General features: G+C 37.2%; 2 protein-coding genes across 4 annotated transcripts in view; one reads left to right on the plus strand and one right to left on the minus strand.

Annotated features, from left to right (window-relative positions):
• sytl5 (synaptotagmin-like 5) overlaps positions 1 to 1,730 on the minus strand; it is a 464,560-nt gene extending 462,830 nt beyond the window's left edge. For 2 of the 3 annotated variants that reach the window (XM_051927103.1, XM_051927102.1), the window contains exon 1: positions 1,552 to 1,730. The gene's annotated coding sequence lies outside the window, so the exon portion shown is untranslated. The remainder of the gene's footprint in view (positions 1 to 1,551) is intronic. The other variant, XM_051927104.1, reaches the window with a different exon arrangement.
• Positions 1,731 to 23,078: 21,348 nt separating this feature from the next.
• dynlt3 (dynein light chain Tctex-type 3) lies at positions 23,079 to 60,481 on the plus strand. Its single transcript, XM_028799795.2, has 5 exons — positions 23,079 to 23,261; positions 27,072 to 27,113; positions 30,465 to 30,588; positions 50,037 to 50,114; positions 57,271 to 60,481. The coding sequence occupies exons 1-5, from the start codon at positions 23,235 to 23,237 to the stop codon at positions 57,345 to 57,347; spliced, it is 348 nt and encodes a 115-aa protein (XP_028655628.1). The 5' UTR covers positions 23,079 to 23,234; the 3' UTR covers positions 57,348 to 60,481.
• The last annotated feature ends 8,344 nt before the right edge of the window (positions 60,482 to 68,825 follow it).

Raw genomic sequence — 68,825 nt, forward strand, 5'->3', positions numbered from 1 at the left:
CTATCTGTTGAATATGTGCCTGTGTAAACTGTAATTTAATACTTGAACATTATTTGGACATATATAGTCAGTCAGTCAGTCATTCATTGTCCAACCCATTATATCCTAAAACAGGGTCACGGGGGTCTGCTGGAGCCAATCCCAGCCAGCACAGGGCGCAAGGCAGGAACAAATCCCGGGCAGGGCGCCAAGCCACCGCAGGGCACACACACACCCACACACCAAGTACACACTAGGGAAAATTTAGGATTGCCAATGCACCTAACCTGCACGTCTTTGGACCATTATGTTTAAATGAAACATATTTATTCATGATACTTCATGGACCTTCTGCACGCCAACTCAAAAGGATGTTGTGTTTAAACAATATTCCAATATGTGTTTGTACAGTTTATTCATACATTCATATTCCAATTAGTTAATTCCAATGAAAGGTCACTTGGGTTCAAAGCCTATCAGCATACTATCTGGCACAGGCAGGACTTAGGTCCGGAAGGGAAACCAGTTAGTCCCTCACTGGACACAAAATCACTAACACTGGGCCAACTTCAAATCGCCAAAAAACGAGTGTTTGTGATTTGAATGGAAAACGACATAGATAATGGATGGATGGAGATCTAGCAAACTCCACATTGAATGTGGTTGAGCTATCATTATAGAGGCTGCGCTCTGAGGTTGCAGTACTAATAACACCTGCAACTAGCACATCATGTACTGAACATACACGCATTTTTTCCAGAAAGCGACAAAGCACTGCATTGCCGCTCTCGCAGACCCTTTGTTAATGCAGTCTGTTGTAACTATGATTCCGCAAAGTGCAGCGAATAATTACCACTACATCTCGTTGCAATTAACAGATTTAAAAAAAAAAAAAAAACAGTCTCACCTCGCGCGTTTATATTTAATTCACTTATGTTTTGTCCAGTTCAGGGTCCAGCAGCACTGGGCGCAAGTTAGGAAACAAAACTAGACTGAGTGCCAGTCCATCACTGGGCACGCTCATGAGCAAACCCACAACGTTTCAATTTAGAGTGACCAATTAGCCTAAACTGCCCGTCTTCGTGATGAATGATGAGAACAACAAACACTGCGCATGCAATTCATCTCAACGTGAGGGCGAAGTTTTAATTTCTTGCACCCGCAGTTTTACTGCACTGGTTTTGCTCCGAGCGAACGATTAGATGAGCACATTTTTGTTGTGTGTGCTGACGAAGCTACTTTTATTTTCTAACAATAATGTAAGTCGGCAAGCAACGCAAGCAAGGCAGCTGCTAACTTTGTACAGCCGTACGTTCCCCCAAAACCTCGCGGCACTCAAGTCGGTAATCGGGTTTTGTTTTCACATCTCCCATTTTACTTTACATACAACAGAATCAGCACGGGTCGGTCTATCCACACGCTCTCCCTCTGTATAATTTATAACACACGGGGATGTATCAAGGATAAGGACACATCACTTTCCACGGCACCTTGCAGATTTCAGCTTCAGCAACAAACGCGCTTGCATAAACGGAAAGATTCCATGTGCCTACTGATCCGTATCTTTCTTACCTTGGATGGAGTTCCTTAATAAAAACTCATACTGAGGTCCCGTCTTGTGATTAATTTTTTTTCCGAAAATTCGAAGGCCAGCTCGTAGGTGGTGTTGCCACCGTCTGTTCTCAGCTCCTGAACCCGTACTCCTCTCGTGCTGTGTGTTGTCTTTACTACCACGTCGCTTAAACCGTGCTCTGCCTGCGGTAAGCAGTTAGCAGCAGCGCCTGCCGAAGGGGCGGGGCGAGGCGGCCAAGAGACAGCAGAGCGCATCTTCTTGGGAACCGCAGCCTACAAAGAGGAACCTCTGCGAACCGAACTACAGCAAGGTTACTGCATGTAGATAACAAATAATTGTTAAATGTAGGTAACAAATAATTTTTTTATTGAAAAATGCATAACGAACTCTACAGAAGGAAACACGATTTAACAGGTAAATGGTGAAAATATATACAGTATATGTATATTTCATATGTTTATTATTCCCCATATTAACGCAAGTGCTGAGTTCCTAACTAACGTCACGCATAATCTGCCTTTAAATTAAGTTCTTCATTAACATTTAAGCTTTAGAAGCAAGTGAACAAACTTAACAAAACCAATGCCTTAAGAAATGGCAAAAAATAGTCATAAAAAGAAACCAATGATTAAACTTAACCACAGAAAAATATAATGAAACGTACAGTAGGCTCTAAATACAGTCAGACTCTGAAACCAACAGATACATACATGGCATACATTATTAACAAACAGATTAGTGTCAAAAGATAACCAATACCCAAAATTAGACAACAAGGGGTGGCTGAAGTTGACCTGACTGAAAAATAAAACAATAAATAGTTGGGTTCAACTATAAATACACCTGTATTTATAGTTAAACCCAAGCGGCAATACAGCCTCAATTCAATTTCGCATAGAGACAACCATCAAAGTAAAACAGTGCTTAATCAGACTGTGACAATGCTTGAGGGCAAATGGTCACATAAGCCAGTGCAACAGCTTATCTGATTGTATAAAGCCGTGTCAAAGGCTACCTAGGCATATAAATCATTTCCAAAGGCTCAAGTCAATAAATAAATCAGTCAGTCCAACCATTCATCAATCAAATAATTCTTTATTCCATGGAATGGCCCTTTACAGAGCAAGCTATCATGAGGCACTTTTTTCATGTTATAAGATCACCTGTGGCATTTACTTAGCACAAAAGTTACAGACTACCCTCAGGTTCTGCTCTTAATGGGAGATACTGTACCAGGAAATGTTTCAACTAGCTATATAACTGTTATCTTTTACCATTCTCACTGTTAGTATTGTACCCTATGTATTCAACCATATGGACCTTTAATGGCAGGCTGATTACTAACTGGGACTGTCTTTGCTGACTACTGTTACTTCAATCCAGTTTACCACTAATAAGCACTTCACAAGTTATTTTGGAATTTTTCACAAGTTACTTCACAAGTTAAGTTTGGTACTTTTTTAAGTGAAGTTATTTCTTCACAATCATGGTATATATTAATTTGCCACATCAAACTGAAGTGTTGTTTTATAAAATTTAAAAAGTCCTTGTCTGTTCTTGCAGCTAAAATGCACCAATTGATACACAGGTACATATATGAAAAAGCTATTAGTACCATGATTGTGAAGTCATAATTTCAACTTGAAAAATACCAAGCTTATCCTTTAAGGGACCACAGTTAGACAAGGAATGAACAATCTTGCTCTTGGGCATACTAGCAATTCAGACAGAAACATTAAGTTTAAGATTTTACTTAAAAATGAAGTTAAATTATTTGCATCAAAAGCAATAGCAGTAAATATAAGCACTGCAAACTATTATACAACTTGGGTGGGTTCATACAGTCTTCATTTAATCTCAGATGACAATTCCTAGATGTGTCTTTACTCTGGATGCAAATTATATAAGGTATTCCTAATATAAAAAGAAAAAGATTTCTTGTGAGAGGCATAGTATAAGTTTTCAGAATGAAATATAACTCATAATCCATTAAAATGCTTGCTAATGCTCTGCTACTAAAATGGAGTTGATAGCAGGTATTCACCTTTCTCACTTGAAGTGGTTAAAGCCTGTTTCTTTTTCACTCACTCAAGCCACCACAGAACAAACACATTACAAAACACCCCTTTTTTCCTTGTTTCAAATTGCAGGCTTTAAACATTGTAGCGGGGTGAATTGTGAGGCAGGGCAAAAGCCAAATGTTTGGGGTGCTAACTGTTCAAAACCCCATTTAATTCCAACAAAAAAGGGAAAACTGTAACGAAAACACACGCTTGTAGGTGCTCCTTGTTAGGGTGAATTCCCTTGAATCAGTTCTCTTTCAGGGACTCACTTTCTTTCTCTTTTTCAAGTGTTCAGTGCTGGGACAAAGGAGACAAGACTGTTAGTGAAAGCGCCCCTTCTCAACCCGGGGTGGTACCACATACCTTAGGTGAGCCTGGGAATTGATTCTCTGGCGTATATGCATGAAAACCCAACAAGTAACCAGCACCAAAGTGCTAAACTAAAATCATAGTCAAAATGCAGAGTAATAATTTGTGAACCAGAACTAACATAACAGCAAAGAAACAATCACTATAAGGTTTGGACAAATCTGTAATCTTGTATACAGTATACTATCCCAGTGTGGAGCCAGCAAAAACATGATTGCTCAGATGATGACATACAACGCGATTTCAAGACATGCCCTCTGACAACCAGTAGTAAACCTCATGCCAGAAAATTACAACGCTCATAAGGAAAACAGAATGGGATCAGTAGAGCACATGGTTAATTTTTACCATCATTAAAAATAACAAATGAGTTATATGTAATTAAATTATTAAAAATAAATTGTTAGGGTTTTAAAACCCTAGTTTACTTGTATGATTTTTGCATGAAGTCCAAGAAACAAGCAGAAAAAATAAATCTTCAGACTATGACACTTACCAATAATGTTAAATCACAAATAAATCTGGTCAATATTCTTAAAGGAACAGATCTATTTATTACACACAGTTCATATGCAAGTTTTTAAATAAGCACATTACATTCAATACAATTAAAACCAACATAGAATCACATTTCCCATTTCATTTTGCATGCAGTGACTTGCAAATTTTTTGATAGGAAGTATTTTACATTTAATTATGCTTGCAGTTTTTCCACTTATTTTTATAACAGCTGCAATACATTTTTTAAATACATACCAGAAGAAGAATTTCATCTGGTATGCCCGATCAGCCCATCTATTACCCATTCCTATTTCCATGCTTCTAAGATCTGGTAGGAAACTATTGTCAAACTCTTCAAAAGCAGCAGGGATTTCATGAAAAGGCAAAAACCTGAAAGCTAGCAACATTTTAACATGCAGGAGAACCTTTTTGTCTTTTTTTATAAGCATCCAATGAATAAAATTTTTGCACTTTCACCAGGTCTGTCCAAAATGCAAACAGCATATACAGTATTTTGGTTGCAATTTTTGTTTACCTTGGGCACTGCCATTTCATCTGGTTTGTTGATAGCAATGGAGCTCTGTTGAGTTTTAAATACTTCATATTAGAACTTTGCATGTTACTTTGACATTATCTTTGCTTACTGTATCAGGCTTTGTTATTCCGGTTTAGTTTTGATCATTCGATTCTTTGATTTCAGTGCAAATTTTTTATCTTTAATTTTTGTTTTACCATCTTTTAAACCTTCTATTTTTTTCTTCATTTTTTTCCATCTAGTGGTAGAACAATATTGCTTGGCATTTTCATATTTTTTGCCATTGGGTGGCATGGTGGCGCAGTGGGTAGCGCAGCTGCCTCACAGTTAGGAGACCCGGGTTCACTTTCCGTGTCATCCCTGCGTGGAGTTTGCATGTTCTCCCTGTGTCTGCATGGGTTTCCTCCAGGTACTCTGGTTTCCTCCCACAGTCCAAAGGCATGCAGGCTAGGTGCACTGGCGGTCCTATATTGTCCCTAGTGTGTGCTTGGCTTGTGTGTGTGCATGCCCTGCAGTGGGCTGGCGCCCGGCCTGGGGTTTGTTTCCTGCCTTGCGCCCTGTGTTGTCTGGGATTGGCTCCAGCAGATTCCCGTGTCCCTGTAGTTAGGTTGTAGTGGGTTGGATAATGGATGGATGGATATTTTTGCCTTTATGCCTGTTTTGAATGATCTTTAATTAATTAGTTTGAGTAAACAGCAATTAAACTAATTAAGATAATCTAATTTTTTGGGGATGACAGCTCTATTTTCTAAATGCTGTATCACAAAACAAGGCAGGATTCAGACCAAGAAATCTGTATTGAACACTGTAAGATACTAAAATATTTTAAAAAGATATTAAATAATCCACTCAGTATTTTCATAAAGAATATTAATAAAGAAGTAATGGCAAGTTCAACATAATTCTTAATCATTTTAGTTGAGTTGCAATTTAAATCTCTTATTTGTTTTTAGTCTGTTCAAATTTAGCCAAAGCAACTTTTTATTAATTAATTTCTGTCATTTACATTAGTTTTAACTCTTCTTGAGTGATCTTTTAGCTAAAAAAATAATCAGACCTAAGGCAATCAGGGTTAAACAATCCTGTGATTAAAAAAATTAAATAAAATCTGTCATGACATTTTTAAACATAGTTAACGAGAAATTGAATAGGGCATGGATGTCCAACACAATTTTGAAGCAGCTTTATTAAAATTGCATTGTTCAGTTTGTATGATTGTGCAGGTTTATAATGGTGCTATACAAAATGAGAATTGAGAGTTGATTTAATAGTTTACTGCCTCATCCAGGGTTTGTTCCTGGCATGAATTTCTTAGTGAGAAAAGTTTCCTGGATGTAAGAGAAACAGTGTGAAGAACCAGGTGATGAGATGATCAAAAAGGAGATGGTTAAATATTAGGTGAATGGAAAGGCAGTGCCCAAAAATACCAGAAACATTAAGACAAAAAAATCAAGGACAAAAAATACATAGCAAAAAGTCTTAATACTAATTTGTTTTATGTATCTTTAATTATAATTACAAAAGACTGATGGTGGAGTTTAGATCCAAACAGAGGTTGCTAGCAGCTGTACTCGTCCAGCTTATATTGATGGAGTGTGATGACACAAGGTGTCAACATACCAATAGTAAACAACATGGTTGTGGCCAAGCAAGCATAAACACAAAATAACAGCTAACATATTAAATTTAAAAATGATATAGGCATAATAACAATAAAAACAAGATAAAATGTATGTATTGCAAAGTTGTTTCATGTGTGCAGACAGACAGACAGCTGGACAGGCAGGCATGGGCTATTGCAATAGGTGCTTCATGCATTATATGCAAACACACCTAAAAATACATAAAAAACTGAAACAGGACAATAAAAATCAGTCAGACATGGATTTCTGAGAGCTACAATTGAAATTCAGAACAGCTTCAATTTTGTACCCAGTGCAATCCTGAAGTAGATAAGCAATTTAGAAGATGGATGGATCAATGCATGGATAGGCTGGTGTGTAACAAAAGCCTGCGGCCACTGCAACCATACAGGTGTGAGTTTGCTAATCTCTGGAATAGTATAGTGCATCCACCAAACAAGATGTGCACTGGATAAACACTTGCTCAAGTAACTACAATCTACACTGTGGGCTTTTGGTATTCTGCCTTTTCCACTAGGGATGTTAAGTTACCATTCACACAGTGTCTTTAATTAAATAATAGGTAGTAAAAAATTATACATATTTTAAATATAAAATGAAAAATTGTTTCTTAGTTTTGTAGCGGTCAGAGGAGCATTATGGCCTAGTGGCTAAGCTGGTAATCCTTAAACCTCAAGGCTGCAAATACAATCTCTACTTCAAAACAAAACATAAATATAAAGATAAAATAAAAGTATAGGTATCAGTATAAAATGACACTTAAAAATGTAAGTGAAAATGAAATAAACATAGTTCAGATTACAGAAGAAAAAGAAAAAAAAACAAACCAAGAAAATAATAGCAAAGAAAAATAGAATAACATTATGGTCCTGAGTAAATTACTTACCTGTCTGGAGTGAAATTTTAAACAATTGTAATACCATTCTGTGCCTATAATGAACCTGAAAAAGAGTTTGGTATAAAAGGATGCTATTTAAAATAGTAGTTATTTGTTGTTACATTCACAAGTCAAGCATTTATGCATGTTCTCCCCTTCTCACTATGGGTTAGTGCCAGTGTGTGCTATCAACTGGGGATGATTCCATGCTGATCTGAACTTAGCACATATTTAAGGTAACATGACTAACTTTCAGGTTTAGTACTGTCGCAGTGTGCTTCAGAGCTGCAGATTAGCATTGGACTAAGACTAAGATTAAGTGCAGTTGCAGTGTGCTTCATGGAGTCGTAAAAGAAAAACAAAGTAAGTGCCTTGAGCATGGGGAAGGTGCTATATAAATTAAATTTACTATTATTACTAACAGACCACCCTGTGAGCAGGTTTAACAGACTTAATATCCATCCATCCATTTTCCAACCCGCTGAATCCGAACACAGGGTCACGGGGGTCTGCTGGAGCCAATCCCAGCCAACACAGGGCAGGGAACCAATCCTGGGCAGGGTGTCAACCCACCGCAGGACACACACAAACACACCCACACACCAAGCACACACTAGGGCCAATTTAGAATCTCCAATCCACCTAACCAGCATGTCTTTGGACTGTGGGAGGAAACCGAAGTGCCCGGAGGAAACCCACGCAGACACGGGGAGAACATGCAAACTCCACGCAGGGAGGACCCGGGAAGCGAACCCAGGTCTCCAGGTCTCCCAACTGCGAGGCAGCAGCGCTACTCACTGCGCCACCGTGCCGCCCCAGACTTAATATGCTGGGTAATATTGCAAAATGAATCCTATATGCATCAGACAGACTGTCATAGACAAGAAAATGCACAAATATGCCATTAAAAAATGTGGAAACCATATTTTAAATTTATATTTGGATGGTGATAAAACACTAACACAGAAAAAGACAGTTGATACAAGGAAATATTTATATACAGTGGTGTGAAAAACTATTTGCCCCCTTCCTGATTTCTTATTCTTTTGCATGTTTGTCACACAAAATGTTTCTGATCATCAAACACATTTAACCATTAGTCAAATATAACACAAGTAAACACAAAATGCAGTTTGTAAATGGTGGTTTTTATTATTTAGGGAGAAAAAAAAATCCAAACCTACATGGCCCTGTGTGAAAAAGTAATTGCCCCCTGAACCTAATAACTGGTTGGGCCACCCTTAGCAGCAATAACTGCAATCAAGCGTTTGTGATAACTTGCAATGAGTCTTTCACAGCGCTCTGGAGGAATTTTGGCCCACTCATCTTTGCAAAATTGTTGTAATTCAGCTTTATTTGAGGGTTTTCTAGCATGAACCGCCTTTTTAAGGTCATGCCATAGCATCTCAATTGGATTCAGGTCAGGACTTTGACTAGGCCACTCCAAAGTCTTCATTTTGTTTTTCTTCAGCCATTCAGAGGTGGATTTGCTGGTGTGTTTTGGGTCATTGTCCTGTTGCAGCACCCAAGATCGCTTCAGCTTGAGTTGACGAACAGATGGCTGGACATTCTCCTTCAGGATTTTTTGGTAGACAGTAGAATTCATGGTTCCATCTATCACAGCAAGCCTTCCAGGTCCTGAAGCAGCAAAACAACCCCAGACCATCACACTACCACCACCATATGTTACTGTTGGTATGATGTTCTTTTTCTGAAATGCTGTGTTCCTTTTACGCCAGATGTAACGGGACATTTGCCTTCCAAAAAGTTCAACTTTTGTCTCATCAGTCCACAAGGTATTTTCCCAAAAGTCTTGGCAATCATTGAGATGTTTCTTAGCAAAATTGAGACGAGCCCTAATGTTCTTTTTGCTTAACAGTGGTTTGCGTCTTGGACATCTGCCATGCAGGCCGTTTTTGCCCAGTCTCTTTCTTATGGTGGAGTCGTGAACACTGACCTTAATTGAGGCAAGTGAGGCCTGCAGTTCTTTAGACGTTGTCCTGGGGTCTTTTGTGACCTCTCGGATGAGTCGTCTCTGCGCTCTTGGGGTAATTTTGGTCGGCCGGCCACTCCTGGGAAGGTTCACCACTGTTCCATGTTTTTGCCATTTGTGGATAATGGCTCTCACTGTGGTTCTCTGGAGTCCCAAAGCTTTAGAAATGGCTTTATAACCTTTACCAGACTGATAGATCTCAATTACTTCTGTTCTCATTTGTTCCTGAATTTCTTTGGATCTTGGCATGATGTCTAGCTTTTGAGGTGCTTTTGGTCTACTTCTCTGTGTCAGGCAGCTCCTATTTAAGTGATTTCTTGATTGAAACAGGTGTGGCAGTAATCAGGCCTGGGGGTGGCTACGGAAATTGAACTCAGGTGTGATACACCACAGTTAGGTTATTTTTTAACAAGGGGGCAATTACTTTTTCACACAGGGCCATGTAGGTTTGGATTTTTTTTCTCCCTAAATAATAAAAACCATCATTTAAAAACTGCATTTTGTGTTTACTTGTGTTATATTTGACTAATGGTTAAATGTGTTTGATGATCAGAAACATTTTGTGTGACAAACATGCAAAAGAATAAGAAATCAGGAAGGGGGCAAATAGTTTTTCACACCACTGTATGCATATTATAAGAATTAGAAAAATACAGGTAGAGAGCAAGATGTTTATTGTAGGCATGCCACCATTAATGGGAAATCAGATGTCCAGCAGAGGAACATGGGGAGAAACACAAGAATAAAACAAGACTAGCTGCAAATTAATTAAAGCAGGTACTGACATTGTTCCATTGTTCACTGAAACAGCAGTTTAACCTGAAGTAAGTCTATTGTAAGTACCGTACAATGTAGTCTGGTCTTGATCTGAAGCTAATACAATACTATCTCAGGTATACTGCAACTAACCCTTTAAGTTTGTTCTTCAGGTACTCTGGTTTTCTTCCCTCATTCCCTAAGATGTGCAGATATATTTGTGATTCCAAATTGGCCTCAATGTGAGTGAAGCTGTGTATGAGTGAATCCTGTGATGGAGTTGTGTGATTGTTACATAATGCTGTTATGTTGAAAGTTATGGTTCATTTATACACAATAAATGATAGCAGGTGATAGTATGAAAGTATCTTGGCCAAGATGCCCTACATGAAAAAGAAGGCAGTTTCACATTTAACAAAGCCACAGATTTATGATTATTTACCTTTATGTTTTTTATTAAGTTTTAGTACTTTTAAATCTGTCATGTCAAATTCATTTAAATAGTCTGTTTGCAGAAATTTGTGCTGGGCTTCGTTCCCAATTAAATCAGTTGTTAAGAAAGTAGATACTGTTTCTACTTACAGAAAATTACAATTAATAACAGAATGTTATCATACTAATTTGAACAACTAGCTGAAAAATTTCCATTCTGATTCTAACACTTTATTTGCTGCTGTAACTTTGTGTAACTTTTGACTTGTATTCTTCTCTCTATTTTTGTACAGTGATTGTTAATTTTTTAAAGCTCTGTTTTTAAGACACACTGTTGAAATCTGCAAAGTATACTTCGTAGTTTTTAGTATCTGTGTGTTCTGCACTTTTATTTGGTATTTAACTTTTTATAGAGCTGGTAAGTATGTACTTTTTATACTGCACTTCAGTTTGCTCTGTTTCATAAAGTACAATGTAATGGTCTATGTTGTTAATACTGTTATAAAGATAATAGTTTATCTAATACTAAATACAAGTGCAACCCCAATTTGAATGCAACTGCAGTATGTTTGGTAAGACACCAAATCAAAATAAAGTAAAACGACATTATTGAGCAGGAGCTTCTTCAACTGCAGTCATAAAAAACATTTAGAATAGCCTTTTGAATGACTGTGTGCTAAGATGCTTCCTTTTATTTTCTGTACTGGTTTTGCTACATTTAAAACTACAGGAAGAACAGGAAATCAACACTTAATGATACTTCATACAATGCTTTCACGCGAACACATTATAATGTTTCATCGAATAGACTTAATTTTTAATCAGTTATCCACATTGAAAGAAAATGTTGTTTGTTTTTTTTTGTTTTGTTTTTGAATGGTTTATTCATGCTTATTATTCTCCCTCTGGTGGGTTATTTTTGCTACTACATGTACTGCATATACTTTTAAATCTAATACAATATTTATGTTAGCTGGAATATTTTAATAATGAATAGAATATACTAGCATATATCATACATGATGTAAAGATGCATTTGGAACTTCAGAAGAATTCTAAAAACTTTTCTTCAACCAAACTGCTTTCTTTTCACATGCATACAATATAGAGTCTCCAGTTAATGATTTATATATGAATGTCTGAAATCTTTTAAATCCATTATACTTTAAAATCAATTCCACTGCTCTTTTATATTAGTCTTCAGGTTGTAAAATGTTACTTATGTTTGAATCATAAATTTAGAATTACGAATAGCCACTGTGGCGAGCGGCTGGTGGCGGTACCGAGCCGGGACGCCCGGTAGGACCGAAGGAGGGATTACGCCTCCTCCAGATCATGAGGGGGCGACCGCCCTGGTGGCTATGGGGACCACGGAAAAGGAACATGGAAGCACAAAAGCACAACTCTATAGGGGCCCGTGGTCACCGCCAGGGGGCGCCCAGATGCCTGAAGAGCCCTGGCCTTCAGCACTTCCACCACACCCGGAAGTGCTGGGGGGACGAAGACCAGGGACACCCGGAGTGCTTCCGGGTGCACAGCCGGCACTTCCGCCACACCAGGGAGTGCTGGCAGAAGCTTGTTGGAAGGCACCTGGAGCACGTCCGGGTGAGGATAAAAGGGGCCACCTCCCTCCATTCGATGGCTGAAGTCGGGTGGAAGAGGACGGAGCTCGGAGGAGAGGAGTGGAGGCAGTCAAGAAGACTAGATACATTTTGAGAGGCCAGGACTGAAGGGTGATTGGTGCAGGGGCACTGGCTTGTATGTGATACTTTGTATATAGAAGAATGAATAAACGTGTGTTGGTTGTTGAACCTTCGATGTCTGCCTCTCTGTGTCCGGGCCAGTCTCCACACCACAAATAAGAGCATACAATTGTTACAATGTGTAGTAGCAATAAATAAATAAACATTAAAAACCCTAATTAAATGGTTATATTGAAAAATATCCCTGCTGTCAGTTGTGCCAGATTTGCTAAGACACATGAAGAGCGTTTCCAATACAAGCTACAAGGTATCTGTGTGCTTGCCAATTACACTCTATTTATGAAACTCTTTGAATCTGTACAGCTTCAGCAGGAGCAAGTTAATGAAGTCATTGATAATATGCAAAAACACTACAGGGAGTACATTAGTAATTATAATGACAATGAACAGCGTTTAGATACTACGAAACACCACTGAATAGAAATGGAGCAGTACATATTGCTTTAAATCTTACAAATATGTTTTTAATATTTTAAGAAATTGGAATAGCTTTAGAAAAAACTGATCAACCAACAGTAACAAATAGAGTATGTGTAAAAATATGTATAGTATTTAGAGTGGATTCAGAAAGTATTCAGAGCCCTTCACTTGATTGTGTTGTAGATTTATTGTTGAATGGAGTAATTTGAAATTTATGCCCTTCAACCTATGCTCAGTAACTCATAATGACAAAGTGAAACATGTTTTCAGAAAGGTTTGCATATTTATCAAAAATCAACAGCTGAAATCTTTTATTCATGAAATTATTATGACCCTTAATTCAGTACTTTGTCAAAGCCCCTATGGCAGCAATTACAGCTTCAAGTCTTCTTGGGTAGGTCTCTATAATCTTTGCACACCTGGATTTGGGATTTGTTTTCTCATTTTTCCCTGCAGATTTTCTCTTGATCCCTTAGACTTAATGGGAAGCATCTGTAAGCTGCCATCTTCAGTTCTCTACACAGATGTACTATGGAACTTTGGCTGGACCATTAAAGGACATTGAGAGACTTGTCTTGAAGACACTCTAGTGTTGTCATGGCTGTATGCATCAGGTTATTATTGTGCTGAGAGTTGAACCATTACAGCTTTCTAGCGTTGCATGCACTTTGCAGCACGTTTTCTTCAAGGACCTTTCTGTCTTTGGCTGGATTCATCTTTCCATCAATTCTGACCAGTATCACTGTCCCCGATGTTGGGAAGTGCCCACATAACCTGATCTGATGCTACCAAGCTTCCCTCTAAGGATGACATTAGGCAAGTGATGAACAGTGCCTGATCTTTGCTAGATACAGTGCTTGGAGTTCTACCCAAAGAATTAAAATTTGCTTTCATTAGACCAGAGAATTTTTTTTCTCCTTATCCTTTCAATACTGTTTGGCAAATTCCAAGTGGGAGTTAGCCACTCTAACATAAATGTGTGATTGATAGGAGTGCTGCTGAGATGATTGTCCTTTTGACAAGTTCCCATCTCAGCAGAGGACTTCTGAGTATCTGTTAGAGTGATATAAGAGTTCTGGGTCACCTCCATGACAAAGGCCCTTCTTACACAGTTACCCAATTTGGCCAGCTGGCCAACTCTATGAAGAGACCATTGAGGCCACTTGGTCATGGGAACATTCAAAGCTTTAGAAATGGTTGTATACCCTTGCCCTGATTTGTGCCTCACCCAGGGGCAGATCTACTATGAAACTAATGAAGCCTCAGCTTCTGAATCCCTAATCCTGGAGGAGACCCAGAAATGACTTTAATTTTATTCCTCCATAACTTGAAAATTATTAGGCATAGGATATTTGTATTTACACTAGTGAGTTTGACATTTGAGATAACCTAGTACAGCAATTTTAACCAAAATGTGAGATGCAGCAGTTAAACATTTAAAAAAATATGGTGATCTGTTGTGGAACAAACCTATTGAAGAAAATAACAGTGGTTACTCAGACCTCGTTGCTGGTTGCGAAGGGGCCCCCATAAAGTTTAAGCTTCATGTTCTCAAAAATGTAGGTTCACCACTGGGCTCACCCCAGTATTATTGCAGAGGACTACAGAGAGTTCCTTGGATTTCATGGCTTGTTTTTTGCCCTGGCATGCAGTGTGAATTGTGGGATCCTACATACACAGGTGTGTACCTTTCTAAACCTTTGTCCAATTGATTCAGTTTGTTACAGGTGGACTCTAGTCAAGGTCTAGACACATCTCAAGGATAATAAAAGTGAACAGGAAGCACATGACCACATTCTGGAGTGCCACAGCAATTGGTCTGAATAAACATATATAAATGAGTAATTTCAGTTTTTGACTTTTAATAAATTTTCAAACCTTTTTTATAAATGTGTTTTTTCACTTTGCTATTTTAGGTTATTGAATTTAGATTGGTGAGCAAAAATGGCAAATGTATCCATCTAGAATAAAATCTGTAACACAGTAAAGTGTTCTGAAAGTAAAGGGGTCTGAACTCACTCTACACAGGCTGATATAGTTTGTAGTTTTACTACCCATTCCTGGCTTAGAAAAGATAAACACACAAGGAAGGAATAAATAATGGGAGAACTGTTTAGAATCTCTGAGAATTTAATTTATTTTCCTCTGCAAAGTACATTTATTTTGATTCATTCTTTTCCTACATTTGGTTTTTGCTTTTTTATTGATGACATCATTGTGTATGTGCATCTATGAATACTTTTCCACAACCATACTGCCATTGTACATACATCTTTTGTGATGTCTTGACACTATTTGATATTAGAGCAAGGAACTGTACATTGTGTAAAAAATTAAAGGGAAGAGTTTTCCAATGTAAATGGATTAAAACAAATCATTTGGTTTAATTAATGGTTTCTGATTTTGTAAACATAAGAAACTTCATCAGATTGCTTGCCTTATAGTTTTAATTTTGGTGTATAGCAGGGGTAGGCAACGTCGGTCCTGGTGAGCCGCAGTATGTGCAGGTTTTTGTTCCAACCCAGTTCCTTAACGAGAACTCAATTATTGCTGATGAAGCACATATTGCTTAAGTGACATTTTGATGCTTCATTTTAGTGGTCTCGCTTGTTAAGGTTCTCCAACCTTAATTGCTTATTTCAATCTTAAACTGCTGCATTCAGTGTTTTAATTGCTCCTTATTAGCAATAAGATGTAAAAGACAAAGCAGCCAGCAGTTCTCCAGCTAGCTTTTTTCCAATTACATCTGTGTGTGTTCATCATGCACTGTTTGATTTAATAAAACACTTAATAGAAAAATGTGACAGACTGAAAATGATCTGTTTTAGGCTTCATATCATTTGGATGATATCCTTGGAAAGGAAAAAAATCTACGATATAAGAGCCTTACATTGCACAGACTAACAAGCCATAAAATTAAATAAGGTCTGAGATTGGCAATTATTGGTTTCTAATTAAGCAATTGGGTTGGAGTGAAAACCTGTAGCCACTGCGGCTCACCAGGACCGACGTTGCCTACCCCTGGTGTATAGTATTGAAACCTCTAGCACTTATGAAATGATACAACTATTTTAAGACTACACAAGCTCATTATTTAAATGACCACTTTTAAAAATGATTATTCACAAACATTTGTATTTCAGAACATAACAGATTGAAAGTTAAAAAGTTATGTTTAGATCATGTAAAAAATAAAATGTAAATATATTCTTGAGGACTTAGCAGTGCAGTTTGGAATGTAGCTACTTGAACTAAAAGTATTCCATTTTAAAATTATACTTCTTAGATTCCAGTCCAGTCTAGTTAGTTATAAACCTTGTATGGTGGTACCTAACCGTTAGATACAACTATTCTAAGGAAGACAGTGTACAATAAAATGATTGCATTGTTTCAGAAATAAAAAAGGGCTTTAGGAGGATAACTGCTGGAGTAGCTGTTTTCTTTGAATGTGGTTAAAGAATGCAGTTGTAGAGTGTTTGTTTTCTACAATATTCAGTGAGTATTTGCAACGTACGACTTTATTTTTGCTGACAATGTCAACATTTCCTTCAGATGCTAAAATGAATTCAACTTTAAGTTATTCTACTTTTGTCTTTTAGTGCTTGGAAAAGGTCTCTAAACAAGTGAATAAGGGAAAGCCAGTCTAGGGTAAGCCTGGTGAAGAAGAGATGGCAAAGAATTCCGGTTAGAATTAGTTCACAGGCCCTTTGATGTTGTGTTGTTGTGTTTTGAGTATTTTCAAGACACTGTGTGCTTGGTAACTCTTTATTTCATAACACCAACATCATGTACAGTATGTTTTCACATTTTTCACCAAATTCAGAGAGAGTGAGAACATTGGCAAGACTTTGGATAAGGATTATGAGCTGAATGGTCTCATCTCAATTGTCAAATTTCTTATGTCTTAAAAGGAATCCATAGCTGAAAAACTGATTTTGTCATTTTTATGCTAAAATTCACTGAAATGGGCTGTTTTTGGCAAACATGCACAAGTGTCTTTCTGTGTGTGTGTCAAAAACCAAAAAGTAGGGCAAGATTGTAACTTTTTGGTATAAAACAGATTTAAATTTATGAGATGAGCACTGGGATAATAAGGATAATTTATAGGGTAAACAGTAATCATTATATCAAAAGACTTGAAAAAAATACTGAGGAGCATGTAAAGACAGGTCGTATGCTAGAAAAATGATTGGAAACATAAACTAAGGAACAATTGTTTACAAGAGAGTTTAGATGAAAATCACAAAATATAAACAAAACTTCAAAACCACAAGAAACCTTCATCAAAGATCTAGTTCAAGGAACTAAAATAACAATAATTAACAATGACAGGAACTGGATTGAAAGGGCTGCAGTGTTATTACTATTGCCAGCAATGACAATCAACCAAGTAGGAGGTTATAGAAGGGGTGTGGAGTGAAGGCATTATGTGGTGTATCACATAATTGAAATAGCTCTTATCCACCTCCCCTAGTCCTTGTTTTTACCTGCCTAATGCTACAGGACTGTCCATCCTTGTAAGTCACATGGCAACTTTGGCTGCACTGCAGTTGTTATGCTTTTCCCTAAGAAAGGTGAATTGACAAATGGGGATGACTGAAAGAGGAGATGAAGCCAAAAGTAGAAACCAGTGATCTGTCATTTTATTTTCTGCTATCAACACACTAATCAAAGAATTATGATAAAGATGCAAAGCAAAGAGTCAGAGACCAGGCAATCTAAAGCACAATAACCAAAGACACACGTACTGTACGTGAGACTGTTTTTGGGGGATATCCCAAAAATCAGATAATGATGTATCTAATGCACCACAGATTGTTAAACTGATTATGTTAATTATGGTATTTTATGGTATGGTTGCTCTGTAGCAACCAAAATTGTGTCATAACAATAGCAACTTGAAAAAGGCTGAACCCCAAGGATATAGCGGGTTGGACAATGACTCACTGACTTACAGGGAAGTTTCTTCTCATTTTTTACAGACAAAAAGAGGGTACGTTTCCTATACAATCACTTACTTCCCCATCATTCTTTTACTGAGAAGTATGAAATGGTTATATATTAGTAAGAAAAAGGAGGGTTACCATCAGAGAAAAAAAAGTGTGGTTATGCATGGTTTTCATGTGACGTTTTCTATTTTATCAGATATACGTAGTGTCTCTTGTTTCATCCTGTGGTGTTTTGTGTTATTTTTAAATGTAATTGTATGCAATAATGTAGCATTCTCTGTCCCACTTAATTCAGTTCATGGTTGCAGGGGGGCAAAACCTATCCTGGCAGCATTAGGGACAAGGCACCTGTCCATGCAGAATCCACTCATGCATACATTGCCTCTCACACTCACCTCAATGAACCAAATTAGAGTCTTCTGTTAACATAACACTCCTGGCTTTGTTTTAGGAAAACCAGACTACATGAAAAAATAGCCAGGCAGATACATGGAGAACACAGAGACTCCACAACTGGAGTCTGTTGTTGGACAACAACAGGGCACAGGACTCAAATCCAAAATGTTCTTGGCTCAGCCCAGTAACCCCAATTTGGATTAGAGGGCACAGAATATGAATGGATGCATATTTAATTATTTGGATTTTTACATAAGTTCATTAAATAAATAAATACATACATATTATATTATAACAAACAACAACCGCCCCTCTCAAATAAACACGAGAATGACTAAAAGGAAAGAAAATTAAAAATATAGAAAAAACTGACTTGCCTAAAGATAAAAAGAGCAGTCACAGTGAGACATTATTAAAAGCATATTGCTGTTGGTATAAAGAAGCCCCAGTAAGCATTTATTGACACACTTCAGCTGAAACATTGATTGCTGAAAGTACTCAGTGTCATTGTCTCAGTGAGAGGAAACACAACATTGGACATCAATTTTGTTTTCTTTCTCTACTTGTCTACTACCTCCAGTGGGTTGAGAGTGCAACCCTGCGTTTTTAAGAAGAACTATACAAAAAAGGGAAAGCAGAATCTTTTTTTTTCTTAGGAGGCTGTGCCCCTTTAATGTGGGTAGTGACATCCTTTACATGTTCTTTAGCTCTGACGGCCAGTGTGATTTTCTACACTGTGGTGGGCTGGGCCTTTCTTGAAGAGATATTACCAGCTGAGCACAAAACAATGCAGAAAATCACACTGGCCATCAAAGACTTACAGAACATGTAAAGCATGTTACTGGCCACATTAAAGGAGTGCAGTCTCCTAAGGAAAAACAGCCTGCTCTGTCCTTTCTTATATAGTTCCTCCATGTTATGTGACCAGTCTAAACAGTCATTGATGTGGGACCCCGAGTACTTGTCACATTGCACCATCCCCACATCCATTCCCTGAATAGTTACTGGATATAGAGGCTCTTGGGTGCAGCAAAAGTCAATAACCAGTTTCTTGGCAGAAAATTCTTTCTACAGAAGAAAACAAATATATCAAAATATATTGCAATTGAAGTTAATTTTTTTGTAGAAAAATGTGTAAATCTACCCTTGTGAAGATGAGGTTTTTCAGTTTAGGAATAGGATAACCTCTAAATTCACCCACTTCATTATTTTCATGTTTTATATCCATCAATAATTCATTTTTTAAACACTCAACACAGCGAGCTCTTTAATTTAATAAACTGGCTGTCAGTTAGTTCTCTATAGTTTTACAATTTTATATTTTTAATTATAATTTTTATCTACTGTACTGAGCAACTCCATTCACCCTAAAAACACTGCTTTAACACCAACTGCCTTTGCTTTTGTCACAGGATGTTTGAACAGTGTAAACTTGTACATTTTTTTTTATTTTTATTTAGAAATTATTAAATTAATTTTAGAAGATTACTTCAGCCCTAATTGAAATCACTGTGATTTTTTAAAATGTGTTACTCTGCGTTTCTAACATACGTTACAGTGCCATTTATCCAGGAGACTGTAAGTGGGAACTTAATAAATTATATTTCTATTTAAATAACAGCTATAAACAAATAAATGAATGTATAAATAATCATGTCAGTTAACATCTTCTTGAACCGTTGTACGGAATAATTTAAGTCTTCTTGGAGTGACAAGACTCATATTCTGTGATACTTTATCTTGCTAGAAGATACAAAAGAAAAGACTTGAAACTTCATGAGTAAATTAAAAGTTAAAACTGCTTATATTCAGGCTTTACTAAAACGTTACCATTTCTCAGATACAACAAACAGACGTCCATCTATCGTATGATTTTTTTTTTTAATTCTTTGTTTTAATGTACCCGGTTTTATGTCTAAGTCTTAGACATAAACCAAGCGTGACCAAGCGTCCTCTTTTGCCCGGACATGTCCGGGGCGTCCTGGCGGGTTTTATAAATTCACGAAAATGTCCGGTTTTTCATAGGACCATTACGCATGTACGTAAATTGACTGGCATTTTGCACACAATGCTAGGGTACTACTTTTTTGCGTGACGTAATTACCGGAAGGCTGCCTTGTGGGCAGGTCTGCGCCGCGCGCGCAGACACACAGACACAGACAGGGATCAGAGCAGAGAGCGGAGCAGTATAGCAGGGAAAATGCCGAAGTGTAAGTGCAGCTTCACCGATGAACTGCAAAGAAAATTTCTCACATACCGTCCCGGTCGGGACAAGTGGGAGGCGGAGTGCACCGTGTGCAAAGCCGGTACATATGTCTTGGTATCCAATAAAGGTGCTGGGGATCTGAAAGCCCACATGGACACCGAGAAACATAAAAAAGCTGTGCGAGGTGAGACTAGTTCATCTGCAAAGTTGACAGAGTTTTTTGTCAGACCAGGAAAAACAGAGGATGATGTAAATGCAGCAGAAGGTGCAATGGCTTTTCATACAGTGAAACACCACAACAGTTACAGGTCCATGGATTGCACCAGTACTTTGCTTAAAAAGGCATTTCCTGACTCTGACATTGCAAAAAAGTTTTGTAGTGCTCGCACCAAGACCGAAGCTATCGTCAATGGTGCTATAGCCCCCCACTCTGTTGAAATCACTCATGAAGCACTCAAAGAAATCCAGTACTGTGGTGTTTCCACAGACGGGAGTAACCACGGAGCAGTGAAAATATTCCCAGTCATAATCCAGTATTTTGACTGGAAGAAGGGTGGCGTGCAAACAAAATTGATTGAAGTTAAAGACATACCCAATGAGACAGCAGAGACCATTGCAAAATATCTCACAGAAACCCTGGCAAAAAACAATCTGTCGGAAAAAATGCATTGCATTTACTGGAGACAATTGCAACACAAATTTTGGAGGAATCCGACGTGATGAAGCTGGAAAGAATGTGTTTGCAAATTTGAAGAGTTTGCTGCAAAACAAGACTCTGATCGGTGTGGGTTGCCCAGCACACATATTGAATAATTGTGCACACCATGGGGCAGGCACAATAGAAATTGACATTGAGAATATCATATTCAAAATCTACCAGTACTTTCACATTTACACTGTGCGCACTGAGAGCCTGAAGGAGTATTGTGATTTTGTTGAGATTGATTACAGAAGGATGCTCTCTCACAGCAAGACAAGGTGGCTGTCATTGTTTCCAAGCATTGAGAGGATGTTACAGATGTTTCCAGCTTTAAAGGCATATTTTCTGTCTCAGCAAAAGCCACCCATAGCACTCAAGAGTTTTTTTTGAAAATGATTTTGCTGAAATCTACCTTTGGCACATGCACACACTCATGTCTGTGTTCCACACCCACATTCAAGAAATGGAACAGGAGAACATGTCCATTATGGAAGTGAAGAAGATATTAAACAATATACATACCATTCTTCTTCAACGCAAGAGCAACAACTTCATGTCCCTTAAAGTTAAGGGACTACTGGCACAGAAGCGCAAAGATGGACTTGACAAAGGCTGTGACCAGTTCTGTGCAGATGCGCATGGCATGTACAGTGCATGTCTGGAGTATCTGGAGAAGTGGATGACTCCCATGGAAGAGTTCTCAACATTCATGTGGATGGATCTGAGTGAGCCACCAAACTGGAATGATGTGGAGGCATGCATCAATTACCTTGGAGAGAAGGGGGTGGCAGTTGATGATGTTAAGTGTTTTGACCAGGTCACCAATCTGAGGAAATTCACAGAAACGTGCAACCATGATGAGGAGTTCAGTGGCCTGCAGGTACACCAGAAGTGGACCAAATATTTTGAAAAGGCAAAAAGCATTGCATGTTACTCAGAGCTACTGACAATTGCACAGTTTGTCTTTGCACTTCCCTCTCACAATGCAAATGTTGAGAGGGTTTTTTCACTAATGCAAAGCCAGTGGACCAAGGAGAGGAACCAGCTCTCCGTAGAGTCACTAAAGGGGATTCTACTAGTTCAGTATAACTTCAAAGACATGTCTTGCAAAGACTTTCATGCTTATTTGTTAAGCTATCGAAAACTGCTAGGAAAGATCAGCTCTACAGCAAAATATGGATGGGCTGACAAGGAGGATGAAGAAGAGAAGCAGGATGAAGAAGAAAACTAAAGATGAAAAGTCTAGAGTAATTTTGTTTAAGTTTTTTTGTCTTTGTGAGACTCTTCTGTTATTTATTTTATTACATTTAAGAGATATATTGTTGAAGCTGGAACAGAATAGTTCATATTTAGAACAATATTTAATTATTTATTTGAAGAGTCTAAGAGAGCTATTATTTTGTTATGTTTTTACAGATTTCATTTGATTTTATTACAGAGGTTAATTCTGCACCATTGAAGTATAATAAATAATGTTCATCAACCACCAAGAAGCTTGTCTGAATTCGTCTGGAGGCCGTGCCGATCGTCCTCTTTTTTGGAAATCAAAATATGGTCACCCTATCTAAGAGAGAGACGCTGAAAGCTGGTAAGTGCAACACCCTAAAACCTTTTTTATTGTCTTCTTCTTTTCTTTTTGCACTTCTCAGACCAAAGCAATCAAGCTCATCTCACAAACACATGGCTGCATAATCGAACCCAAATAATTCAATGATAACACAGTGCACATATATAACACCCGGTTCGGAGGTTTGAGGTGTTCACTTTGTTTCCAGACTACAGTCTCTCGAATGTGATGTTAAATTGCTTAGTGCTACCCTCCCACCGCTAGGCGGCGGCGCTCAGCGCCTTGTCTTCCCTCTCTTTCTACGTCACTGGCCCTTGTTCTCTTGCTTTCTCTCTTTCACTTTTGTTCTTTGATTTTTGTTGACAGGCAGTTCTCCAAGTGACAGCTAAACAGGAAGAGAGAAGCAAGGGCCAGGCAAGGGAAAGAAGAGGCGGTGGGCAGGGAGTGCCGGTTTGATTTGATTTGATTTGATTTGGTTTGGTTTGGTTTGTTATTTCACCTGTTCCCTCACCATGGAAGATTATCACTCTAGCGAGGAGGTAGGTATGCTACCTTAGGTGGATAAATGTAAGGTTAACAAAAGTGAAACGAAGGAGTATGGTGAGCATTGGTGAAAAGAGAAAGCTACGGGATAGTAATCCTAACGGACTGCACCGGGCTGGGATGGGCTGGATTGGATTGGATTCCCTTACTCTGACAAGTATTTAATGCAAATTGGAGAACAGACCATCATCAGCTGTACAATGTATAATGCTCTGAATCCACTGCCGCATGGGTGTGTCCGAACCAGTGGATGCTACAAAATAGATTCAATTTGTCCCATTCATTTCCTCTTAAAAAAAAAATAAATTTAAAAAGTTCTTGCTTTCACTAATTAAATAAGATTTTAATTGTCATATAAGCTTATAGTTAATGGATTAACGGGCTGTTAAAAAGCTATTTGTAGAATACATCGTTAGAGGTCTTGTACTGTTAAAAAAAAAAAAAAAGCACAGACAAAATGCAGAAATTATCAGGCGAATGATTACTGTTGCACTCTCCTAACGTTATACAACCAAGCAACATTGCAACAATGCAATCTTCATAATTATTATTATTGTTATGAAGAACAGCAATTTTTAAGAAATATATTGTGCTATACCAGACGAAGAATTTTGTTTATATAAATTTAAAATTTAATAGCGTATTGATTTCTAGAACATTTTGTAATCTTTACAATACTTACTAATATTCTGGCTCGGTTTTTCCCAGTAAATCTTAATTCTGTCTCTTTCATATATATATATATATATATATATATATATATATATATAACTGCTTGTGTGTGTGTGTATATGTATATTTAAAGATACGTGACTCGTTTTCTCTCTTTGTAGATCTCTAGCTACAATATGCAAACCGTATCACAGACCTTCACTTCCATATGTTTACAAATATTTATATATTCTGTATATACTACAGATCAAAAGTTTTAGAGTACCTCAGTTTTTTCAGTTTTAATGGAAATATACTTAGTTTAATGTCTTAATATTTAATGAAATCGGGGCATAGAACAAATAATTGCAAATAAAAATGTCAAGGAATCATTAAGTGTACACAATTTTATTCACATTTTTGATTCATCAAATTGGCCACGTTTTGCTGATGTAACAGCCAAACTGTGGTGGTAACTCCAGAATGCCAGTATCTATCTATCTATCTATCTATCTATCTATCTATCTATCTATCTATCTATCTATCTATCTATCTATCTATCTATCTATCTATCTATTATGTGCAAGTTACCATCTGTGCCTCCAGCAAAAGGACATCAGACCTTCACACTTTCTCCTGCATGTTTGACAATTGGTGTCATGCAATGAGGAACCATCCTTTCTCCAAATTGACAGTATAAAAACACCCTGCATAGTGAATCAAAGATTTCAAATTTTGATTCATCAGTCCATAAGACTTTCTTCCACTCTGCGGCAGTCCACAGATGGTATTTCAAGGTCATGTTTTGTCCTTTAAAGAGTGGCTTTCTTACTGCCACTCACCCTGTCAAACCTGCAGCTCAAACTCTCACAACAGAAATTGAGACCACTGTTAAGTTGTGGTTGAAGCTGTACTGCTGTGAAGTGCCTTTCTGAGGGTCACCAGCTTCCATGAAACTTGTCTTCTGATTGGGTTGTGACTTTGGGTCTACCAGATCTAGATCCTATCAGAGTTTATTCCAGTTTCCAATTGCCTTTGAATTGTCTAGGGCACTATACTCACTGACACTTTTTTTTTTTTTTTTTGCAATTTCTCTAAATGAAAGGCCTGCACTTTAAAGCGTAATAATGCTCAGTCTTATTTCATTTGTTAATTGCTGTTTACTTACCATTATTACTGAAGTTTACAACTATCTATAGTGTAATATTATCCAAGTTGTATTTCACAGGATGTAGTAACACAGTCTGTTCTACTTCTACTTTAAGATCAGTCATCTGTAGGTTGTGACCTATTAGTGGTTCCCTGAAGAAGGCCCTTTTTGTAATATTCTGAAATTTCCTTTTTTTCAGTTTTTTCTAAACTAAACTTAAAATTTAAACCTCTGGCTGTTTACTGCTTACCTCATCACCATTTTGGGTCCTTCATTGCATTTCAACTGATTATAAAGTATACATAGAGTATATTCTTTGTTCATCTGGCCATTCATCACTGTATATCTGTGTCTTTACAGTACATGTATAATACAGTGTCAAACCTGCTTAATTCAGTTCATAGTTGTGGGGTTCCAGAGAATTTAACAGAAATTTTATGCACAAACCAATCCACCTTAGGCTACATCCTTAATACTATGCTTTCATTTGAAAATTGTGTTTTTAAGCAAGAATTAACTCTGTCCACACTAGCATTTTCACATTGTTTTCGAAAGTTATTATCCATATTGAAACACCTGAAAGTACATATAACTTAATCATTCTCCTACACTTGGCATGGACACAGCATAGATGTATTAAACCAGGCATATGTGGTGCAATTGTGGAATGATTTTCAAGTCTGATTTGCAGTTGCTTATTGATCTTCTGAATGGGCTCAGATGTTAACTTCACTGTTGTTTCATGTTCCTAAAAAATCTCACAAAACACAATTTAAGTGCTTACAGATAAGCGACATAGGAAGTGCCATTAAAAGCAACTCTTCTATGCCATTTATTTGGGAATATGTTTCTCTTCTGTGAAGAGTGATCAATCAGGAAATGAGACATTGTAATAAGTGGGCTCCAACCAGGTAAAAGCCACATTATAAGCATGAACCACCAGGTTTTGATGAAGTATGCATTTTCAAATATGTTCATTTTTGCTTGTTGCTGCACTGGCTTTTTCAAAAGTCTCTGGCTCTGGAGAATGTGTTAAAATTATTTGTTTCTGTCAGTTGAAGATGCTGGGGTAGTGTGAGCGAAACCATTTCATAGCAAGCCACAGTCACACACCTGATCATCAGCAATATGGAGCCATTGAATCTACTGTGCATATTTGGTATGTATGAGGAAGCCAGAGTACCCTCAGAAAACCTCACAGAGACCTAGTGCACATGTGCAGATTCTGAAAGTGAGGAAGAGAGTGGATGGGAAGTGGATTTCAGTCTTCTAGAGATGTAAGACCACACTGCAATTTGCAAAAAGTGTAGCATTTGTTTCCCTTATTACTTCACTAAGCACTTCTTTAATGACTTCATAATGTTAATGTGGTTAAAATAATGTTTTTATCAATCATAAGTATTTACCATTATTGAGCAGTTTTCATCAGTCACACTTTTGCCATGTTTAAAACTTTACACCTCCTTACTGTATAACTTCACTGTGTGCTAACATTCTTCTCTGAATTTCATCACAATAAAGTAATGAAAATAAAGTCTGTGATTTGGAATTTTAGTTTTATAAAAGGAGTGGGATTGACTATTGAAAGTCAGTAAATAGAGTTGATGGAATCTGCTTCAAAATCTAAGTTTAAATTTGAAAATTCCTGGACATGTACAAGTTTAGATCTTTTAAGCATGTAAATGTGTGACAGGAACTCACAAATCATCAATTAATATGGAATTACAATGTTTGGTTTTATTGATATACTGTCTTTGGACAACCTCACTAAATCTTTTTTCTAAAAACTAGTGTTACATAAATCACAGTTTTATACTTTTTTTTATCTGTCTGTCTGTCTGTCTGTCTGTCTGTCTGTCTGTCTGTCTGTCTGTCTGCCATCCAAAAATCCTGGAATGCTTTTAAAAAATATGTACATTTGGTTGTCCAACAAATAATGGAATTGTGCAATGTAGGATTATAGACCAATGATAATGTATTAACTTGTTGTTTCTTCATTTTCAAGGTGTCCTTTAATCCAGATGAATCCAGTAACTGTGTTAAAGAGGTACATTTTTCATATTTTCTTTATTTGTATGATTTCTGTACAGCATGCTGCTTTTGTAATGCTCTCTTTTTTCATCTCCCATGTTAAAAAACATAGTGTGAAGGTAACTTCATTTCCCACCTTCAGATTTACTAATTACTTTTCTGCATCACTTATTAAGGGAAACTTTATTAAAAAGTAAATGCTGTATCTAAGAAAGGCACTCTTTGCAAGTGATGCTGCGTCTTCGTAGAAAGCAGAAAAGGAAATTGCGCTAGTTAAGCTTTGTTACATAGTCGTCAGTGAAGTTTACAAATTAAAGAGAATGAAACAGGTCATGATACTAGTCATCCCCAACTGTTTGATAAACAGGGCAGTCAAAATGAGTTTTTTGAAAATGAAAAATGTAAATGTGAAGATATTATAGTCCGTATTTGCAAGCAGTGTCATAAGGTTTTTTTTGCCAAAGGATGCAACATGTTGAATTGGAGTTCAGAACGCGATAGGTGTGAGATGATATTTAAAGTTAAATAAGAAAAGTTGAGGCTAATGTATTCTGCCTGTTTTCTTGAAACACTTATGTTGAAATATTTCAGATACTACTTGGAAATATATTTAAAGCAACTAAAATGCACCACTATTCTATTAGTACAGTCAATTTTTAGTTTTGTATTTTTTTGATGGAAAGGCATTAATTTTGCATTTTATTTTGTGAAATTTCCCAGGTTATCTGCTACTTGCCTCAGTATTGTTTTGCTATTAGTACTGAGCTGTGAAAATTGGTTTCGGTACCAAAGTCAATATTACTGTACTGTAGATGACTTGGTATTTTACTACATCTCACAAGGGTAGCATTTCAGATTGGGGAATAGGTGGTGGTCACATGGAGTTGGATCTTGAAAAAAACATGGGTGTGTTATGTCTTTGAATTCTCCGTCTGGCAGAACATCCTTTGCAAGTGTACAGTGGGATTGGAGGCAGTGATGTGAAGCAGAAGAGGGTCTATTAACAGATTTCCTATCTACTTATCTTCCTAATTGACTGCTGCAAACGCCAAATTCAAACCAATGTAATATTTATTGATTATGCTGGCCTTTTGTGGCCAAAACTTCCATTTTTTTTTAAATGTTCTTGACTCACAGTGATGTATCCTAGTTTCATCATCAGTGTTCCTTAATTATTTCCCAGTCATAATTCATTAGTTTAAGATTCATGTACATTCTGGGCACCCATCTTTTATAGACCTTTTGCATGTTTCACTCTACATGAAGGAAGGATTCAACTAACTTGTAACTAATTCCAATAGTGTCTGCTGTCTCATGCACCATTACCGTATTCTGCATGAGTTTGCACCACAATGGCAACATTTTCTTCTGTTGTTCTTGATGAAGGCTGACCAGACCTTTGGTCATCTTCAAAAGACTTCTACAGCCCATCTCTTGACTATGGCTTTGAAAGGGGGCTGCTCCAGGTATTGACTAGGCAAGAATATGTCATCAAGGGTGTATTGATCTTTGGTTTTAGAAATGTAACTTCTTTCAGGTTTGAATTCTATACTTTATGGTCACCCTTTATAAAGCCTGTAAAAATCATTTTATGTAATTTTCTTAGTTTACTGCCCTTAGTCTTATTCCCTTTCAAAGGCTTTGGTTTGCAATAAATAGACAGCATATGTGGCTGCAGAAAAGAGGAGCCTAACTTACAAAAGAGAAGGCACTCAAAGTGCAGCAGCCTTACTAATGTGCTGGCACCCTGCCATATCTAATTGTCATGTCAGTGGGAAATGTTGCAGAAACATTCAGTTGCAAAATGGACAAAACTGCTTATTCCCATAGTAGTCTGAAGTTGCTTGACAGGTGAGAATAAGCCAGAATGAGTGCAGGTTAATGGGGTCCTTGGTTCAGTAAGAGATGAATAGCTGCACTTGAGTGGCTATGTTTGAAAAGAACTAATCAGACTATATTAGAGTGTATACAGATTACCAGTGCAAACAAAGCCAAAATAGCTACTCTTGTTTTATGGTGCCTTACCACTTGCCCAAGCATCATTTGTCACTTTTAAAGATGATAGTAAAAAAAATATGTGATGGAAAAAAAAATCAGAAAACTTTTAAAATGCAGATATTTTATAGAAGTATAAAATCAACAACTGGATTAACAAGCATTTTAGTGCTTTCTTCTCAAATTCCCATCCTTCACCCACTGTTATTTTTTTCTGTATTTTTTGTGATTGTTTCTGTTGAGAAGTGCAGTTTTTTCTTATCATGTCTTTTGAAATCCTTGTATCTTCATCTTTTGGTCCCAGTTGGTTGCATCCTTTTTACATTTATCATAGTACATTTGTTTTAATCTGGCATTCTGCTCATTTCTTCACATCTTCTCATCTTCTCATGAGGGCTGTTAGAACAAATTTTACTAGATGAATATCATTAGAATGTACAAAAAATCTTATTCAAAGGCCAAAACTAACAACTGCAGGCATGAGAGTTTGTTTTACTTCATAATGTTGCTTTGGGCGCACTATATAGCATGTATAAAATTTGTGGCGCAGACTTCTTTTGCATCATATTTCTTTAAGGTAGTCTAATTTATTTTAAAAAATCTTGCGTCACACCTGGAACTCTGGTTGAAAATGGCTAAAACATAGGGTTGCTTCATAATGTAAAAGTTTTCCTTCTGCAGGTGTTTGGTATTGTAACTGTGGTGCCAGACTGAACTGAAATTTTAAACAGCAAGAAAATGACAGGTGGTTTCCTTTCAAATCAGCAACAGTGAGAAAAGTAATTTTATTTTCCTTAGCCAACACACATTGTCTGAAATGATTCCAGGTATCTCTTCCTATGTGACAGGGGCATTGCTTAAATCATAATTGACTGCTCTGTTGATATAAAGTACATTGCCCAAAACATGATTTAGGTTAGTTATTTAAAATTAACAGCTCAGATTAGTTTTGTCCTGTGCTGCTATTATTAACAATACTGTACACTGTACAGTACTGCTGACTCTATGAAACTTCTACCTGCTGATCTTTTTTTTTTAGACTGTTAGTTTTCTTATAGCCTTTGTGCTAACCGTAATACTAAGATTCTTGTGTTCTATTTTCAGAATTTTGCTCTGTACTATTTGTTGCTTTTCTTCTTTCATTGAAAAGCATTTTATATACTAATTTTGGATAAACACTTCTACTAAATTAACAATGGTAAAAAGGCACTCAGTGATGATGAAAAGTATAACTTTTTGAACATTCAGTAGGTTTATTGTAAAACATATAAAGACACACTGTGTATCAATTCATAGAATAGATTGCTAGACACACTGTATTTAACCAGATATTTTATCTAAGAAATGCTTGTACTTTGTTTTGTATTTTCAGTGTATTGAAAGCATCATTGGTGGAATGGATTACAATCAAAACAAAGTAAACCAATGGACAGCCAGCATTGTTGAACATTCCTTGACACAGCTTCTGAAGCAGGGGAAGCCATTTAAATATATTGGTAAGTGATTAATCGTAAATGAGGAAAAGCTTCATTAAAAACATATAAAAAGGTAACATTTTAGTTTAGGTACTGCAAAAATGCACCTATTACTCATTTACTCTTATAAGTCCTTAACAAACACTTCTTTGGGTCTTCATAACACTTACAAAGCATCAATGAAATGTTTATTCATTTCTGCAATGTGATCTAATAACAAAACTTCACTTTTCGCACACTTTGATTTCTTACCAAACCTTATGCTATGTGACAAACATCAACAAATAATAAACACAATACATTCTTAAAAAAAAACCTTTTGTTTACTAAGCAGCAATTTCAAATTCACTCCTATCTTTTCTTTTTCCAATTAGAAGAGTAAGTGTCTGCATTTTAAACAAGCACAGTGTCCATTTAATTTAAAGGACAAAATAAAGGACTGAATTCCTTAAAGTAGCTTTTCTTACCATTTATCTATTTGCACATGATTTTTTTTTTTTATGTATTACTTTTTTTCTATGTATTACTCCACTGATATACCAATCACCTCTCATTCACTAATAAAACAAGCCTCCATTTGCTGCTGTTTGTTTACAGTGCAGGAAGTTTACTGCAAAAGAAAAAAAATGGACTTGCGCTGGCTCAGCTACCGTATTACCTGGTCTAAAGGAGCACAGCAACGTAAAGCTTAGAAAAGCAGGGGCTTAAGATATCATTTTTTTTTGGTTGGCCTATTTACCAATCACAGATCAAGTCTTTTTATGTTTTAGTGAAAATTGGGCTATTCTGATTGGCGGTTGATCAATCAGAGCATCCACACTATCAAGCCAATATGTCAGTGTCTAATTGAAATAGTTTAAGACTAATGATAATGATGATATAATTTTAATTGATTACCGCATTAGTTTTACTGATTTACAATAGATTAGATTAATTAAACTTTATTAATCCCATGGGGAAATTCAGATGCATATAACAGCAGAAACATAAAAACAAGAATATAGTCTCAGAGGACAGATAATACAACCAATCAATCAATCAATCAATGAGTATATAAATAAACAAACATAAACTTAACAAGTACAGTGAACCCTCGTTTATTACGGTTAATCCGTTCCAGACTCTACCGCGATAAATGAATTTTCGCGAAGTAGGATTCTTTATTTATAAATCGAATATTTTCGCAGTAGAGTATAGAAAACCTGTTTACGACCTTCTAAATACGTTTTTTAACATTATTAGAGCCCTCTAGACATGAAATAGGTTTAGGTTTAGGTTTATTTGTCATATATAGGTTAACACAGGGTCAACATACATGAAATGTGTATGACGAGAAAAACAAGTCACTCAGCCTAGATCCAATAAAGCTTAAAAAAAGATTACAAGTTAAAAATAGACAAGTCATATAAAATAAAAATGTGTATGTTTTAAAAGAAGTTATAGAGCAATATGAGTTGAATGAGCAGCAAGTACAAATGACAGTTATTGCACAGATAATGTTTTATAAGTGCAGATGCATATTCCATAAAGTGCAGATGCATGTTCCAGTCAGTATTCAGAGTGTGTGCAGGTACAGTTTGTGTGTGAGTAGTGCAATGTAGATGTAATGTAAGTGTGTGTAAGTGTTCAGGTGTTGCTGTTGAGGAGTCGAATGGCCTGGTGGTAAAAGCTGTTCTTAAGTCTTGTAGTCCGAGCAGCCAGACTCCTGTATCGTCTGCCGGACGGTAACAAGGAGAACAGCTGGCGTGCTGGATGGCTGTGGTCCTTTATGATGCTGCTTGTCTTACGCAAGCACCGATGGAGGTAAATGTCTTCAATGGCAGGAAGACTCTTGCCCGTGATGTGCTCTGCTGCCTTCACCACTCTCTGTAGTGATTTCCGGCTGCTGGCAGAGCAGCTCCCATACCAGACGGTAATGCAGCCCGTTAGCAGACTCTCGACCACACTCCTGTAAAAGTTTGAGGTGATGTTGGCATTCATGCCAAACTTCCTCAGCCTCCTCAGGAAGTAGAGCCGCTGGCGAGCTTTCTTGACCACAGTGTCTATGTGAAGGGTCCACGAGAGATCCTTGGTGATGTTTACTCCGAGGAACTTGAAGCTGTTGACCCTTTCAACTTCTATGCCACTGATGTAGATGGCCTGGTGTTCTCTGCCTTGTTGTTTTCGATAGTCCACAATCATCTCCTTGGTTTTGCTGACGTTAAGAGACAAGTTGTTATCTAGGCACCAATTACTCAATGCCAGCACCTCCTCTCTGTAGGCCCTTTAGTCACCATTACACTCGTATTACCCAATATATTAGACAAAATAAGAGAAAATAAGACATATTAGACGTTACAAATATCATATTATTATTATTGTACTGTACATTTAATTACACACACACACAGTTCTTACACACAACCACTAACCTATGAAGGCACGAGCTCAGTAGGAGAGTCTTCAGGTTGTAAGTTGGAGTGCTGATCGCACCCTCAGAGGACACAGACGCCCCTGGGAAAACCCCTGAAACAGCTGACAGTCTACCTTCACATTGCTCCTTACCCTTTTACTTGCACTATAACGCGCGATAAACCTCTCACGCGGTACTCCGCTTACTTAAAAGTATTGTGCAGCGCCTCTTAGCTTTGGAATTGGTTGTTTTGTTTCTCTCTCTCTCTCAGACTTTCTCTGCTCCTGGCGGAACTGTCATCTCTGACTTGTCACGGAGCACGTTTAAACTTTTGAAAAGAGACAAATGTTTGTTTGCAGTGCTTTGAATAAAGTTCTTTTTTTTTCTACAACCTCCTGTGTCTCTGTGCAAATCTGCGACCCAAGCGTGACAAGGTGTTGAAGTATCTTCAGCAGGTGCGGCAGTGGGTGTCTGGGTGCGCGGCTGAAGAAAATCTTGATAGGCAGTTGCTGGCGCTGTCTTTTCATATGCGTGAGGAGGCTTTTGTAGGGTATTGCCATCTTTGATCATATCCAAGAGTTTCACCTTCTCCTGGATGGTAAGCATCTTCCTCCGGCGCTTAGTTTAATTGTCAGAAGGCTTAGAAAAAGCAGCACGTTTAGGAGCCATCGTAGGGCTTAGATGAAAGTTCTCAGAAAGCGTATGCGTAGTGACGTAAGCGTGTATGAGAAAAAATCGCGATAGAGTGAAGCCGCGAAAGTCGAAGCATGATATAGCGAGGGATCACTGTACATCGGGTAGAGACATTGCATTTCCTGATAGCAGTGTGCAGAAAAGCCCCCCAATTGTGCTTCTTAGCACAATATAGTCATCTATGAAACTTACCCTTTTTGTTAAGGTTTAATGATTAGCAGTTCACCTGCCAGTAACTTTTAAATTATTTATTTTTTTGGGGTAAAAGAGAAGTGCTCAACAAGGTTTGTGCATAGGCCTCCATGACCTGTAAATCTGCCTCTGCAGTCCTGTATTATTGTGATTGAAATAGTGTCCAGTAGCCTGAAATAATACGCTACAATAACAGGTAGCACTGTTTTAAAAAGGATGCTACCCATCAGTGTGTAGTGCATAAATAGCATGAATTTAGCAAATGCAACAACTATGTTTTCTTAAAAGCGACTTTATTTCGGCAAAGCACATAACCAGCAGCCAACGTATAGTGTATTTGTCTACACATATTTCAAGTAGAAATTGACAAAATATACAGGACCTATAGACATGTATTTTAGATATGCAATAGTTAATGGCACATACTGCTTGAGAAACTTTCTGCTGTAAATGCCTTTATATGTTTTTCTTAATCATTACTTTCATGTATTTGAGGGAGTGTATGCTTCTGTATGCTGTTGCATTGCTGACTCTTCTTACCTCATGTCAACAAGAATAAAAAGCCTTTTGCTATTAACTTTCTCCCATCTTATCCAGGTCCTCTGCTTACCATCCTGCTGTTTTGAACTTTCTCCATTGCTGCTCACACTTCTCTTAGATAAGGTGGCACCCTCTTGCCCTTTGCTCTCCTGTACTGTGGCATAGAGCGGCTACCTTACTCTGCTTTTCCCATTGGCACTGATCCAACCACTTCCATGTGACTTAGTCTCTACTATCTGTATGATCACGAGTACTCCAGACAAGGCAACAAAAATGCATACAAAGCTTTAGAATGTCATAAACTAAAATGACAATTTTGGAACAGCACAGCAAACTCTCCAATGGAGCCAACAAAGACATGAGTTAGAAAGCCATAGGCTAATATGTCAATTTTAGGTCAGGACAGCTGTGAAGCTGATTTGCCTGTTAAGTTAATTTTTAAAAACCGAATTCATTAGTTAAGGTGATAATTTAAAGAGGTAGGTCAGTGTTAATGAAAACAAGCAGTTAAAGAAGGAGAAAAAAAACACTTTTTGATACCAGGACTATTTATACTGGTTACATAGTCACTAAATGATCACATTATACTTTAGTGCTGTATCCAAGGATTTAAAAGGGTTATTGAATAAACTTGTTTATGATATAAAATAAAGTAATTTAAATTTAAAATGTAATATTCTGGAAATGTCCGAGAAATAGAGAGGACGGCCTTGTTCTTTATAAGTGATCAGGTAGTTGATCTATTTGGTTTATCAGTGAGTAGTAATAAAAAATATTTCAGTCTAGTCCATTAGGTGTAGTGGCTAAAGCACTGGACGAGGTTGGCAGTTCATTTTCCAACTCTTTACTGTAAATTCATCTTTTAAGTCGCTTGTATTGTAACTGGTGTGAGAAGATACATGGCAATAAAAGCAGGACATGGACGTTAAAAGAAGAATTGAGGACTAAAACTTGCAAGGAGTCTAATGCTAGAAATTTAAGTACCAAAAGCAAATTATTCACCAGAAAAATAGATGTAAACCTAAACTATTTTTAAAATCACTACATACTCTGCAAGGATTTATTTTGATATCCAGATATTTGTACTAATATATGCAGGGGGAGATAATAATTTATGTTGCACGTCCAGCAACAGGCATAGAGACACAAACACCACAACTATGCAAAATAAACACAAAATTGTGGGGTTAACTATCTAAATCATCAAATAAAATAGCACAATGGAGATGTCATACTATAACAGTAAAAGTAAAGTTTTAATATGTTGAAACAATATCTAAACTGACAAAAACTTCTATAAAATATAAATTAGGATGGCCATAAAATAAGATAGCTTGAGATAAAAGCATCAGCCATACACAGGTCAAATCCTGTTATAGCGAATACCAAAATAACAAAATTTTCAAAATAATAAATGCTTTTTGTTTGCCTAGACAAACATTCATTCAACATCATGTTTAACGGATTTTGTTTTAACGAAATGGAAATTTCAGTATAACACGTTTTCTGAGTCAGTGCTCCACCAAGCGTCCACGTGGGTGGTTGTGTCATGTGCAGATACTGTACTGTTTGCGTTTCATATCGCTTCTCAAAGTTTTCTTTGAGATGAACAAAAAAAGTGAGAAATGGCATCTAATGTCTCATTTTGATTCTGTATCCATACCTGTATTTCTATTAAAAAAGTTACATCTAATGTCTCATTTTCATATAAAATAATTTTTGCAGTTTAAGAAGCACTGTCTTTTTATACAGGAAATAGCATAGCTGAAATACCCAGCGTTGCCCATTGGGAAAATAAAGTGTTTTTTTTTTTTTTCAATTGTTTGAGAAAAATATAATTAAAAAAACACAACTTTAAAAATAAAAATAAATTAACAATGAAGACTCACTAATGTGCTTGTCTTGCGGTCTTGTATGTATGTTATCATCCAGTTGACGTTCGGCCAACTCTATTTAATTTCAAAAGCAACGGGCGTGGTGGTGCTCAAACATTAAGAATGCTGGCAGTCACCTCCTGTTCGCCCTCTGGTGGTTGTTCCGAGTGTCAACTGGATGATAACATGCATGCAAGACTGCAAGATCGCCCCCCACCCTATCCAGAAGGGGGTGGGTTAGGGTTGATTTCACCCTACAGTATTTTTAGTCGACCAATAAGAAACGTGTAACAAGTTTCATGAAAATCGCTCCAGCCGTTCAGAAGTGATGCTGGAACATACATACATATACACACGCACATACATTGACTTTTATATACAGGTAAAATTCCATTACAACGAATATCTTTACAACAAAATTTTCATTACAACGAAGTATTTTTATGGTCCTGACAGTTTTCCCATATGACACCAGTCTATAGAAATCTCGTTACTACAAAGTCCATTCAGCATATACTTTCATTACAACGATGTGCACAAAAGATTTTGAAATGCCTGAATGAATCATCCACAGAGCAGTTAGTTCTGTGGCTGCAGCTTAGTTGTGCACAATGATCCCCAAACAGAAACACTGTCATTTGTTTTCTTCTTCGAACTTTCCTCGTACTGTTTTTTTTTTTTTTTTGCCTTTTTTGTTTCCTGCAGTTTTCAGTGATACCTTTTGCTTATTACTCAACATTTGAAAAACATCCATTGGAATTGAATTCATTGTCACCCTCCTATAGAAACGGCAGACACAAAAAAATGATAAGAGTTCATATTAGAAAAAAAAAAACTAACTTTTTGCAGCTCTCGGTTGCGGCAAAAAGAAAAAAGACGTTGCCAGTGAATTCAGAATTTCGCCATCGCTATCGACGCTGTCAACTTTCTTGAAAGACAGAGCAAAAAAAGCAGAAAAATCTCCGGTTGCAAACATATGAACTGCTGCATTTGAAGACGTCGAAAAAGCCGTTCTTACGTGGTTCAGTGATTCTCGTTCAAGAAGCATTCCTATTAATGCGGCACTCATTCAAGGTAAATGTGAGGTTTGTAAACTCTCTTGGGACCTCCCACAAGTGGACAGCAAGCCGAAGAGCGTCCCGAAGTGCGATCTCCGCTTCTGTACAGGGCAATAGCAGATATGCTGCATCTCTCCACCAAAGTAAACAGTGTCATGCTTGGGTCACAGATTTGCACAGAAACACAGCAGATTGTAGAAACAGGAACTTTATTCAAACACTGCAAACAAACATGTCTCTTTTTCAAAAGTTTAAACATGCTCCTTGACAAGACTGTTATGACAAATCCGTCTCACAATTAAGAGAATGCAAACATATCTTCCTCTTCAAAGGAGTGCGTGTCAGGAGCAGGGAAGGACAGAGATAGAGAAAGGCAAACAAACAATCCGCAACTGACAAGTGCTTTTGGACTTTTAAGTCTGCGAAGTACCACGCGGATCATGCGATAGATCAGCCGCAAGGGAGCAATGTGAAGGTAGTCTTTCAGCGTCTTTTTTTTAACCTGTAGGGGTGTGATCATCCCCCCAGCTCAGAACAGAAAAGATCTCTAAGGGGTGATGCAAGGTTAGGAGCTCGTAAATTGTAAATGCAGATACTGTAATAGGATTACTTGATCACTGACCTGGCCACGATTCTGCCTGACTGCTGTGTCTGTGTATAGCAGAGTGGCAGATCCCGCTACAATAAATAACTGTGCTGCTCCTGTTTCAAGCTGAATAAAGCTGTTTTTGCTAAAGTACTGAGACTAAGCCTCGTGTTTTGGGATGCAAGACAGGGACTTACTGTATAGCGCGACCGTGATCTTTTATGATTTGCTTCTGTGGCGCTTCATTGCAGCGCTGTGTGCCTCCTATTGCCCTGCCCCAGCAACGAACAAACAATCTTCCACAGAAGCTGCAATCGCACTTCAGGACACACTTTAGCATGTCGTTCCCGTTGGGTGGGGAGTGGGGGGTCTCAAAAGAGTTCAGAAACCTCACGATATGAAGAAGAAATAATGATTCAGCTCCTGATTGATAACTATGCAGCCCACAACATGCTTCCACATTTAGATAATGTTCGCGTTGAATTCTTCCCACTCAATTACACGGCAGTGCTTCAGCCATTGATTTTGGGCATCATTCAACCCTGAAAGTGTATTATCGCAAGGAAATGCTGAGAAAAATTCTCATCAGCATAACTTGTAGGCAGGAGGAGATTAAAATTAATGCGAAAAAAGCTATTGAAATGATTGTAAACGCCTGGATACAAGTTAAAGAAAGCACTATAGTAACAAATACAGAATCTCGTTACAACGAAATATTTTTTAGGTCCCTGTGAGTTCGTTGTAACGGAACTTTACCTGTATATAGATTGTCAAGCTTGGGTAACTGAGTTGTATGAGAGACAGGAAGGTGAGTCCAGGTTTCCAAAGAAACTCTAGGTACTTTACTGTACAGAGAATGCAGCTACATTACAGTCTCAAGACTTCATTCAAAATAGGAGCTGTTACTTCAGTACTCAAGCACAAGAGATAGGAGCCGCAACACGTGAACAATCATCCTGCTTTAGCTCCCATCTTCAGATTAGAAGAACACCAGTGGCTCGGAATCACCACTGTTGCAGACCAGGAAAGTGCCAGGAAGAGTAGGTTAAGGCCGGTGTTAAATGTTATAAACATTGTGCAACAAGCATGTTGCACAGTAAGCCTGTTCCTGCAGAGGACAAGCAATTGCTGTTTACCAGACGTGTCAGAGCAGTTACGGAGCTGTCCTTGCGCCATTGTCAATAGAGATGATGAATCATTGGCAACCCCAGTCACAATAGTATACGTATTTTCTCCATATTCATTATAATGTATTATTTTTATGGTCCCGTGAATTTTGTTACAATGGGATTCCACCTGTATACTACAATACTAGATTGATAGGAAATTTCAGGGATAGAACAGCAGACAGAAAAGGCACAAATATGCATATTACAAGAATTATAATAATCTTAAATATTCTAACAAGGTACACATACAGTTTAAAAGAATTACAGTCGTATGAAAAAGTTTCAAACTAGCAACTTCCTTTTAATATATGACATGCCTTATGGAAACAGTAGTATTTCAGCAGTGACATTAAGTTTATTGGATTAACAGAAAATATGCACTATGCATCATAACAAAATTATACAGGTGCATAAATTTGGCCACCCCAACAGAGATATTACATCAATACTTAGTTGAGCCTCCTTTTGCAAATATAACAGCCTCTAGATGCCTCCTATGGCCTTTGATGAGTGTCTGGATTTTGGATGGAGGTATTATTGACCATTCTTCCATACAAAATCACTCCAGTTCAGTTAAATTTGATGGCTGCCGAGCATGGACAGCCTGCTTCAAATCATCCCATAGATTTTCAATGATATTCAAGTCAGGGGAGTGTGACAGCCATTCAAGAACATTGTACTTCTCCCTCTGCATGAATGCCTTTGTAGATTTCGAACTGTGTTTTGAGTCATTGTCTTGTTGGAATATCCAACCCCTGCATAACTTCAACTTCGTGACTGATGCTTGAACATTATCCTGAAGAATTTGTTGATATTGGGTTGAATGCATCTGACCCTCGACTTTAGCAAGGGCCCCAGTCCCTGAACTAGTCCCACAGCCCCACAGCATAATGGAACCTCCACCAAATTTGACAGTATGTAGCAGGTGTTTTTCTTGGAATGCAGTGTTCTTCTTTCACCATGCAAAGTGCTTTTTGTTATGACCAAATAACTCAATTTTTGTCTCATCAGTCCAAAGCACTTTGTTCCAAAATGAATCTGGCTTGTCTAAATGAGCTTTTGCATACAACAAGCAACTCTGTTTGTGGTGTGAGTGCAGAAAGGGCCTCTTTCTCATCACCCTGCCATACAGATGTTCTTTGTGCAAATTGCGCTGAATTGTAGAGCGATGTACAGATACACCATCTGCAGCAAGATGTTCTTGCAGGTGTTTAGAGGTGATCTGTGGGTTGTCTGTAACCATTCTCATAATCCTCTGCATATACCGCTCCTGTATTTTTCTTGGCTTGCCAGACCTGGGTTTAACAGCAACTGTGCCTGTGGCCTTCCATTTCCTGATCACATTCCTTACAGTTGAAACTGACAGTTTAAACCTCTGAGGTAGCTTTTTTGTAGCCTTCCCCCAAACCATGATACTGAAAAATCTTTGTTTTCAGATCTTTTGAGAGTTGCTTTGAGGATCCCATGCTGTCACTTTAGAGGAGAGTGCAAAGGGAAACATAACTTGCAAATTACTACCTTAAATACCTTTTCTCATGATTGGACACACCAGTCTATGAAGTTCAAGGCTTAACGAGCTAATTCAACCAATTTGGTGTTTCAAGTAATCAGTATTGAGTAGTTACATTCATTCAAATCAGCAAAATTACAAGGGTACCCAAATTTTTGCATAGCCAGTTTTTCACATTTGATTTAATTTCCTACAACTAAATACTGCTTCACTGAAAATCTTTGTTCAGAAAACACCCCAGTACTCAGATGTTCCTAGGAAATGAAAGACATACCACTGCTATCTTTTTTGTTGAAAGTAGAGTAAATTATTATGCAGGCTGAGAGTGGTTCCCAAACGTTTTCATATGACTGTATGTATTAGTAAATTAACACAGTGTAGATAATTCCTAAGAGTACAGTGCCTAGAGTTACACTTTTACAGTACAGGATGTCAGTCACTGGCGTAGTATATTGCATATAGCATCATTGTCTTTTAAGATGTCTGCTAGACCAACTCAGTAAAATTCAGAAAACATGCAGCAATACCACCATGGCTGAGGGGTGACTCATTATAGAGACTGATGGCAAAGGGTAGAAATGACCATACATAGCACTCCTTGGAACAGCACAGTTATCTCAGTTTGTTACTAAATGTGATCCTCTTTTTAGCCAAAATCTCATACAGGGGATGAGAGTCATTTTCTAGAAAAACAATAAGCAGGTTCCCGAGTGACCTCTGTTCAGTCACTCCTACAATAAGTCCAGTCTGACTCTCAAGATTGAACTAAACTTTTTAATCAGTTTATTTAGTCTGTTGGCATCAACTGCACTAATGCCATTTCCCCAATACACTACTGCATAGAAAAAGACACTGGCCAGTACAGACTGGTGGAAAACATGAAAGAGTAGCCTGCATACACTAAATGACCTCTACCTCCTCTGGAATCAGAGATCCCTTTTATCTTTTGCATATACAGTGGTGTGAAAAACTATTTGCCCCCTTCCTGATTTCTTATTCTTTTGCATGTTTGTCACACAAAATGTTTCTGATCATCAAACACATTTAACCATTAGTCAAATATAACACAAGTAAACACAAAATGCAGTTTTTAAATGATGGTTTTTATTATTTAGGGAGAAAAAAAAATCCAAACCTACATGGCCCTGTGTGAAAAAGTAATTGACCCCTTGTTAAAAAATAACCTAACTGTGGTGTATCACACCTGAGTTCAATTTCCGTAGCCACCCCCAGGCCTGATTACTGCCACACCTGTTTCAATCAAGAAATCACTTAAATAGGAGCTGCCTGACACAGAGAAGTAGACCAAAAGCACCTCAAAAGCTAGACATCATGCCAAGATCCAAAGAAATTCAGGAACAAATGAGAACAGAAGTAATTGAGATCTATCAGTCTGGTAAAGGTTATAAAGCCATTTCTAAAGCTTTGGGACTCCAGCGAACCACAGTGAGAGCCATTATCCACAAATGGCAAAAACATGGAACAGTGGTGAACCTTCCCAGGAGTGGCCGGCCGACCAAAATTACCCCAAGAGCGCAGAGACGACTCATCCGAGAGGTCACAAAAGACCCCAGGACAACGTCTAAAGAACTGCAGGCCTCACTTGCCTCAATTAAGGTCAGTGTTCACGACTCCACCATAAGAAAGAGACTGGGCAAAAACGGCCTGCATGGCAGATTTCCAAGACGCAAACCACTGTTAAGCAAAAAGAACATTAGGGCTCGTCTCAATTTTGCTAAGAAACATCTCAATGATTGCCAAGACTTTTGGGAAAATACCTTGTGGACTGATGAGACAAAAGTTGAACTTTTTGGAAGGCAAATGTCCCGTTACATCTGGCGTAAAAGGAACACAGCATTTCAGAAAAAGAACATCATACCAACAGTAAAATATGGTGGTGGTAGTGTGATGGTCTGGGGTTGTTTTGCTGCTTCAGGACCTGGAAGGCTTGCTGTGATAGATGGAACCATGAATTCTACTGTCTACCAAAAAATCCTGAAGGAGAATGTCCGGCCATCTGTTCGTCAACTCAAGCTGAAGCGATCTTGGGTGCTACAACAGGACAATGACCCAAAACACACCAGCAAATCCACCTCTGAATGGCTGAAGAAAAACAAAATGAAGACTTTGGAGTGGCCTAGTCAAAGTCCTGACCTGAATCCAATTGAGATGCTATGGCATGACCTTAAAAAGGCGGTTCATGCTAGAAAACCCTCAAATAAAGCTGAATTACAACAATTTTGCAAAGATGAGTGGGCCAAAATTCCTCCAGAGTGCTGTAAAAGACTCATTGCAAGTTATCGCAAACGCTTGATTGCAGTTATTGCTGCTAAGGGTGGCACAACCAGTTATTAGGTTCAGGGGGCAATTACTTTTTCACACAGGGCCATGTAGGTTTGGATTTTTTTTTCTCCCTAAATAATAAAAACCACCATTTACAAACTGCATTTTGTGTTTACTTGTGTTATATTTGACTAATGGTTAAATGTGTTTGATGATCAGAAACATTTTGTGTGACAAACATGCAAAAGAATAAGAAATCAGGAAGGGGGCAAATAGTTTTTCACACCACTGTACAGCATCTTTGTGGTACTTTGTGGTCTGTTGTTTAGATTCACCCTGAGGTGTTTTTATGTCCTCACCACCTCCACATCTTCATCATAACTGAAAACCTGGGGACAGAGTGGATTGATCCTCCTGAAGTCTGTGATTATCTCCTCTTTCTTATTGATGTTGAGTTATTCACTTTTCACTATTCAACAAAGTCTTTTACCAGTGTCCAGTTTTCATTCTTTTGCACAATACTGATTCACAGAACTATAGCTGTATCATCAGAAACTTTCTGCAGATGACAAAATTTAGTGTTGTATTTAAAGTCTGAGGTGTAACATCCGCATGAATGCCAGGATCCAGGGTTTCCCATTAGTACATTGTCCAGAGCATCACACTGCCTCCACAGGCTTGCCTTCTTCCCATAGGGCATCCTGCTGCCATGTCTTCCGCAGGGTAACAACACACACGCACCTGGATATCCACATGATTTAAAAGAAAACAATGTTCATCTGATGACCTTCTTCCATTACTGCATTGTCCAGTTCTGACACTTGCATGCAGTAAACATCGTTCAGCAAGGGCACTCTGATCAGTCTACAGCTACACAGTCCCATACACAGCAAGCCGTGATATACTTTGTGTTCTGATACCTTTCTCTCATGGCCAGCATTACATTTTCCAGAAATTTATGCTGGAGTAGCTCTTCTCTGAGATCAGACCAGAGAGGCTAGCCTTTGATCCCCACACACATCAGTATCAGGATCTCATCTGCTGCTTCAGTGGTGACTGTCTTCACCAGACACCCGACTGACTTTGAGTTCACCATCTTCTGTAAGGATGTAACAGTGGTATTCTCAAGTAAACTCAATGATTACCATTATTGAAACATGGCTCATTCAGCCTATGTTTAGAATGGAAAATAAACATGAAAGATTTGTGCAAGAAAAGCAAGGTTTGTGTTTTGAGAAAGAAGGGCCAATGTAGGGTAAATGGATAATATTTTAAAAATTATCTGCACATTCGCACATGTTGTTAGGGTACTCTGAAAATGAAATCCAAAATGATTTTTTTGGATTTGAGAGGTCTGCTATTCAATCCGTGATACAGTTACCTTTCTGTTTATTACTTTTTCAGAAAGCCTATATAATTGGTTACAATTATGTGTTTTAGAGGCCTAAACAGAGCTAAGCCAAAAACTCAAATTAAATTTTGGTCAGTTGCAATGGGCTGCTTTCACCTTACATTGTCATCTGGACCAAATGTTTTAATTTCATCACATACTATAGCAATTAATGTACCAGCATGCAAAGTCTCTAGCCTCTTTGGTAGTTTAATTCTTCAACTATGGGCTTGTAAAATTTGATGAAAAAATGAGGCCTGATAAAATCGACACCCACCTCCCCTCAGCAAACTGGCTATATCTTGGACAGTATTGATCTTACATCAAAAAAGATTTTACAGGGTGTCTTCTGACTAACATGGGTACACCTGGTAATTTCTCCAGAATTCTTTGAGTCCGAAATGCGTGGGCCATTGGTTGATTTGACATGGAATGAGCCTTGGGTGCCCATGACCTTGTTGCTGGTTCACTGGCTGTCCTTCCTTGGACCATTTTTGGTAAGTACTAACCATTGCATACCGGCAACACCCCAGAACACCTGCTGTTTTGGAGATGGTCTGACCCAGTCATCTAGCCATCACAGTTTGGCTTCCGTTCTTACATTTGCCCATTTTTCCTGTTTCCAACACTTTCCCCTCTAAGAACTGACTGCTCACTTGCTGATGTACTGTGTATATCTCACACCTTGACAGGTGCCATTGTAACATAATCAATATTATTCACTTCACTTGTCAGTGGTTTGAACGTTATGGCTGATTGGCGTAGATGACAGCATCATTTACCCCTGTGTGGTTCTGGTAGGCCAACTGCAGAGAATCTGCTGCTGTTCTGACCAGTGGTTGAAAGTATGCCAATATTAGCCTTAACAAGGTCTTCATTATATTTGAGGTCAGAGCCACCAGCCAGTAGTTATTAAAGACTTTTGGCTGCATTACCTTGGGGACTGGTACCTAACAAGTTTTTTTTTTCCATACAGCTGGAACCCTTTATATGATCAAACACAGACTGAAAACTACACACAGTTGCCAGCTCACTCCTTCAATACCTTATAGTTAATACCATCAGGTCCAGCAGCTTTGCATTGACTATGGGTGTAAGCCATTGTAGCTGGTGGATGAGGATGAAGACAGTGGCAGTTGATATGCAGTAGTATGAAGGGAAAATTTTTAAGAATAATTTGGACTGGAGAGGGGGCATAAAGGAAGTTGAACCCCTTAGGTTACCCTTCACCTGGGTGAGTAAATTGTGAGCAAGAAGGCCCTGGTCAAAACTCATAAAGAGTTGATTTAACTCATTAGCCCTCTCTGCACTCCCAACATCTGATCTGCAATTGAACTGTTTAAAGCCCAAAATGTTTTTCATTCCTTTCACATCTCCTGTGTTTTTTTTATTTGGCCATGAAAAACCATTAACCGGGTAACATTTAAGGAGTTTGTAGCCTGTGCATGTCCGTTGCACTCTTTCAGTCTGTTCACTTGTTAGCTTTGCACATGTTGCTTTCAGCAGCCACAAGTAGAAGGGACTACAAGATAAATTTTGTGATTGTATTATTCATTTTTCTGGTTGAAATATTCTATCTCAATATTTCAGAAATCACTAAATTTATGTTGATGAGCTGAACATACACTGCTAAGCTCAACAGCACAATCTTAAAAGCAGTGGGGTAACATGTAAAAAGTAACTTAGGTTAAATAGGCTGATTACTTTTTAAAATAACAGGTAACCTAATGCAAAACGTATTTTATTGAAGTAAAAATAGCTGTGTTGTTATTATCCCAACAGTACTCCATGTAAAGCAAGAAGTAAATGTACCGATGGTGGTGCTCCTTTGCAGAGCTCAATTGGCCAGCCAGGCAGAAAAGTTTGATGTGTGAAATCCTGTAACAGAAATCCAACAATAAAACATTGGTTTAGTTTTAATCAAGATGTTTTCTATAGATATGCTGAAACTGTGTTATTGAGTGACACAGTGACCAAACCATCGCTGACTCGGTTCTGAAAAGTGGATGGATGTTATTGACTTCACAGAACATGAAGAACTAATCTTGCCAATGAAAGAAAATTATTGCAGGCATCCTGCTTGTTTTCGGGCTCATTTTGGCCAATGATTATCTTTAGCTTCTTTTTGCACCTTTTAATAATGTTGGATCGTTTTGCCAAAGGAGAACTCCAGAAGAATACTAAAGCATGTAAATTGGTATATTTTAAGAAACCAGGTTTCTGCCTTAACCCAGGTTATTCACCTAATCCTGTTTTTTGTGTGCATTTTAACAGACTCACTGACCTGGGGCCTCATGTATAAACGGTGCGTACGCACAAAAATGTTGCGTAAGAACGTTTCCATGTTCAAATCGCAATGTATAAAACCTAAACTTGGCGTAAAGCCACGCACATTTCCACGGTAGCTCATACCCTGTCATACGCAAGTTCTCTGCTCGGTTTTGCAGACTGGCAGCACACAGTGTCGAAACAGTGCTGCTGTTCCTGTGTGGTTACCCATTCTTTTTTAGATCTACATCCCTGACGTGGCTTTATAAATACACTGAAATTAACCGCATATTGTTTATTAGTTTAATGCATCTGATTGTAATTAACCTGTAACAATATAATGGTCCACAGAATGGTCAAACTATTCCAAATACCATAACTGCTTTAGCGTTGTTACTCTCACTGTACCACCTTCTTCTTCTTTCAGCTGCTCTAATTAGGTGTTGTCACATCGTATCATCTTTTTCCATATTACTCTCACTGCACCACTCGGAGAATTTATATCACTGTATCTGAGTGTGAATCACAGCTGTACAGCAGCTGATCGGAAAGAGAATTATCGGTTTACAGCATCAAGCACACGCTGCCTCAGCCATGCTGTCTATTGAACTGCTCTCATAAGGCAAATGCTTCAGAGCCATTCCTGTACTGACCTCGCAGTTTGGAAACCGTTTCATCCCAAGAACTCTAAACGCACTCAATCAGTCCTTCAAGTGCTCCTTGTAGAACTGTTTATACTTATAAGTACAATCACCTCACTTTAAACTTGCGATACAGTTATAATATTGCACAACTTGAGCCACTTTATAAAGTGTGTATTTACATACTGTATGATGACAATATCAATTTTAAGATGAAATGCAGCAAAATATGTTTATTATATTATACAGATAAAACTTTAACTACATGGTGCCACAGCACTAGTGAGCTGCTGGTGCTCCGTTCACGGATTGTTCCTGCCTTGCGCTGTATTCTTGCTGGTGCTGACCCGACCTGGAATGATAGATGGATATAATAATTAAACACATATTACGAAGATATTTCGATGTTCCTTAAAAGTTTGAAGAATCGGCATTCTAAGCTTACAGATGGCTTAATGTCTATTACAGAGCTGATTGTGTAGTGATTGGGTATTTGGAGAAAGAAAAGTAAGGACAGGAATTGGAGGTTAGTACGTTTGCTACAATAAAGTATTTCATTGACGGTCGCGCATGGCGCAGCAAGCATCTTGCATGAGACATGAACAATCACTGCGCCACTGTGTTCCCATGTTTAATAAACATGCTTTAACTCCTTTCATCATGAAAATGATATCACGCATACATCTCAGTATTTTAATTATTCAGAGAGCTGTAATATTACGAATGTAATAGATTCTGTGTCCTGTCGGAGGAAGAGAAAGCCCGGAAGCACATAGTGATTCACACACATAATGCACATAGAAGATCAAATACAAAACAAAGCATTTAATGTGTTACTTTAGTTACAATGGGATTGAGAAACTAGTAAATTAAACGAAAGTTTATGGTGTTCTACTTTAATGACAAAATAAACTACGTGTTTAAAGTGGAAATTTAGAGATTAAAGTTGACATGTTGTTTAGAAGGACAGCTATCCTCCTACTATGCTCTAACTGCACTGTTGGTGTATTCGGTCTGCATTTACCATAGTAAATCCATTTAAAGCAATATGCAAATCATGCACGTTTGTGCAACCACATCTCACTAACACACATAAAGATACACTCAAGTTTTTCCATCAGCGATCTTGCCAGTACACTGAATTCTTCCATCATTTTTGCCAGTGATCTTATATTTCCTATAACTATTACTGGTAGATACGGTTTATACTGTATGTCCGTTTCTTGTTTCTCCCTTTAACACCAGTTATATTGCTACAGTATCAATGTTAAAGCTTCTTCAGCATATTCATCTCCTTTTGGGCAAATAAAGTCTGCTGTCATAGGGGTAATAGCTGATACCGCATATACATAATTCCTTTGCTACTGTTGTCAAAAAGCACAGTGGAATAAAGCATCCTAAAAGTTAAAAACATAATTAAAAGTTTCAGCAGCAGATTAGATAGAAAGATAGATAGAATGATTAAATGAACAAACACACTTTATATGTCAACAGGGGGAAATCTGGCTTTTTACATAAACATTTTAAATAAATAAATGCATAAATAGTTAGATAAGTAAGTAAATGAAAAAATATACATACACACTTTGGTCTAAACACAACCAGAATGCCTATCAAGCAAGATAATTAAAAAGAAAAGTTCTGACTTAGCTAATGACCATCATTACAGTATAGTATTGCTAGCTAGAACAAACACTGCAATGCTAGAAAATAGAGACATTGAGATACTGCAAAATGCAGCCACTCCCCATAGTGAATAGTAATAATAATAACTAGCCGACTCCCACCGTAGCATATGGCGGTGTAAGAATAGGAACTGAAAACGGTGAGAAAGGAATTCAGAAATCAAGAAGAAATAAATACTTCTTGAAAAACGCAGTTGTGAATAGGTGTTTTTGGTGGAGATGACAGATAATGAGTCGAAAGATCTAACCCTAGAAAAAGCCACATACAACTGACTGTGGCTGAAGACTGGTTGTTGTAGATTAATGCAAATCTTTGCAAACGTTTGTCCTTGGGACTTGTTGATAGTCATGGAGAAGGCGAGTCTGAGTGGGAATTGTGTGCAAACTCCAGATGTTGCCATGTATTGATAGTACTCCTGACTTGTTGTGATAACTCGACTTGTATTGGAAAGAACAACAGGAAGAACGTCTCCAAATCTGTCCCAATGTGATGCAATGAAATCTACTGCCCTATGACGTAGTGAGAGTGCATTGCCTTCGTCAACCATTTGTGTCAAGAAATAACCCACTGATAGGAACAGGCAGTTGCTGGATCCCGGAATAGAGATGACATTGTACAAAAACCCGTTGACAGAGAAGATACTGTCGTTCATTTTATAACAAAGGCTTAGGAAACAACCGTCGCAGTATAACGAAAATACGAAGGAGCGAAACCAATAGCAAGGAGCGAAAACCAATGCCATTGGTCGACAGAGTACCTTTCTGTAGCAGATTACGGAAAAGACTCCCAGGCGCACACATGACTGAAGTGAAAGGTCACGCGGTCAGGCTAGATATAGGGCGGTGATGTGACCCCAATGGGGTCATGAGAGAGGAGCGGGGAACATGGTAGTCCGAAGGAGGAATAGGAATCGAGAAAAGCGGCGTGGGGGTGTATGGGAGGCCTCAGGCAGCGTGGAGAAGGGTTTGGAAGAGCAGGAATAGGAATTGAGAAATGCCGTGTCGGCTGCGTGTGGGCGGGACCGGTTTTGAAGAGGAGCCGCAGGCAGTGTGGGGAAGGGTTTGGAAGAGGACGAATAGCAATCGAGAAATGCTGTGTCGGCTGCGTGTGGGCGGGACCGCTTTTGAACAGGAAGCAGGACAAACCAGAAGAGAAATATATAATAATAATAATAATGTCTTTTCCAGTAAATTGTGCTGTAATGCAGAAGAGTGGAGCTGGTCTACACACTGCAAGTTCTTGTTACTGGGATACCACCACAGATGGTAAGTTATCTGCTTTTCCTAAACGTCTTTTTCCTTAACATATTTGTTCATCAGTTAATGTTCTTTACATATCACTATAAATACGCTGTATGCTGTCATACTAATTTAGGCCCAAGGTATCTCCATTTTATTGTAACACCATTCTAATATGTGAAATTTGATAATTAAATTAATTTATTTTTATTATAGTTAAAAGTTATGTAACCCTTACAGTTATTAATTAATTAATTCCATTAATTTTTAAAAACATAGATTTTAGTCTTTCAATAGTGGTTATAAAGAGTGTCTTGAACAAACAGTCACTATACACTGTTTTCAGAAAAGAATTTAACTGGCAATCAGTATAAAGAACCCATCAGCTTCCAGCACTAGTTTTTACCCTTTATGGGCTACTGGAAAAGCAATATACCATGTGCCTTAGATATGAAACTACAATTCTTATGCAATCAATTGTAATAATTTCTCTGGACTACAGTACAACATCTGTAGTAGTAGATTATTTAACTAATGCCCAACCTCCATGACTTTTTAAACTAACAACAATATTTCATGTGAGCAGCAAAGATGTCCTGCTACAATACATATTGTTCTAGCATGGCTGGTATCATTAAGTATTAGAAGAAAACGTTAAAAAAAAGGAACAACATTAAGATATGATGTTTTAAAATGAACATATTTTAATTTAACATTTAAATAGATTAAATTAATGTTATTAATAACACCCATTGCAAAAACTGTAACCGCCATTAGAAAACAATTTCACCGCACTGTGCTTGAACCTCATTAGGACATTGTCTGAGTCTAGTTTAAATCTCATTCTCTTTTTCTTTTTTGTGAAGTCCATGTACAAAACCTTATTATAATAAAGATTTTGAATACTAATGACATTATGGAAGGCATTCTGTCATTCAACAGGTTATTTTAGAATGTTACGATATAGTAAAAATCATTCTAGGCACATATATATAGTACATTTAGGTTGTATTAATTTAAAAAATATATATATAGTTTTCTTATCAGGATTTTTGTATTTTTTGGTTGCAGTACATCTGTAAAGCACAAAGTGCTTATGACTTGTTTAGTGTTCTTTAAAAGACACATGGGGAGGAAAAAATCTACTATTACAACCCTTGAAAATACAGAGCTTTACTAAAAAAGGGGTCACTGTGACAACAAAGTTGTGTAATCCAGTAATCTACATAAGAAATACATATAAAATCACCTGAACAATATGTGTTAATATTTTAATCATTAGTGTAACAGTTCAGATGGACAGTTAAGGTCTAAGTATGAACAGCTGTTAATTGAATATTTAATTCTGCAAAGGGTAAATACCTTATGTGTTTCTGTCAGCATTTATTCATTCATTTTATAATAATTGTTGTATATTATGTGCAAAACCCAACTCTGCAATGCTACATTAGCATTATTTATTTGCAATATTTTTATTTAAAACAATTTACAGATATTCTGTAAAAAGAGTGTGCATGTTTATTGTTCGTGTTTGTCGAATACAGTAAACTAACAGTGTCTAACAAAGGTTAAAGTAAACCAGATGAGGCATAATCTATAGTTAGTTCCATGGCTAAATGGAAGGATAAAAAAAAAAACACATCACTGGTAGACAACAGACTGTTGGACTAGACTCTACTATATAAGTTGAGTGCAGTATGTAGAAATGGGTGGTCAAAGACTTACTTGTAAAACTAATATAAACTCACTCCTTTTCCCTTTACAGCTGAAAGAAAACAATATAACACTTTAAATGCGTGTTAAGTGAAAACTCCTCTGTAGTGTAGACTGTGTGTAAAACTGCATGTTGGCAAAGGTACTTAAAATGTGCACTGCTGAAAAGACTCTTTAAAAGGTAGTGTTTAATGGAGAAAAGAAAATTTTGTTTACTGTACATACTCCATCGCTTAACAGTTGCAGCATAAAACAGCAGCAAATCAGAAATCTTGAGTGCAAGAGTGACTTTCATAATGGTGTTATCCAATAGCAGAGATGCGGGAGTAGGAAAATCAGCTGCCAAATTCTGTGATAGGTTCATGTTCACTTTGTAGGGCTTTTCCAAAAAATAGCCAATTTAGAGTAATACAATATGGAAAGTAGTGCAAGGAAAAAAAACAATCATATGTTCGCTTACATTCTGTTATCAACATTAGAGGAATTTTTTTTTCTGTAATACATTTGAATTATTCAAAGAGTGACATTTGACTTGACAGTCCCAGTAGACATACATAATGTTTTGTTGTTTTTTTTTTGGTTCCAGTACATAAAAGAGCAGACTCTCTGCTTTGTATGTTATCAATATGTCATTGTTTTTCCTAAACATGAATGCCTGTGCATCTAGTAAGTTCTCTTGGGTTTACCAGGTTAGAATACAACAGGCAGTCAATTGGGAGCCTTTGCCAGCCCACCGTGAGCTTCTAAACTTGATAGTTTTATTTTTTCTTTAGAAAGGGTCTGCCTGTCACTTTGCGCTTGCATCCTATTCAATGGAGCAGGAGTGGATAGGGAAGTCCTGTTTAAAAATGCCAACCTATTGAAATGACTTTGCAGCACAGAGAAGCAAGTACTTATTGGAGTTTGAAAGAGCTTCTTGTATATTTTAGCTAGCTGAATGAAGACTTTATGAGTTCAACTTATACATATCATTATCCACTTTGACTCCTTGTGCGTAACAGCATCCAAACTGGACTAAAACTTGTTGCTTACACTTGAATATAATAATATTGCAGCCACCAAAGAGCATGCAGAAGTGGAAGGCTATGAAAATTGTATTACACCTGGAAGATCAGCTTACACGTGCTAGGAACCAATTCAGTATGTGGATAAGGTGGCTGGTTAGTAATGTGAAGTTCGCCGTTTCATGACAGAACAAAATTCGGCAGTAGCAGCAAAATATCAGTTGTATAGAAAATATACTTGATTTTATTACAAAATGCTGTTTGCACGAGGCAAAGCTGTTGTTCAGTATTGAATAACTTTTATGGTGAACAATGCAACAGATAAAAATGGAGCAATAATTTGTGCATGCAGGCTATTGTTGGTTGCAGGTTAATTTGTTCAGGTGTTCTAGTTATTTGTATTTTTTAATGAAAGAGTGAGCATATACAGTTTTTTTTGTTTTACTGAAAGATAAAAAGTGTGGATTATACAATGGTGCGGGTTGTACAATTAATTTTTTTTACTGAAAGAGATGAAATATGCACGGTGTAGTCAGGAAAATATGGTAGTTAAAAAGGTATGTATCATGTTTGAAATCTACATCTTTGGGCATTTGGTAGTTCTGTTGGTTTGTGACAGAAATGGAAGTACCCTTACCATATTTTTTTTATCTGCTACCTTGGGAACTGAAAAACTCTTTAAGAGACCAATACCATTTTTCTTCCATTGCATTATATTGCAGCTCGGAACTTCTGTTACATTTTGAAGTATGCCAAGATTTGTAGTGGATGGTCACTAACTATATGCTTCAGAAAAAAAGGCAATGTGTGAGGTAAACATTTGCTCTTAACAAAGAATGCCAAAAATGGCAAATCAAAAAGAAACAGATAGAATTTGATCTTTATAGATTAGGTAATGGATGATAAAAATGTATAAAGTTAAACTTATGACTTAGTACTAAAGAAGGGAAGAGTCACTAGAGCAATGGTTGAAGATGCAAGTGCATCTTGTACATTTGTGTTAGGCTCTTAGTGACCCTGTGGTCCTTGTGATGATGTGTCTGAATATATTAGCCAAATACCAGTCAGACTACATTTTTTAGATTTCTCAGCAATACAGTAACCTCTAACATACTTCAAAATTCAATAAAGGTTTTGCAAATGCCACTTAAGTCATTAAACTGTAGTCATTGAAAAACTATAGTGTGAATTGAGAAAGGTAGTCCATTAGTGTGTTCTGCCACCCATGGAGAACAACTAAGCCCAGGGCTACCACACGTTCAGAATACTGCTAGTGTAATAACAGTACTTTATAGACAACTTTCAGGTTACGTGACCAGTGCTCATTCTATTTGATCCACTCACCAAACGCCCTAGATCAACATATGATAAAAAGCATTAAAGCAATGAAAGGTCAGTCAGTCATTATGCAACCCGCTATATCCTAACACAGGGTCACGGGGGGTCTGCTGGAGCCAACACAGGGCGCAAGGCAGGAACAAATCCCCAGGCAGGGCGCCAGCCCACCGCAGGGCACACACACACAGCACACACTAAGCAGACATGGGGAGAACACGCAAACTCCACACAGGGAGGACCCAGGAAGTGAACCCAGGTCTCCTTACTGCAAGGCAGCAGCGCTACCACTGAGCCACCGTGCCGCCCGCAATGAAAGGTAAAAAAGTATATTTTCGTATTAACAGACAAAACAGTTTAAACATTTTTTCCTAAACAACAAGAATTAATGACAAACATTCACAAATTAGGTTGTGAGATGCTCTCGCCAGAGATAACCTGATTCCCCCATATCATCACATACTGGTTTATGGTCCTTATAGTTCAAGTGGACATGAAATGCCGGAAGCCCTACTAAGTATGCTGGCAGTCGATGCTAATAACATAAATGTTCTGTCCTACCGGTCCAATGGTCGATCGTTCCAGTGAAACTACAAAAAAAAAGTTTGCCTTCAGAGATGTGCTTCCTTTGCAACTTTGAGCAAAACAAACCTTCTTCCAGCTGGTGGCTTGCAAATGGATTCTCGGTGCTAATGTGCTGTTGCTCCTCACTTCATTGGTCGATGTCTCTCTCTCTCTTTCTCCCTTCCTTTCCAGGTTAATCAAATTCAGCCCAATCGGTCTGTCTGTGCTGTGTCTTCCCCTTAAAGGTGTAGTTCCCCATTTCCTGAAGTACTCTCTTAAGGAGAGACAAACTAACTTAAGAGTAAAAGTCTCAATATTGTGCAGTTTATCTGTTCATCTTTATCAAGGCTTCCAATAATTGTTACACCAACTAGTAGTTTTTTTTGGGCTTGTTTATACTTCACGTTCAGAAAGCGCACACATCATGGCTGCCACGCGTTCTTAGTGTTCATTTGACTCGTCCTCTGTGCAGGTCCTCAGAAATTAACACGACGCTTGAGCGAGTTGCAGTACCTGCAAAATGTGTGTGTGTGGGGGGGGGGGGGGGTGTGGGGGGGGGGGGGTTCAGTGTAATAAAAGTTGGAACGTGACGTCACAGTCTCTGTTTACTATCTACATGTGACAGAAAGCCTCAATGCGAATCCTACGGGATCGATGTGCGCTCTTCAATGTTTGATGAATGGTTCGATGTGGTGAAGCAAAATGCCAACATACAGATGCATTCATGGTGCTTTTATATTTAAGTGTCACATATTCCCGATTGTAATGAAAAGATGCATTTTTAAAAGTCTCACATACCATCTTCTGTGCCGTCTTTTTTTTCTGGCTCATCCTCCTGACCTGACTGTAGCGGCAAACAGCAATAGATCACCACACAGAACACATTATATGTATGATATTCCAACTCTCTGCACATTTAGAATCCTTAGATTTATACTTGATATCACTTTCATGATGAAAAGTATTAAAGTATGTATGTTACATTTTACAGATAAATCGTTAATTTCATTTAAATAATGAATACTGTTAATAATTACACACATGGGGGTGGCACAATGGCAGAGCAGTAGCACTGCTGTCTCACAGGGAGTCACGTCACTGGTATTCCCTGCTTGGAGTTTACATGTTTTCCTGCTGGGTTTCCACGGTGAGCTCCAGTTTCCTTCCAAAGATATGCAGATTTAGTGACACTAAAATGATGCTAGTGTATGTGAGTGCTTGTATTCACCTTGCGACGAGCTGATGCTTGCTGGAATGGACACATCCCTGGATTGATGGATTTAATCATTAAACATCCTATTCAGGAAAATTGTGGCAAAGTGTCATTAGAATTTAATGGGTGTTCCAGGTAATTCACAACACAGCAAAGCCGAAATCACCGTGATAATATCTCTCACTGCCATCTGGTGGATTCCTCCAGATTTACGTAAAGTACGCGCACAAGTATAAACAGTAAAATGCTTGCGTAGCAGGATCGTCCACTGGAGCATGCGTTGCGTTGCATGAAGTATAAACCCGGCCTAAGAATGACTGAATTCACCATTGACAATAAAGTCTTGACATGATATTTGCCAAGGTTGTGAAATGCATGTTACGTACTGTAAAAAGGAAAGAAATAACACATTTAAAGATTTGTGTTGGGTTCCGTAATGAATAATCCCATTTAATCATCAGGTTGTAGTAGACAAGTGATCAGAGTATCAGTGAAACACTGCTGTGCACTAGCAATGCATTCAGTTAGATTCAGTGTTTTTTCAGATTGGTGTTGCCTCATTCTAGAGGCAGAAATGGATACTACAGTAGTAACTATTCCACTCTCCCTTTATTTTCCCTGTGACCTATGAAGAGGTCCACTAAGGAACAGCATTGTTCTCTTGTTTGATAGTTCACTATAACTGTGCTTCCAACAGTGCTTTAGTTTAAACTGATATGGAGGGCTGAACACACGCTAAGGAGATGCGGTCGGATCATCTGTTGGCTTGCTGCTGCTTCTGGCGAGCTGCATGTTCTGCTTGTTGCTTGTCGTTGTTTTAAGAGCTGGGAGCACATGAAGTGTGTCTGCCAAAAGCATTCCAACAACTTCTAGGTTAGATGTCCAAGAACTTGTTTTAAATTGTTTGTAAGTAGGGCGTGACGTGCAAAAGTCACCATCTCACAGGTTTTGCTTCCTAAGGTTGTAATGTCTAGTCTCACGTGTTGTCAAATTGTCTTCTGAGAAGATCACATCTCGTCACCCTCCCAAGATTTCCCAAGATTTTTTTTTATAATAGAGAGATAATCCTGGACGTTGGATGTAATTAATCCGAGTGACTGAAAATACATCAGAACTTTATTCAGAGAGACTATGCATTCAAAGCAGGCAAAATATAAATATTGCCTTGTATTGCCTATACAGTACATTTATAGGTCAAATCCATGCTACATACAGTATTAATACTTTGTTGGCCAAATGAAATTATAAATATTTCCCATACATATGTCTTGTATTGTTTTCTGTTTTTTGGCTCTACCAAATAGAGCAGTGTATTACTAAATTAAGTTACCTCTTTTCTTTTTTTTCCCTTTAGGAAACTGTACTGTTAGATGGGAGAATCGAACCATGTACTGTGTTGTCAGTGTTTTTGCAGTTGCTGTTGCCCTGTAAATAAACAAATAATTGGACATGTTGGCAGTTTCCTTAAAATGAAAAGATTCAGACAAAATCCACAGCTTGGAGATTTAATATGGATACAGAAACCATGTGTAACAAAAGTGGTGAAAGAACATTGGTAATGAATATAGAAGAAAGTCCCACTAAGTGTGTCATTGCTAGCCAGGAAGACTTTAAAAGGTTTACAATATGTCATTTGTTTTGTACACATCTAGTATTTGTTTAGTGAAAACTGTAAATCTTGCAAAGCAAAGGCAATCTTTTAGCATTGGTAAGTTCATTAAAAGGGCTTTTTTGTACGTTTGTCAGTTAGAAATTCACAAAAACAAACATTATTGCTTAATTATTAAATATCCAAGCTCTCATATTGTTAATTTTGTCTATGATGGAATTTTCTTTGTTTAAAACAAGCCTATTTTTTTGTATTCATTATTGCAACTGCTTGAATATTTAAAAAAAAAAACATAGTATGTAAAAAAAAAAATAGATTTCTTTTGATTAAGAACTTCTGAAACTGCAGTGAACAGCATCTTAAAATACAAGCCATGTTACTGTAAAGGCTTTGATGTTTTAAACATATATGCATTTATGAAACAATTATGTAGAAATGGTTTGAGGGAAGAAAGCATTTAATTTTTCAAGAGCAAAGTGTCATAGTTTGTATGAATTAGTAATCTCCCTTCAGTTTTAATTCTAAAGATGCCGACTTAAGTGTTTTATTTATTTAAATCATGCCAAAAATGCTACTTGAACTTTATCTGGCTGTATATGTATAGACAAGATTAATTTTGTTTACCCTGAATTGTTTGCACAATTATTATTTCATTGTATGGCAATGCAATTCGGATATTGTGTATTGTGTAAAATTCTGCAAATTCTGAACATTTCTAATAGACGTTTTCTTCATCTAAGATACATCATTTAACTTTAGATACATATGATTGTTAATGTACCTGTAGGTAAAGTAAGATCTATTATATAATTAAATATGATTTTTTCAGCCGTCTTTTGCATGTGGCAACACATTTTTGTACAGAATATATTTCTGAGAAAAGAAACCGTAAAACGTGCCGTGTAGTAAAAAATTGCTCAGTGAAGCAAAGAGCCAGAGGGAAAGGTTTATAATAGTACCTCAGTAACTTATAATTAACTTAGAGTATGTTTTTGTAATCAGCAGGGCTATGTTTTAAATAATTAAAATGCATGGTCTGCCCATGAGAGATTTATCTGAGACCTACTACATAGTGATTATCCTCCAGAGCTGCTAAACACACAATTAGCTCTTTAAAACATACGGGCATCACAGAAGAAAATCTGCTTTTTATTACTCTACTTAAAATAGGCAATTTCTTAATTGTTATTCTTGTCAACTCACAGAAGCTAATTATTTAAAGAAAATACTTAGTCTTTTAAACCAATTTAAAACAATATTCTTCTGTAGTATTCTAATGCATTTGCAAATATAAGAACCTTTTTGCTTATTCAGATTAATTTGTAGTATTTTGAATGATAAAACCATAATAACTAAATGATAGTTCTGGTTTATGTGGAACAAAATGCAAAGTGGACTTTAGTTTTTGCTATTTTTCTAAAGCTGCATAGTGTTTTTCTCTTTGCCAGGTGACTGTCATACTTACCAAAGCATTATGATATGTGGCCTAGAATTTGTGTTTTTCATTGTGACACTGCACTTCAGTCTGTGTTAGCAGAATGAAATGACATAGTTCTTCAATTGTGTGCAGTAGTATGACTCTGGTCAGTACAAAGCTTTATTTGTGTAAACGTTATTTTCTACTGGTTATTTCATGAAAATAACTCACTCATATTTTTAGTTAAAGGCTTTGATAGGTTTTGAGTACATTGAATATGCCTTGCTCTCCAGAAGTGCTTTTTAAAATATTTAATATTATTGAATTTATTTACTTACTGTACATGGTATGTGCGATATGCTCACAAAGAACATTGAAACACTGATATTTCTTTTAAATGAAACATTTTTCCTGGGCAAATTTAAATATATATAACATTTTAACAATACTTATGATTTTTCAATATGCATTAGTTGTGTAATAAGACAATGGTTTAATAAAGTGCTTTGGTTTTCATTGATTTTGATTTTAAACTAAACTACAAATTGTCAAAATTTAGCCTAAAACTCTTTACTCACTCTTTTGTGTTAAAGTTATTTCCAGTGCATTGACAATTTGTTTGTGAACATTACAGCTTCATAAATAAACCTTGCATAAAATTGGTGGTCTTCTGTTTTCATTTTAAAGCTATATCTTTAATAAACAGTGACCTTTTCTTACCCATCCCATCTGCTATGTGCTGAAATCCATAATAGATTCAATAAAAACTAAAACGAATGATTAATTGAAATTAAATAGAACAAATAAAAAAGAAGTCACTGCTTGTAATAAATAAATAAAATCACAGGCAATTTGCAAGATAAACACTTTGTAATGAGCCTGGACCCACTGTAAAAGCAATTTCATTTGTCATTGAAACAATTTTATTTTTGAAGTGCTGCCTTAGTGCTGACATACAGATTGCATTTAATAAGGCCACAAGAGCGGTGGACACAGACTTCAAGTTACTTTGAGTCTAACAGTAGATGTACGAAAAATGAATTAAACAATGTGATACGCTTCATTTGTTAAAGTAATGTTTAATCACTTGCCACAACTTAGAGTGAAGGAGAAAAAAAATCTTAACATCTTCAAATTCTAGTGTGGTAAAAAAGGAGCTAAAGTGTTGACCCTTGTCAAATGCTGACTTGGTCAGAATATAAAAAGTGAGGAAATCATTTCCAGCATCAAAAGGGGTAAACATTATCAACTTAACAATTTGTTATGTAGTTTTAAACAGTGGAGCAGAGGGGGAAATCAAGAAAAAATGTGTCTTTACTTTAAAAAGTATGGAAGACACTGTACATATACAAGTTTAAGATATTTTGGAAATGATATTTTTTCACATTCTGTATTAATTAAAAGCTATACCACAAAAAAGTATGAATAAGTTAGCTAGCCAGTGATTTTTTTACTGTAGTTACAAACTCATGAACTGTCACAAATAGCTAGTAAACATTAATTCAAATTACACATAATATGAGTTCCTTTGTCTCCCCCCCCCCCCCAAAAAAAAAAACTATAAAAAGTTTCAGGTTTATTGAATTCTGCTGTTTGTTTTTTTTTGCTAATTATTTTGCTCATTCTGCTACTATTTTGGAATTTCCTTCCAAAGTACTAGTACTGTTTTGATATTTTTTCAGACAAAGAGAAAATGTGGCTTTAACTAATCATGGTTCTGAGGAGTGGTGACGTGTTGCATATTGATTAATACATGAAGGCGATCCTGTAAACCTATAATATACATTAATAATAAAATCATAGGCCAAAAGGTAGAAAAGCACTCAAAAATGTGAAACAGTTCAAGATGTTAATTACAACCTCTGCCTTCCTTTCTTGCCATACATTTCCAAAATTTACAAAAACACATGAGATTCCCTCCATTGGGGAAATGGCTGCTGTGATTCCAGTTGTGCTGTGATGTCAACCACATTGTGCTCTTATGTCAGCCGTGACTGTGAAGGTGACCGGAATGGGAGTCGTGAATGCACCATTTTCACCAGAGTTTCAGCCCTGTTGAGTTTACCTGGGAAATGGGTGAACGGGAAGAGACGAGAGAGAAAGATAGAGAGAGAAATGCACTGGGGATCAACTTTGAAGGCAATTCTGTCTTTGGTTTTATCATTGGTTTTAGTGGAATATGTATTGTTATTCAGATTTTTTTCAGCTTCCTCACAGGTACTGAGATTTTCTGGAATTATTTTTTTAACTGCACTTTGCTATCTGTTGGACATTGTTCTTATTGTGTGAAAATAAAATACACTGAGTACATTTGCACCTACCTTGTTGCTTGTTTAATTGTCCTTTTTGCCCTAGCCATCCCTAGTATCAAAATCTAACAGAGTACCTTCCTTTAACCAGATGGATTCATTTACATATAATGACTACAAAGCTTTTTCCATTATGCCAATCAGCATACATATAAATGGTGCATTCTAATAGCATTCCTTATGACATTAAGTATTATGTAAAGCCCCAAATTAGTTACACATCTTACATGCCCTAAGTAAATGTCTGGTTAAAACAAATAAGACTTCTTATATGTGTCTGTTATCAGAGAACAACGTATAATGTTAATTGATATATATGATCTAATTTAAATGTGCTTGTACAAATGAAGTCAGGATGTCCTAGTTTAAATGTGTGTACACATGTTTCAAGCCTCTCTTTGTATGTATACAACTTACCATGCAAACGTTGGGATTTATAAAACACAACTTGAGAGGGGAACATGCATATATTTACTGTATAACAACTCTGACCCATGCCTATGCAATGTCTTGGAGAAACTGGGAAATGACGACACCCTTTGATGAAGCAGGGAAATGCAGCCAAAGCAGCTCAATGACGACTCACATGCATAATTATTTGAATCACTAAGCCGTTATTATAATGTGCATTGTTGTGACAAACATATTACACATCGGAAATGATAGTTATGCTCTACAGGTTGTATTTTAGATCCCTTTTAAGGTGGCCAATGCTACATATTTGTAGTGAAGAACCTTTGTGGATTTTCATCACTTTATACCAGCTACCTGTTGTCACTTCTCAGGTAACTGGCCAACAGGTCAGGAATATCTCAGCTAAGGTTCACCCCAATATTCCTGCTGTTCTGGAAGCCTTTAACCAACCACCAAGGAGCAACTACCTCCAGTTTTCCTATGGTGTGAGTGTCCACAAAAAAGAACAAGTCTTTGCCGACATAAAAAGGCAATCTGCAGAAGTGACCTGTTCTAACGTATTTGGAGCACTTTACTGGACTCAAATTGCAATAAGGGCACCTAGCAAGAAGGAAGCTGGTTTTGCTAACCATAAGCAGTTACATTCCATTAATGCACAAGTCATCTAAGATGTGACTGGCAAACATCGTGTCTTTGTGACTTGGGTCAACTTTTGATTAATTTATTTTGAGGCAGTTTAGCTTTGAAAAGCATGATGGTGCTGTTCGTGGTGAATGGCTTGTTGGTAAGATAACTGGCTGAGCTCTTAGTGTTTCATATGGCCTACACCTTCATTGAAACAGCTATGTCGTCATTCCATGTGCCAGGTGACATGTGTCTGCCTGCTCAGACAATAGTGCCTTACACCTTTCCCAGACCGTTAGAGCACAAAGGAGAGGTGCTACAATGCCACTCTTGATCTTGTGTTCTCAGTTGTGGAGCACAGCCAGATACTCTTGAATTCAGATGTTGTGATCTCAACACCAATGAAGTTCTGCAGCATCATGAATGCAAATGCATGAGGTTCAGTAGCATGTTCCATATATGGATGTATCAGGACAGCATTCAAGGATTGTTCATAGGGTTGCCAGACGTCCCTTATATAAGGGACATGGCCTATATTTGATAATTTTGTCCACTGTCCCATACTGACCTTTCAGGGACACCCAAATGTCCCGTATTTAGTTCATTTTCAAATTTCGTAATAAAAATATATTTTTACTACCTTCTTATAGTACTTAGTTGTAACTTTATAAGTAATTATACTTTCTTTTCTCAGATTCTCTTAATGAAAATAACTCAAATGTAACAAGGAAACTAGTGTTTGCTGCCTGTTTGCAACTTGTTCAGTTGCTGTGGTTGGCTGAGGACAGTGACATTGTTACCATTTTGCTTTCCAGCCACGCTGCTTTGCAGTTCTGTATCAGCATTGCAACATACGGTGCCAACAAAGTGTGTTGTTACTACTTGCCACGGCCCACTTTTTTTCTAACTGTATTAAATAATAATACTATTTCTCTGTTGTCTATATTAAATAAATATTTTCAAATGATTGCACTTTTACAGAATTTTTTTTAACTTGTATTAAATAATTTTCAAATGCTTTTACTTTTGTTTTCCCCATAACCCATTAAAATCCTTGCTTTATGCTTTTTAACTTATGTCTCTACTTTTATATAATATATTGGTCTGGGTGTGTAGGGGGCATGTATACATTTATATATAGTAATATAGAGAGAGATTTTAAGAGTGTTCCGTATTTCTAATTTTCTAATCTGGCAACCCTACTTATTCACATAGGCATATTTACAAGGTGATTGTGATTTATAAATGATAAATTGCGTAAAAACGTTCATACACCCAGTTTTATAAATCTGATATTTTTTGGTGGATACATTTTGTTCTTTCACGCTCAAATCCATGTAAAGGCCCCTGGTGATTTGTTAGATTTCATTCTACCTAATCTAAGCAGTACATCTCCCGTTTGCAATTTCCAAATAATTTTGTACTTTCCTGATATTCCCTATTGCTTTTGGGAGGTTATGGACATCTTTGCACTTGTGGACTTCATAAAAATTGAAGTTTAGTGCGCTCACTATTTCACTGCATATTTTAATTTGCCAGTAGTGTTTCTGAATTCACCACCATCCTGACTGTTATGTTATTACTAAAATACTCAAAGAATCTCTTTGGGTTACCTTTCACCTTTTTGCAGTATTTCTACATTTTTAATTTAGTTTTGATGGGTACAGTTAAGCCATCTACTGTAACTTTAGTAAGTAAACATACTAATTTAGTAATAGGAATTGGCCACTAACCTTATGAATACAGTAGTAATTACACTAAGGTTCTCATGCTGCATGGCTACTGTACAAAGCTGATTACATACTTCTAATCTATACATAATTGTTAACCTCGGAAATAAACTGTACCATAAGAATACTCTAAATTTTGTTTTGGCGGTAGGGAGGCAGTGCTTTGCTGGACTATTATTATTGAATATTTAGCAGACACCTTTATCTAAGATGATTTACAAAATCAAGATGCTAAATATTATTTTAATTTTGATTTGATTTGATATACTTTATTAATCCCTGAGGAGAAATTGTCTTTTCACATGACCTTTGTAGGTTAGAGTTCAGTGTCAGCCATTGCACAGCACTTCTGGAGCAAGTTATATAACAACTGAAATACAGGGAGGTTAAATAATTTACTAAGGAAGAGAACTGAAAATGGTAACTTTGTTAAAAGTTCAGAACTTTTGCTGCTTGGCTGTTTTGAGATTCCACTATTGCTGGTTAGGCACAAAATCCTCCTTTCATCATACTATATGTATTTTGAGCCACAGTTTTACCACAGATGGTTTCTTGGAAGGCAGTGGCACAGTGGTCAGTGGATGTTGCTTCACAGTTCGAATTTCACCCCTGGTTGCTTTAAATGTTGCAAAACAAATCCATATGAGAAGATATATACTGTATTTGGGGAGTCTCCATGACAATCCTAGTTTAATGAATGGCACAATCAAGAATCGAAGAAAGAAAACCAGGCAAGCATGGACCACTAGGATCCATAAATTAATTCAAACAATTCTGTTGAGTAAAGTCTCTCACAGATGCGGGATCTGAATACTGATTTGGAGGTTGTGTCGTCTTTGCATATTGGTGGAAGTGGAAGAGACAAGGTTTCCAGTCTAGAGGCAAAAAGGGAGAAGAAATCAACAAAGGTGCCCTCTCTCAGTTGGAAGTGCACACAACATTCTGACACTATGTACTTTATCTGTTCCCTCCATGTCTTTAGATGTGTGACATGTGGATTGGTTACACAAAAATAACAAAAAGGGTAGAGGTCTAATAAAAACAGTTGGGCACTTCATATAACACTGACCCAACAGAGCAAATACAAAACAAAAACATACAAGAATCAGAAAAGAAAAAATGGAATCTAAATCATTGCTGAAGATGTTGAGCCTTCTTCAGCTTCGGCTTAACCTCCTTAACACAACATTTTTGTCTCAAAAAATCATGTAAAATGCATTGGATTTTTTGTCTTGAAAATCGACATTTTTATTAAATCTCACCTTTCTACTGCAAAACACTAAAAGTACAAAGTCAGAAGTGTAGAAAGTATAATAATGATATAAATAATAAATAATAATAATAATCATATGACCAGCACACTCCACTTGTGCGAGTGACACGAGCGTCACTTTTGGACTCACCAGAATCACTTTTGGTTTTGCTGTTTCAGTTTAATAATAATAATAATAATTCATTACATTTATATAGCGCTTTTCTCAGTACTCAAAGCGCTATTCACTGCCTGAAGACAGATTTACCTCGTCATTACTGTTGATGAGAAGCGTTTCTTATGAGACAACATTATGAGGCTAGGAGAAGACATGTCTACACCATAGCATGGGTAACACTCGGGCCTGACGATTACACATGACATGCCTGTACTGTTGCCTGTGTAACGCTTGGCAATAACACTGTTGTCTCTTTTATAGTCCGAGTAATCCTCAGGTCTTATGTGAGATGCGTCTATAACGTTGCCCGAGTTACTTTTGGGACGAATGCTTTCAGCACTGTTTTTACAGCCCGAGTGATGCTTGGGTCTAATGCTAAAGAGATTAAATACTGCTGGGGCTGATCAGTACCCCAGCTGCTTAATTAGCTGGCCCCGCCTCTTTAAGCACCACATACATTAGACAGGGCAGACAACAAATAACGGCAGCGTATACAGTATATAGCATTGATAATAACATTATCTTATGTCTTATGTTATCATAATAACATTAAGACATAGAAACTTAATTTAACAGAAAATGGGAAAATAATTAAGAAACAACACCATGTTAAATAAATGAAACATATACTGTACAGAACAAAACTTAAAACAGGGTTAATAAAATAATATGAACAACAGTATTGAAACAACAAAAAGATTAAATAAACATAAACCTGAGCCAGGACAGCAATCCTGGTTGTGCCGTAAGACAGCTTTAAATTGGCCCCATTGTGTTTGAGTGTGGGTGTCTTTGTGTGCCCCCATGATAGACAGGTGTCCTCTTGTTTCCAGCATTGCAACTCTCTCCACAACTGTGGAAAGAATTAAGCAGTTTTAGAATGTAGGTACCGTATGTATGTATGTTTTCTTGGTAGACACTATAACAACTCTAAATGTTACACCTCTATGTGAATGGAAGATTTGCATTGTTATGGAAAGGAAGGAAGTTCCAGAAAGGTCTGGAAGAGAGATGGATGTAATTTGTTTCTATATTGAGTGTTACATGTCCTTTGTTGTTATATGATATGTTATTTATAATTTGTTGTTTAATTACTAATTACTAATATAGATATATTTTATTGTGGAGTATGATATATCATCTGTACCTAGTGGATATGTATTGTTTTTTTCTTGTATGCAATATATACATTTTGTATGTATGTTTAAAACAGGTATTTATACAGTATGTTATAAATAATTAATTGAAATAGTACATTAAGTGTCTGCTTACTTCATGTGTTTGGGATATTTACTGTTGGTAAGCAGCTGTATTGTATTATGTTTTACTTTATTTTGGTATGTATAATTATAGAGACAGATAAAACTACCTCAAAACTGACAGCGAGAAAAAGCCATTGAATTTTTTTTCCAGGGAGAAAACATTTACATTTCTACTGTTCAGTCTCTGCCTTTTTGTTTCTTTTTTCCAAATACTTGTGATGAGCAGGGTTAGTTTTTACTTGTATCTAATGATGTTAGGATAAAACATCTCCCTCATGACCCTGACTGGGATCAAGCAGGTTGACAATTTTTTGCATGTTTGTTAGCGTATTATATTGTAAATTGAGATAATCCAGTGTCAAGCTTTGGCCAAGGTTTCATTTCTGGTTCTTTCTTTTTATTTACTAGGGGGCTTTGCCCCCTGTTTGCTTTGCTCACTCGATTTTCAGTTCTTTTAATTGAGAGACAGAACTGTCCCCTCCGACTACACATGAAGCTCGATTCACTCCTGAAAGAGACTTATTTTTTGTTTGAAGTGTCTGAATAATGTTTCTGTCTCTAAAACCTACTGTGTATCTGTGCAACTCTGTGACCCAAGCATGACGGCGTATGTGGATTTCACTTTCACCAAACAACAAATCTTTTAATTCTTGCGGATACGCCTCTTCATTGGGAAGAAACACTACTTTTCCCTGATGGTAACATGAATAAGACAATTTACAAGTCTCCAAATTAAAGTTTAAATCCAAACAATATATTCGATCTCTTTTCACTGTTCAATTATTTCACCGAGTAATAATTTCCATTTGCTTGCGCTAATGCGATCTTTACTATAATTTTTTGGAGATTTTCAAATTTTCGTACTTCCATTATATCTAACCTGCTCTGCATGTGTATTGCACCAACGTTTTTGAATTCTTTATGACGTTCTACTTTCATCTGCTCATTGACTTGCGGGACGTGAAAGTGTATTTCTGAGAAAGTCATGTCTCGTCTCTGAAAAAGTTTCGTCTCATCCCAAGATTTTTTATGTAATAGATTTATTTTGGTGATATTTTGGTTATTGTCCTGATTAAAATATTAGGTTTTGGTTTACAGACATGGCTTTGTTTCTTTTCAGGCTACCCTTTGCTTCCTTGTTGCTTTTGTTTTATTTGAATATTTATGCAGTAATAAACTACTTATAAAGGAACCCTATTTTGTTAGTTTAGGAAAGTGGTTTTATATGGTTTCCATCTACATTTGGAATTTACAGCCTTGGTTTTGTTGTGAATGCAGTTTCCAACAAAACAAAATATGTGAGGCTTTCAAAACAAGCTAGGGAGCAGGCCAGAGTCGTACCTGGTTTACCCAGCAGAGGTTCACCAAACGTCAATCAGTCTCTAAAGTCACCTGCTGACTTCAGCTAGAGCAGGCCCCAAAAATGGGGACCTGGCAAAAAACTATAAAAAGCTCAAAATATACACCAAAATCCCCACAAGAGGAAGGATGACCATTAGCCTTTGGCTTGTAAATACAGAGCTAACAAAGAATCTTTATAGATAAATGATATATTTAACAAAAACAGGAAAATAGGCAGAAGCTCCACTTAGCAAAAAGAGGTGTAAAGGGAAATCCAAAGCAAAAGAAAAAAATCCTAATACACAATCCTATAAATAGAATCATTGAAAACAGGCAAGAAATTCTCAAAAAGACAATAAATCCAGGCAGAAAAGGTGATACTCACAAACTCCAATAAACGATGAACGGTTCCTACTACTGTGCTTACTCAACTAGTTTAAATGGCCTGTTGGTGGGCTCAGAAGTGACGCTGTCAATGTGGTCCTGCCTCTTGGGACTCCACCCACAAGGACCACAAAGATAAGTAAGTTTAACCTCTTTGTCGTTAACCCTGAGTTTCTCTTGGATTCGGAATTCTATGTAAACACAGTTAACTCAGAATATCTCTCAGGTTAAGCTGTACAGTATTAATCTTGAATAATGCTGGGGACAATATTCTAACTGCCATCTAGTGGATAAAATAACATCATGATGCAAAAAAAAAAGTCATGAATATTTCTATGTGTTTTGCCACTCTATGGTAACTCATGAATATTAATGAGTGAGGTGGAGCC

Source organism: Erpetoichthys calabaricus, chromosome 4 (assembly GCF_900747795.2).
Source record: "Erpetoichthys calabaricus chromosome 4, fErpCal1.3, whole genome shotgun sequence".
Classification (NCBI taxonomy): Eukaryota; Metazoa; Chordata; class Cladistia; order Polypteriformes; family Polypteridae; genus Erpetoichthys; species Erpetoichthys calabaricus.

Bases quoted from the DNA above. Each gene is read 5' to 3' on its own strand.
- dynlt3 (XM_028799795.2), top strand. From the start codon at position 23,235: ATGGAAGATTATCACTCTAGCGAGGAG. The intron at 23,262-27,071 runs GTAGGTATGCTA...TTCATTTTCAAG, and splicing joins ATTATCACTCTAGCGAGGAG to GTGTCCTTTAATCCAGATGA. The intron at 30,589-50,036 runs GTAAGTGATTAA...TGTCTTTTCCAG, and splicing joins GAAGCCATTTAAATATATTG to TAAATTGTGCTGTAATGCAG.